This window comes from Anguilla anguilla, chromosome 18 (assembly GCF_013347855.1).
Source record: "Anguilla anguilla isolate fAngAng1 chromosome 18, fAngAng1.pri, whole genome shotgun sequence".
Lineage (NCBI taxonomy): Eukaryota > Metazoa > Chordata > Actinopteri > Anguilliformes > Anguillidae > Anguilla > Anguilla anguilla.
Genome location: NC_049218.1, coordinates 27,351,472 through 27,412,419, shown reverse-complemented (window position 1 = coordinate 27,412,419; position 60,948 = coordinate 27,351,472). Strand labels below are relative to the sequence as shown.

At 40.3% G+C, this 60,948-nt stretch overlaps 1 protein-coding gene and 1 long non-coding RNA gene across 4 annotated transcripts in view; both read right to left on the bottom strand.

Moving 5' to 3' along the window:
- Positions 1–6,578: 6,578 nt before the first annotated feature.
- Positions 6,579–30,718, bottom strand: LOC118217800. The gene is made up of 3 exons (XR_004763299.1): positions 30,280–30,718; positions 6,803–6,990; positions 6,579–6,714 (listed from the first exon to the last, which is right to left on the bottom strand). It is a non-coding gene; the product is annotated as an uncharacterized LOC118217800 (long non-coding RNA).
- A 15,174-nt stretch (positions 30,719–45,892) lies between these two features.
- The window catches only part of macrod2 (mono-ADP ribosylhydrolase 2), a 562,649-nt gene continuing 547,593 nt past the window's right edge, over positions 45,893–60,948 (bottom strand). For 2 of the 3 annotated variants that reach the window (XM_035400443.1, XM_035400444.1), the window contains exons 17-20: positions 58,258–58,326; positions 49,805–49,873; positions 47,917–48,003; positions 45,893–47,366 (exon numbers count right to left, since the gene is read on the bottom strand). In XM_035400443.1, the coding sequence (XP_035256334.1) occupies positions 47,338–47,366; positions 47,917–48,003; positions 49,805–49,873; positions 58,258–58,326 (254 nt within the window). In that variant the 3' untranslated portion in view covers positions 45,893–47,337. The remainder of the gene's footprint in view (positions 47,367–47,916; positions 48,004–49,804; positions 49,874–58,257; positions 58,327–60,948) is intronic. The other variant, XM_035400445.1, reaches the window with a different exon arrangement.

Below are 60,948 nucleotides of genomic sequence, written 5' to 3'. Positions count from 1 at the left end.
GAGGGATGTTTTAAAATCGCATCTCAAATTGTTTTTTTTCTTCTCCTTTTCAAATGTGTCGTTATAAATGCTACATGCATTCAACAGATGGTGCCCTTCCCTATGCAAGCAGCTCTTCTGAGACAATCTTTGACACTAACGAACGGTTTACAGCTGAGTGTTTGCAGTAGTGGCGTCTGCAGTCTGGCTTTGCACACAACAGTACCTCAGATCCTGTCCTTGTTGTGTTTCTGTTTCTATACCCCTTTTCCCAAGGTTGGATGACAATTTTCCAGTTTTTACCAGTCAATGACTCTCAATTTTCATATTCTTCAATTTACCAAATAAAAATGTATTATGTTTTCCAGAGGCAAACTATAATACATGCTCTTTATAGGTTTATCATGTTTATTTATCTTCATTAGTTTGCCAATACATTTGGCATTCGGAATACTTGTCTGTGTGCCCTCCTTCATGTTAATGCATACAGAAAATGCATATGTGTGAGACACAGCTTGCTGAATACATTTTCTTATGCAGGAGATATCCAACCCACTGAGACATGCGAGGCCCCAGGTGGCCCGTTCCTCATTCTCCAGGCCCTGGAGGATATGCTGCACCTACAGCGAGGCGTCCCCTGTGATAAGGCGTATGGGCAGGAAAGTCATTGTGCGTACACAGTCTGCAACTGCATATTTCATAGACTAACCGCATGGTCAGCTCCTAATTCCCAGCTACAGAAAGTTCCGGTTCTAGTCTGTTGCATTATAATGCTGAGCTGCAGCGTTATTTTCCACACCCATTTTATGAATATTAATCAAAGTGGGAATATATTTTTGTTAATGTTTTGGAAAAGGTTCAGTTGTAAAAACAAGGTGCTGAACATCTTGTGGATCTACCAAATCTGCAGTGCTACCACAAGTCTTTTTTAAGCCTCTGATTATGCATAAATTTCTGCAGTTTTTGTGTACCATATGTTTGTGTGAGAGTGGTGGGGCTGTTTTTGTGTGTGTGTGTGTGTGTGTGTGTGTGTGTGTGCGTGCATGATTGTGTGTGTGTGCGTGTGCACTTGTGTGCATGCATGTGTGCGTGTATATGAGTGTATGTTTGTCTGCGTGCATGTGTGTGTGCATATGTGCATGTGTGCACGCATGTGTGTGTGTGTGTGTGTGTGTGTGTGTGTGTGTGTTTGTATGGGCATGTGTGAGGCTTGTGCAGTGGCAGTGTTTGGGAAGGATGTTAGTGCTTTCTCGTTTATATGAATGTTTGTTTCTGGGTTTACATACAGAACATCAACCATGACCATGTCTGTCCATTTTCTCCCTTTGTCCCTTAGCTTTGAAGCAAGGACGCAAGCATACCATAGATACCAGCATGAAGGATACCAGCTGCTCAGAAAGGAATCTTCAAAGCAGAGTTTAGAGTCAGCTGTGTTTTCAATTCATTGCACTGAAAAAGCAGCACTGTTTTTGAACTGCATAATTGTTCTTCTATGTGATAATCCGTGCTGGTAGTCTGTTTTTATCAAGGCCTTGGATGGAATTTGTCCAGGCAAAGGCTCAAAAGAGGCCCATGTACTGGCACCATGACTGTCACTCACGTCTTTGAGCCCGACTCATTTGTAAATGTCTGTCCTTGGGGCAAGAGAGCATTTGGTTGCCCTTTAGAATTAGATGTTGTCCGACAGCGTCAGTTTAAATGAAAATTTTTTTTTTTTTTTTTTTTTTTTTTGGACCCCTTGTTCTTCATTTTGGACTATGCACAAATCATATTAGCATTTGGAGGAAATCGCAAGACACATATTGTGACAGGTTTCACAAGCTCAGTTTCGCTGGTGCCCGGAGGGGGGTGTCAGCCTTCACCATCTGTTGATTCTGGGACTGAAGCAAGAAATGTTTTTATGAGCATGCTACTGTTGCTACTACTGCTGCTTGCTTTGTTCAGTCATCTTTTTTAGAAACAGGAAATGGCCTGTAACTATAGCTGAGGCCAAAACTTTGTTCTTATTAGATGATGTAGTTCAATCGGACCTTGCCAAGTGGGATTAAAACGGTTCTCAAAAAAAAAAGAAAAAAAATAGGTTAGTGTTTTTTCTTCTACCTCTTTCTTTTCAAATAACACCTGAGCTGTATATTAGGACTGTGTGGTACTCAAGGGGCTGTCAGCCATTATGTGCATTAATATCCCAAATGCAGGAAGAGTACATTTCGGTTGCATTGTCAGGCAGCCAGGTGCTGGCTTAATCTTAAGGGAATGGTGATTGGTTATGAAACAGCACCTGAACGGTGTCGGCTAATTAAATGCCTCTTCCTTTAGAAACAAGGTCTGGGGTGCTTAGATTTGAGTGTGCTGTTCCACAGTCAGGATAAAGCCACAAGCAACATATCAGCACATGCATGTTATTAATATTACTGTTATTATTATTATTACTATTTGTGCAGGAATTCGACCATCCGTGGGCCATCATATGACAGCAGAATGCAGACTATTGGAACAGCTGTGCTGTCTAAATACTGAAATGTGCCACAGCAAATACAGGGCCTAAATATAATCCACGTACAGTAATTAGGGAGAATATTTGGATGGCCCCCAAATGTATGTATGGGAAATTCCAGCTTTGTAACTGAATTATTAGTTTGAATCCTGCCTGTCCTCACAGGTTTAGTACAGTACAGTGGACAGCAGTAGCTCGCAGGGACTGATTTTGAGGGGCTGTTGGTTATTGATGTTAGAATCTGTGTCCGCTGTTGCTTCTCCCTCTATTGTGGTGTTCCAAAGCCCACCTTTGTTCTTCTATACCTGGGCTGCCCAGCCTTGTTCCTGGAGATTTGCTGTCTGTGGGTTTTCACTCCAACCCTAACAAAGCACAGCTCATTCAGCAGCTAGAGATCTTACGGAGGTGCTATTAGCAGAGTCAGGTGTGCCGAATTATGGCTGAAGTGAAAACACACAGTATGGTAGATCTCCAGGAATAGGGTTGGGCAGCCCGAGTCTATACACTTATAATGTGCAGCTCTTGATAGCTTGACAACACATGTTATTCCCCCAAGATTGTCTGCAAGACACCTTGTGGGTGAATCTTTCACCATGGTGCATTTTGTAAGGCTTACATTTAAATGGCTTTGATGAAAGATGTTGCAGGAATTGAATTCCCAGTTTATCTTTGCCATGTTTACTTATTTTCTAAGTCAACACTACTTATTTGACTCATAGATAAGAGCTGTTTAAGTCTGTATTTGTCATGAACAGTAGACCTCGCTGAAACGTAGACAAAAGGATTTGGCACTTCAAAAGGCACTGTACTAAATATTATATAATACTAAAGAAAATAAAACACAAAAAATGAAGATTACATTACATTACGATCTTTTGGAAGATGCTCTTATCCAGAGCGATGAACAGGAGTGGAGAACGTGAATACAAAAATGCATTATGACCAAGAGGGCACAGAGGCCCACTTATAACCACTAAGTATAATATTAACCTAACAAACAAACCACAGTTTGTATTGTAACAAAAGAAAGTATGGTCAGACAGATGATGACTCGGCCATATTTGAATGCGTGGCTGAAAGGTCTGTGTGATGCTATGGAGTCAGCGTGGACCAGAATCCCTAAGGACTGTTTCCAGCACCACACTGAATCTATGCCACAAAGAATTCAGGCTGTTCTGGAGGCAAAGGGAGTCCTATCAGGTATTAGATAGGTGTACCTAAAAATGTGGCCACTGATATATGCAGTGTGTATGTTGAATGATGAATTATAACAGGGAAAAGAAAATCAGCGGCAACTCTTGAAAGCAATTGTGTTACCGCTGCATTCATAGAAAAGCAGCGTGAGACATGGCCGCTCCCTGTGTGACTGTGCACTTGATTTGATTCTGCTGCTCTGCGCGAGCCTCCAGGCGGCCGGCTGAGCCAGGGGCCGGCCCTCAGCGGTGGGCACGTTAGCGGCTTCGCTCCCGAGACCACGGGGGTTTTCGGCGAAGCGGCGGGGCGCGGCTCCGCGTGGGGCTCGCTGGCACCGGGACCCGCCGTCGGATGGCAGGCGGAGGCGCAAACGGCTTTATTACGCGCACAGTACGCGCCGCGGAGTGGAACGGGCGCACTGAGGGTGACTTCACTCTGGTCCCTGCGCGTTGTCTTTTCCTGCATCCCTCTCGCTTCATCAGACTCTTACGTTACATACCTTTCACCTTCGATGCTCCATCTTTCCTTTTTCTCACATCGGTCTCTGTCCCTCTCACACACTCTATTTATGTTCTGGTTGTGATTTACAATACTCTTTTTTGTTGTTGTTGTTTTTGCCATTTCCCATTAATTCGTGTGAGAATGAGACTGTAGGATGTTGCGTTGGTTAGTAATTTTTGTGAAAGTTTTCAGAGCGCACTACACACGCGCATTATCTTCCGGACTGGGATCTAACTGCAAGGGCCCGTAGAAGGCGCAGCTGCTGGTAAGGTGATAAGCATTCACAATGGCCAGAGCGGGTGCTTTTACATGCAGCTCATGTCAGCTCGGTCATTTAAAATGTCTCCACCAGACTTTTGTTCCCTGAGCTGTTTTGCTTAAATGGCAGAGTTCTTTATTAAGCAAATGATTTTTTCCCCACTCTGAATTATACTGATTTCAATCTGTGTCTGAGTCAATGGGATGCTATTAACTTAAATAGCTTAATTGTACGCCAGAGAGGCAAGATTTTGTTCTTCCTTGCCATTGTAAAACTGGCTTTTATGAAATGGCTCAAAGATTAGATTCCTTTTTTTTCAGTATGTAAGCACTGTTAATTGTCTTGGTATTTTCAGATGTGTTAAAACCCGCAACACTATGCTACTGTCAGAATACTGAGCACTGAGGTCTTTCAAAAAGTCAAGATTTTTTTTTTTCTTTTTTCTTTGCCTCCTTTTTTTCTTTGCCTCCCAACGGAAATGGAATGTTGCCTGCCTGTGATCTTCATCTTCAATTCCAGGTAAGACACTATTTATATTATTCCACTATCATCCATCAATTTACAATTTATTTTCAACTAAGATTGTCCATTAATAGCTAGACTAGTTCTTTTAAATAGACTACAGCTCATCTTGGTCACAATATTTAGTGTTATTTTTAATCAGGCTTAGACAGTCCTTATGGCCTTAGCCAGGCATTTTAGATAATTACAGGCAGATCACATTTGACGTTAGTGCCAGCTAAAAATATACAGCTGTGTGGCATAGTTAGATTAAGATTTGAGTTTGGTGTTTAAAAATTGGTAACTGGCAACGAACGGTGAAACATGGTCATTTATGCTGAGCTAACGTTAGTCTTGAAAAGGAAAACGCAACTTGGCTAGATAATTTACCAGTGTTAAACAAATACTAAGTTGGACAAACCCTAGTAAATAACATTGAACCAACCCCAGTAAATTAAGTTAAACCAACCATAGTAAATTAAGTTGGTCCAACCGTAGTAAATGAAGTTGATCCAACTCCAGTAAATTCAGTTGGTCCAACCGTAGTAAATGAAGTTGATCCAACTCCAGTAAATTCAGTTGAACCAATCTAAGTAAATTAAGTTGATCTAACTCCAGTAAATTAAGTTGGATCAACAAAATTGCTTAACGCTTAAAGAAAGCCATTTAATCATGTGGAAATTCTTAAAGTTCATTCAAGTAATTATTTTTTTGAGTGCAAGGGAACATACTTCAGCGTAGTTGTGTACTTTTGTTCCATGTAAAATTATTTTCTCAGGATTGAGAACTGGCCTTCTAAACAACCCAAACCATATAGCAGCTCAATTCTTATAATAACCACATATCAGTCCAATTCCTAAGGTAATATCAGGCATTCAAGTTCATCATTAATGCAGCTTGGTTAAGATGCAAGGTAATGTTTGTAAGATTTGATCTTCTTTTAGGTCCATTTTTCCTCGCTGTTTATGGAGTCTCACAAATAAATAAAACTTGAATATATTGCTGTCATTGTGGGTGACAAAATGTCCCTAAATGCATTTTGACAATGAATTTTTTTAAATGATTTGTGAGAGTGAAAATGGTCCCATATCTTGTTTGTGAAATCCCAGGCCCAGGCTCTCAAGCACACAAACATATGAAATAATAATAATAATAATAATAATAGGCAATAAAATGCCTGTAATGTAATGTAATAAAATGGCTGCTCGGTTTGTGAGTGACAGCTCGGTTCACACGCACAGCTTCTTTTGGAACCTGTCTCATAAGGTACATTCACATCAGCCATTAATGCTGTCATCTGGCTAGCATAAAGAATGGCCACGGGCACACAGGGTGACCATGGCGACCACTGCCACTTCCAGCTAGTGACACCCTCTCCTGGTCCTATGTGCAGATTCTCATATGCAAGACGTGGCCCTTTTCCCAAAACTGAACCACGTTTTACTTTTATGGGAAGGAAGAGAAATCACAGATGCAGGGAAGAGTTGTGCCAGAATGCTGATGCTGTATAAGAAAGTTTTTGAATGTGTGTGTGTGTTTCTTCCGCGTGCCTCCAGCTCTAATATGATGGCATTAATCAAACTGTAGAAGCTAAGTGTTACTGCGGGCACTGCAGTGTTATAAATTGCACAGGAAAATGCATAATTAGTTTACAACTTTTTTTTTTTGTTTTTAACACCTATACTCCTCCTTAGAGTCACATTTATTGAGATTTCTTTTCTTCGGGGGTTATCACGTGTCGTTGTCTTTCCATACCATACTGTGTATAAAGCCGTATGGATATTGCCTGTATCAAATAGAGAAGCTTTCAGTTTCCCAACTTGACAAGAGTAAGGACATTTCCACCCACTTTGAAGTTAAAATCTCTGACTCACCTATTCATTGCTTGTGAGGAAAATGCCATGAGGACTGGTCTGGCCCCCCAAGTCAGTGGGTGTCAGTCATTTGAAATGGGCTGAAGCTAGCTCTGAATCCCTTTTCTCTGAATGGCAGCAGCCCCACATACCCCTGGCATTTGTGGCCCACACTGAACACGGCTTCAACAGGACGTAGGCAGGCACAGCTGAAATGTCAATTCAGAGCGTAAACTTTTTGCCATTATTCAACAACTGTTTATTTCCACTTTTTCCACTTTTACACTATATTTTTTGGCAGCACCTTCACTTCAGAGGTAGACAAGAGAAACTTTTTCATACCCTAGTAGAGCATAAATTACCAAGTAACATCTCGGAAATAAAACCAAACCAGACAACCGAGTAGGGAGAAAGTCACAGGACAAAATGGGGCGTGAAGCACCTGGTCATATGTGGTCATATTTAGTCTTTTCCATTTATTTATTACCTATTATATTTTTGTTTGTTTGTTCACTAGCACAGCACACAGCAGAATACCATTCACTATCATTGAGGGATGACTTACCAGCTACCAACAAAACTACCACTTTTTTTCTCTCCGTCTCTCAGCAAATTCTCCCCCTGTTGTTCATATATTTTTCGAGGGCACTGTACAAGCAGTTCTGGAACAAGTAGGGAGGGAGCTGATATGTAGAGAGATTCTTTATTCTGGCAAGGGATTTGGAAACATAACTATCTGGTCTTAAGGTGCATGCCAGGTGTAATATACCTGACATTACCAGTACTCCAGGGAGGATTTTGCAGTTTGCGGCCTTTAAAAACATCTGTATTCAACACTGTGGGGGAAAAGGCAGATGAGCTCTGTGTAAAAGTCACATACTACAGAGGCCTTACAAAGACTCTATGACACCACAGTGTGACGTAAAGTTCAGAGTCTTAGTGCCAGAGAAAAACTACTGGAGTTTATGTACTATAAGCTGACACATCAATAGGAGATGCGGAAAACTGTGAGGTGTTGGGGCGCTGTGCGTTCACCAATTGGGGGGTAATTGCAAATGGGGTGTCATTTAATTACTTATTTTTATTACTCCCCCCCCCCCCCCCCCCCCATTTGGTTCTGTTGATTCTTTGAAAGGAGGACTACTCAAGTGTTTTTAAAAAATAAAAAATCCATCTCTCCAACTATCTTTTCTGTTTTGCTTATGATAAATTAAATAACTAATAATCATAGAATTATTTGGCCTTCTAAACAACCAAGTGCAATGTACTAAAACGAACACATACACACATGCTGAAAAATGTTTTTTTTAAAGTTGTGACTTACAAAATATTGTGCCTTCTACAAGCCTACAGCAAGTTATGTTCACATGAAGGAGTAAATCTGAGCACAATCCTGGTTTTTATTATACTGCAGGAAAAAGAAATAGCATACCTATTAATATATGAAATTCATCTTAGAAGACTGAAATATTTCAGTGCTGGTACATCCTGTGATAAGTTCCAGACCTGGAATGCAGTCTGGTAAATATCAGTATGAGCTACTGTCTGCTTCCAAATAGTAGGCTATGTATTTCTTGGTTATCAAGGGTTTCTTTGCAGAGCCTGCTAGTAATGTCAGTTCAGGGGCTGTGCTAAGCCAAGCATTCTTGTTCTGTCTATGTGAGGTTTTAAGGAGGGGTGTCAGGAATTTGTTCTTTCAACAAAGATGTCTGGTGTGGAATCCCCCAAAGTTGTTTGACTTGGACTCCAGTCAAGCATTCCTTACTATTACAGAGGAACTCCTCCCGCTGTTCCCTGAATGTGGAGAAAAAGGGTGGTGTTGCCAGGTCCTTGAAAATACAGTGAGCAGACTCTCCACTGCATGATCTGAAGGGATACTACACTATTTCTAAAAGCATTATTTCAAGACCTGATAAGAGCCATGACATATAAAAATGGAACAGCACCACATCTCTCCATTTGGAGGAGAACATCAATCTGAGATGGCCTAAAACAGATGCCCAGCACAGAACTGCAGTCTGCTTATACATGTAAGGTGAGTAAGGTGCCAGTGAGTCAAAGCTCCAGCTCCTCAACCTTCCAGTTCAACCTTCAGCCTTTCAGCTATCTCTTCAGATGGCAGTTCTGTGATCTAGAGTAAATCGTATTCAAGTTACACTTGGCCTTCCTGGCCCTCATTTGCAAAAACCAGGCTACTGAATTTATGGTCTTGTCTTTACTTTATCAACAAGAGGAGACCGGCCCTGGAATCAACTTGCCCTCCCTCCTACGGTATGTCAAAACGCCAATGTCAAGACACAGGAACAGCAGCACAGGAAAGACCTGCTGGAGCACAGTTAGACCCTGAAACAGCACAGGAAAGACCTGCTGGAGCACAGTTAGACCCTGAAACAGCACACAAAAGACATTCTGGAGCACAGCTAGCCCCTGAAACAGCACAGGAAAGACCTGCTGGAGCACAGTTAGAACCTGAAACAGCACACAAAAGACCTTCTGGAGCACAGCTAGCCCCTGAAACAGCACAGGAAAGACCTGCTGGAGCACAGTTAGAACCTGAAACAGCACACAAAAGACCTTCTGGAGCACAGTTAGACCCTGAAACAGCAGAGGAAAGACCTGCTGGAGCACAGTTAGCCCCAGAAACAGCACAGGAAAGACCTGCTGGAGCACAGTTAGACCAGACCCTGAAACAGCAGAACCTGTGTTCCAAGGCTCGTCTCATGAATAATTCCGCGTCCACACTGTTTCAGTGTAATTTTTCACAGGCTTCTGGGTGCTTTGCAAAAGGTGAAGATGACTCCAGCGGCCTGCCATTTAACAGTCTTATTCAGCCCTTTTCCCAAGTTTCAATATTACCCTGTAGGGCCCGGTGAACAATTCATTTTTCATTTTCCCTTACCCCTCTGAGACATATGGTTTCCACATCTTATCTGAGGCTGTGAGGAAAGCAGATTCAGTCATTCCCCCCCCCCCCCCCCTCCCCTCCCCTCACCTCCACGAACCTTACTGCAATGTGCACACCCCAAACCAGCAGTGGCCTGCTCCTCCTCATTCAGGATATAATTGCCACCTGGGTCACACTAGGCCTCCTTCTTGCCGTGTAACTCTTGAGTAGCACAAACAGGGTGCAGAGTATCTCACAGCTCCGCAAATTGCTCCTCGGAGAGCCCCCGACACTTTCTGCGGTGGATATTCTCCGTAAAGCTGGGTAATTTGCAGAACCCACATGCATATGCCTCTAAGTGTTAAATGACCCATCGGAACCCTGGTGCTAATCTTGCTGGGAAGTAATCCCAACATATAGACGGTTTGCATTTATATATTCCACATTCTCATTTGAAGACAGCCATGCTAATTTGAGGTGATATTTTTCTCTCTATTTACCTCAAACCTCATCCCCAGAGAGAATAACACAGTCTCTCCTGGATATTTCAAATGCTGCCATTTCTTTTTATAAAACCTAGTTACTCAAGTCCCTACCTGTGGTATAATGGCTGCAAGGGACAGCTGCTAACCTTGCACCTGTATTTTATGCCCCTTGTTATATAAATCAGCTCATCCTGCTTTTTAAATGGAGGTTGCCGATTTCATTGACCCCTCCCTCGCCTTTGCTTGAAGTGAGCTGGTATACAGTAATGGAGCACTTAAAATAGTAAATTCCACCATCTCTCCCTCTCTATCTCTGTGTCCCTCTGAGGAGAAGAGAAAGCAGCGTGGCATTCTGGAGCAGCGCATCTTCATCCTGTTAATGCCAGAGCTGCATTGCCGGGCTGGAGCGAGACCGAGCTCCCTGCTTTCCTCGGTCTTGCAGAGGGGGGGAAGCAGAGAGCCGCAGATCAACAGGCAGAGTTCAGCATCTCCGTCTCCACCCGAGGAGACAGCAGCCCACCGCAAACGCAAAGACTGAGAAAAGAAAAAAAGTACAGCCCATCACCAGCTAAAGCAATCTCATGTCCCTATTTTGATAAGTACGGTCCTTATTCACAAATCCTATTTCAACATCATGTACTAGATGCCTGCATTGAAATGGTCTTTTAGTATTTTGGTCTAAAATGTAGCCTAGTTCTTAAAGTAAGACCCTTTAATATCTTGGCTTGGTTACTGCAGTAGCTGGTTTGCTTTCTGACGTTTGTCTCTGTGAGACTGTTACGTGCTCAATGCACATCATGTTCTCTACAGCCACTGTGGACAGGCCTATCTCTGATTTATAACATGCGCCTTCCTTGCCTAGTTTCCTTGCCTTGTTTTTTGGAACTTGGGATTTCAGTGACATGATAAAACCCTGGCAAATTGTAATGCCTTGTTCTATATCAGCAGGTCACCTTCCGTAATGCCAAATACCCATTATAACATCATAGACATATCGCATGCTCTCAGTGTTTTAACATTCAAATGGTTAAACAGACTACTGATACCGAGATTCCACTAGTTTCAGGCAGCTGGCTGCTCACGCTCCGGCGGTCCCCTGAAGGGGTTAAACTGGCTTCCACCGCAGTGTGCAGCCTCCTTGGGTAACACACTGCGTACTGACAGGGAGCTGCAGGAAGAGGAGAAGCTCTCTGTGACAGTCTTAGACTGGGGATCATTAATTAATACAGCTCCGGGTGAGGAGAGAATCGATTCAGCCCAAAGACGACGTGCACTCACACCTGAGGGCTGTGAGGCAGGGGTAGGCAACATCCGAGCCCCACTGTCCACCCCCCCCCCCCCCCATTCCAACTTTCCCATTTTAAATGCCTCTAATTGTTTCATACATTGTCATACAGTAAATATCCAGAGTAATTAGACGAAAGACACATGTTGCTTTGTCTCGTCCGGGGTCCCCGTTTCAGGCTCAAGAAATATCAAACTTAAAAGCCTGACTTGAGAGAGTCAGATGCAGAATATCCGGATTTCTCGGTTCCACAACAGCGGATTCCAAATTTAAGTGATCGAGATCGATCAAGCTCAGATGGGTTAAGCCCGAACCATGCGCGTTCAGGGTGAACTTTACGGACCATTCCCAATCACACACGGAAAAACCGATTCCACATGGAGTCCGAGAAACACCGTGTGTGATTTGTTCAGGCCAGCTGAACATGCGACGATCCTTACGGCATACAACAAATGCCTACATACATCTGATAACAAAGGAGGTCCTTGGGCAGCAATGGAAAGCTACTGGCATAACAAAAAAAGAAAAATGTTAATGTGCAAGTTTCTGCGGTCACTGCTGTGTTTGTCTAATATTTAGGTTATTTCTTATTATACTTATTACTTTCTGTTTCTTTATACTTATTTAAACGTTTAATAAGTTTGCCTTGCATACTGCATACTAAATGCCCTCCGCCAACAGAAAAGCACACTCCACACACTCTGCACCGTTTCGTTTCACAGCGCTGGATCTGTTTAGGCTAAGCAGCTGGAGGTGTAATAACCAATGCGTTACTGACTTCATATCTCAGAGTGTAGCCTTGCACCTCCCTCCATGTCCATGTTCAGCCCTGGGCTACTGCCTTTGTTATTATCAGCTGGTGGCTAGAGTGAAAACTTTGCTGCCGGTTGAGTTCTTCAAGGACTTACGGTGCAGTTCACACAAGCATGTGGCATGTGTTTTCACTGCTGTGCATCTTTATCTGTATGTGATTGACAGTTTAATAACCAGCCCCTTCCTGTGTCATAAGGAACATGGTTAGAGTCTTGTGTAGCATAAAACCCCTATGCCTTAACCTGGGAGCCCATATGAATGTACAGTGAAGAATCAGAACACATATTCAACATCATTATCATACTGCATAGTAGTTGTGGTCATTGCTTAAAGACCACATGCAGGAAGTCCAAGCAAACAACCCTACAAAAAATAAACGCATATATAAAGTGCTGACCATGTTAGTAGGGGTATTTAATTTTAATGCAAATTGATAGATAACAAACTGAATTCAAATGAAGCTGCAACAGTAATCAGTGGCACCAGAAACACCAAAACCATGCATGAAATAAGGCCTTACGTCTATCATGAATCAAGCCAGCAAAAAGCCAAGGCAGTCAGACAACAATAAAAATCCCTACCCACAACTAAAGTCAGTTGGACATCAAAAAATAGTCTCCAAAAAATAGATTAGTTCATTTCAGATTCCAAACAAAACAAATTATGTCCCAAAGATGAAAAATCCAAACGCAAAACAAATTCAGGAAAGACAACTTGAAAGAAAATGGAAAAGGGCAGTCCTTATGCAAGAGTCTTAGTCCTTGTTGTCCTGGTCAGCCTTCCCAAGGAAAAGGCTTTTCATTCCCAATACTCTCTCCACCATGCCAAACATTTCTCCCTTGCCCTTACACCACAGTAATCTCACTTTTTCCTGCTCACCCTACTTAAAGTGACAGTCACCACATTTGACCAATAGACAAAATCTTAAACTAGTGGCCTGAACATCATGGCCGGGATTTCATCAAGGAACATATCCCATGTTCTTTCTTTGGAACCGTGTAGCCTACACAATTTCTTACAACACTCATTGTGAAGATGTTACAGGGATGTGTGTGTGTGTGTTTGTGATTGTGTGCATGTATATATGTGGTTAAACAGACACACACGGGTGCTGTCACATGATCCACTGAACTTACCAGTGATTGACTTAATAAAACAGTAACCTGGCAAAAGATCGATGATGATTTAAATGCACGGGCAAAGCCAACTGACTAACCTTGTGATGTTAATTAAACTGTCAGACCTCTCCTAGCTTTGGGAAACATGTTTCCAAATTAAGATTAGTCCTTTAATTAATTCATACTTGTAATTTGAAATTGAATTACTCTCCCATCAAAAGGAAGAGAGGCAGTAAGGAAATTAAAGTAGGAATCAAACTTGGATGTAATGAAAATAGATTAAATATATGAAGGCCAGGGTTAAGGTGTGAATATTGTTTGCTGCAGAATGAGGTTTTACAGTAATACAGTCATAGCTGGACCCACCTACAAGGCAGTTTTAAAAAATCTAAACTTTTGCAACATATCAAGACGCAGAAAATATTGTTACCTCAATCTTTAAAAGGCCAAGAATATCAAAACTCTAATTTAGTCATTTTAATGTTAATTATGTCTTGGTAGTACCTTTACTTGAGATGGCATTTGGAAGCATACATTTTTCCTCGTCTCCCTCATTTATTTATTTATTTATTTATTTATGTATTTTTCAGAGGCCAGCTCTCTGAAAGTATTCTGGACTTTGTGTGTTTGAGCAAAGCTGCCACTTGTTGACATCAATCTATTGTATTTTCCCTCCTCCCCCATTCTCTTCCATTCCATTGTTTACCCAAAGCAGATAATCCATCATTCCACCGGGGCTCCGCGCGGGATGAAGAGGACCTGGTCCCATTTAGAGAGTGTCAGGAGCGCGACAGGCGTCAGGGCGGGTGACGGCCACCTGTCACGCCGCGCCGCGGGACCTCGACGGGCCGTCGCCGGGCGGAAAACGCCGCCTTTTGTTGTCCTTGGCAGACGGCAGCGGGCACCGGCTGTGGTGGGCACCGGCGGCGGGTATGACCGATTTATCTCGCGGATTCCCTCCCCGTCTCCATTGCCATCCCGTCCTTGTCTCAAGGCCTATTTAAGGGCCCGCAGAAACAGATGAATAAAACTGGGAAGTTTACAGTTTATAGCTAGAGGCCCCCAGAGCGCAATGGTCAAAACCCACATTCAGAGGGATATCAATTCTGAATGGGTTAATCAAATAGGAAGGCCGCGGTATGTGAAAGGGTTAATCATACAGGAGAGGCACAGTTTCTGAATGGGTTAATAATACAGAAAAGGCATAGTTTCTGAATGGGTAAATAATAAAGACTGGCCAGAAAGATATCACACAGCAGAGGTAGGGTGAAAGTATATTTAAAGATGGACGTGCAGGTATATGGAGATTGATGGATGTATACTGTGGACAGATGGGTAAATAAACAGATTTATTGGGTACTACAGTAATGCAGATACCCATACTAACAATGAAAGATTCATCCAGACCAGGCAGCTTTTCAGCTTTGCAGAGATTACTCCAACCCCACCTCCCCCCCCCCCCCCCCCCCCCCTTCCCCCTTAAATTTCAATTTAATAGGAGATAGAATGTTTAAAAAAAGAAACATGTTGAGTATTCAAATGGGCTTGCCAATTTATGCAGGCTCATGCTGGAATGGAAACAATTGCTTCATTACCTCTCCTTATCTAGAGGTTTGCAGTCATGCAGACCATTTTTAAATTGCAAATACAAATATACAAATGGTAATGCTGTAATATTATGTACAATGGCTAGGCCCGAGGAATTTATTTAAAATATGAAACGTCAAACTTAAACATCACCATGGAGACAAGAGGAAGGAAGGGGGGGTTCTTGTTTGCGTACAACACAAATGATAAATCTTGAAATTCTGACCCGGGAAAGGTCTTTGTTTCTGTGGTTGACACAACTTCAGTGGCAGTTAGCCGTCACAGGTGGCTTTTAACTGAAAGAAAATATAAGTTTCCATACATCTGGGATAAAATACAGAGCACTTTAAAACTAGAATCATTGCTGTCACTTCACCTGGTCAAAACTCTGATCTCTGAGCTTTTTAAGTCTGAGTGCAATTCTTTTATTTCCTGTTTTAAATTAATTGATTTTCTTTATTTCTAATTCTTACTTTCTGTTGCCCTTACTAACTTCCAATTCTTTTTACACTGATAGTTTTACAGTTTTAAAGGCTTATTTATCACAATTATATTAATATTTGTTTCACTGTTTTAATGTCTGTAACTCGACATCATTGTAAATGAGGATTCTTCCTCAATGTTTCACGAGGTGAAATTTGTTTGTTAGGATCCCCATTAGCTTTGCCCTAAAGCACAGCTAGTCTTCCTGACGTCCACATTTAAAATGTGAAATAAAGGTTGATTAAGCGACATATCATACCCATTACTCATACCCATACCCATGCCTACCAGCCTTTCATTACTCATTAATTTTTGCTTAATCAGTTTGGGTCAACTGAAAACTCCGTTTCCAGGCAGTTGTTTTAGAACTTGCCTGTTTCTAAGGCTTCATTAAAAATGCAAATGATTCATTAACATTGAAAAAGGCAGACTTTTCATGAACACAATACTGTTTCAATTTGTTTTGAGCTTGCTTTCTTGTCCCCTCGCAACGCCCGCTTTCAAAGGCAACGGCGGCATCACAAGGCCATTCAGAAAAATCAGTGTTTGGCGTAATTACACGAACCTCCACTGGCTCGCTCGGATCGTTAACACCTCTCCTGGCTCTTGCCTATGACAATGCTGCTAAATTAATCACTGAAATTAGTTAATTATTCTTCAGGCAATTATCCACCTGGAAAATGAAGTGGCAGCCGTTTCCTCCTTTTTCGGGTACCCTGCATGCTTCTCCTAAATGTTTGCGGGGTGTATAAGCGTATCGTCGACCGTGCAGTTGCGAGGGAATGCGCACAGAATATGGTACATGTTTTTTTTTTTTTTTCCTCGCGCTTAAAGAAAAACACTAGAGTGTTAACGTTTATTTTGTTCCGCCTTCGCATCTGTTTACTAGGATCGTGACATTTCCGCAGTACGTGTTAGGAAGAAGTGGCGAATCAGATACAGCGGGATCGGATTTCCCGTGAGCGTTTGGCCACGCGGGTGCAGAGCGGGTCTATATGAAGCACCAGGGCCTGTCGGCCGTGTCCAAACTCCAATTTATTAGCGCTGAGCTCGGGCATCAGAATGCGGGGTTTGCAATGGTGCCGGGGCTGGAGAGGAACGCGCTCTCTCTCTCTCCAATTGCTTTTCACCTCCAATCTCCCCCCCTTTCTCCCGCCTGTCGAAAGCCCGCAACCCCGCTCCGGAGCACGGATTTCCCGGCTTTTAATTGCAAACCGTATGCAAACGCACGGCTGGTGAGGACTGCGGATTTCCAAACCGGGGTCCCGCTCTGTTATTCTTAACGTCCTTTTCTTCACCGCCGAAGAACGGAAACTCTACGGCGCATTAATGCAACCAGCGGGCACCCAGAGGAAGAGAAAAAAAAAAAAAAAAAAAAAAAAAAAAAAAAATTCTGCTGTGAGGGAGGTTTTCTAGCCATCTTGTATTTATTAATTCATAAATGCATTTCATATTTATGTAACTTTTGGACAAACATACTGTACATACATCTTCATATCCGGTTCTGTGCCTCCTCTCCACTCACAGGGATTTATATGCGGTTTATTCCACGCCGCAGCAACGGAGCCGCTTGCTGACTCGATAAAACAAACTTAATATAGCCTTCTGTTCTCAAGAAGCATGTCACGAGCAATAAAGTCGCGCCTGCATGAGAAGGCCTATTGAGGAACGGAAATTAAATGAAACAATAGCCAACAGCGTCGCGGGTCCTGTGCGGTACCCTCTCCCGATTCGCTAAAAGGACCTGTCAATCACATCAGTGTCACATCAGGAGTTATTCCGCACCTGCTGTAGTTATCCGCTGTCTGTCATTTTCCCGCCGTGCGACAGGCATCATTCAGGAGGGTTATGTGTCACTCAAAATGTTGGATCATGTGTCAATCAAATACCTCTTACACAAACTGTCACACCTCATTCCGAAGTCAAAGGTGGGTATTGGTTAGACATAGCCAATCGGTTAAATGAAACAGGGGCAGTCAATAGCAATTATTTCTTTTTTTTTTTTTTTTACAAGTTTAGAAAAAATTAATAAAAACATTAGTGCATTGCAAAAACCCTGGCTTCAAATGGACGCGAGAACGCAAAATACATGTTGAGTCCACTTCATATTCATTTAATGTAGGCTTGATCAAATGGAAGTGCTATGCACACCCACCACAGACCCGGATCAGACTACAACTGTTCAGACCCAGTTATTCCTCAGGGGAATCATGTACTGTTCTTCTGCAAGGAGGGCAAGCTAAGCTGTAGTCTTGGAGCAGGGAAAAGAATAAACTCCTGCTCTGCTGGTCTGAAATTTATATATCTGACACTAAAGCAGCCCAACATGGAGAGAGCCACCTCTGAGAGTACTGATGGCTGTTTTTTTTCGTGTTATTCACTCCATCAAAACCAGCGGTTCTGGAGCTTCCCCGTGAGTGTCGCACTCCTCCCCGCTCGTAATTCTAACCTCCTCTCACATCCGCTGTGAAGCCATCGCTTCTCCGGCTCGCTTTGGTGTCCGAGGCGCATTTAATCAAGTATGAAAGGTGTCTACTCCCAGCCCGGCTTCCTTTAATACCACCTCACAGGTGATTTACCATCGTACGCTGTGTGAGCTGATCTCGCTTTACCACCGGAATTCATATCATGTGGGCTCTGATGGTAAAAACTACATATCAAACAACACCCAGATGGCTTTGTCAACCCCAGAGCTCCAATACCTGTCCTGCTTAACAACCGCTACCCACGGATTCTATAGGCTTCTGGGTCTACAAAAAACCGCGTCGGTGCTTCCTGTTTTATGAGCACCCGTAGCAATCACAGCAAAGAAATTACATTTAGCTGCGGTTCAAAGGTCTCTGACATCCAACATCTCAATTCTCAATAATGGAAGCAACCTTGGAATTTCCTATACACTGAATATCAATTAGGCCTACTAATAGTACGCACCAAACACTGCATTAATTTCAAAAATAAATGAGCAAGTAGGGTAGTGGTTTCATCAAGCTAGCCAGCAATACTTCTAATTGATTTCTGACTTCTGGGTCAAAAGGATCAACCAAAGTATACTTCTTTTTTTATCTTGTTAGTTGAAATTTAAGTAATATCTTGCACATAGGACTGCTGCAGGGAAGGCAACCGTTCCCTCCACATTTGCAAACACAGAAAATCATGAGCTGTGGCACGTTTTGACACAACACATATCTCTGTCTCACCCCACTGTTCTGAAACATGCAAAAAACAATACAGGCTTCTCACTTAAGACAGTTCACATAGAAACAACATTCCATACAGTCTAATACTTAGAACCGTCTATGGTCTGAACTGAAAATCACTAGTGTAATTATTGCAATGTTACATTAAGAGGGTATAAAGATATATCTGTTCTCTTACCGTCACATACCTTGTGGTCTCACATAACTCACCATCAAAAAGAATTAAATTGGATATATCAATTTAATACATATCATCTGATGCAGTGAACCAACCACCCGGCTAAATTTAAATTAAAATGGAAGTTATATTTAATTTAAATTTAATAAGGAAGGAATATGCCAGGGGTGTCCAATCTTATCCAGAAATGGCCGGTGTGGGTGTAGGCTTTTGTTATAGCCCAGCACTAACAGCATATAAAACTGTGCCTGTGTGAGGAAGCAGAGCCCAATACAGTGTCTGTGTCTGTTGGGGTCTGCTTCACCCCAAGTTGGTGCACTCCTATTAATTTCTCGAGGCAAGTAATTCTCTCACAACTAAATTGGTTGTAATTTATAGACATTCCTGTCTATAAATGAGTCATCATTGTAAAAAGAGCATTTAGAAGGGAATGTGTTTCTAGAGACTGACAAGATACTCTAAGGCACTCAGACAATTATCTTTAGGAGCGCTACCGATCTCATTTCAACTATCTTTGTAGAAACTTTTCCTTTGCAGTTTAGTTAGGCAGCTGAGCAAAGCTTTGGACCCCTAAATATAGCTGCAAGCAGTGATGTTGGGGGCCAAGCACCAAGGGTAAGCTGCAGAGTGAGTGCAATTCACAAATTTCTGCAAAAAAAAAAAGGAAAAAAAAGTGCAATAATTTAGTTGCCTTCATACCACCTTTGTATTTCTGGGGTGCACTGAATGCTGCGATGGGTGAGGGCAGAGACAAAGAAATACAAAGAATAAGTAGAATTACAAACATCATTAAATCCACAGAAATTAAAATATCATCAAAGCCACAGTGTGCCAAACTGTCAGGAAAGTGTATCCATACTTTGCATTCAGAAGGTGTGTTGCCATGCAAGGGTGAACACTATTAAAGAAGGTTTCTATGCAGTTGCAGATAAATGTAATATCATTTGCAAGAGGTTTCACTATAGTAATATTTACATAATAGTGATCTTCAAAACAAAATTAAAAAAACAACATAGCTTTCATTATGAGTGTTTGAAGAAATATTGCTCTTGTCAATTTCCATGTGTCACGTGATCCTGCGTGATCTTGCTTTGTGTCTATATAAGGTGGTTGATCCTGTGGCATGTGATTCATCTCACCATTTACAGCAGAGCGAGTGCATGTAGATATCCAAGATGATTCAAATCTTAATTCTTATTTATGAAATGGACTAAGCCCCAATTTAATAAACAACGATACACATTAGCCTAAATTATCCCGGACGGTTTAAGTGACGTACGTGAAACAGGAGCGCCTGAGTTTTTCCCCAGGGTGATAAACTACTTACCCCACCAAAGTTAGATAAGGCACTGCATTTTTCATTTAGTTCTTCTCTTCCTAACCTGCCCTCCCCGTGGTCAATCCAGTGACATGTACTGAATCTTATGTTCATTAATAGGGCAACCATGTAGTCCACAGGATGCTACAGTGAAGAAGTATTCAAACTAAATCGGTCAGTCATGCGTTTAAATCAGGCATTCCACTGAACATAGATTTTAACATTGTTATTTATACACTACAGTAAAGTATTTGCTCCATACTACCAGTGTTGAGTTACTCAGAAAATGCAATCAATTACAATTTAATTATTACTCATTTAAAAAGTAATAACATTACTAATTACTCTACAGGAGAAGACACCGGTTACATTGCTGATTGCATTGCTTTGTGTTACTCATGCCCTATCCCCAACTCTAAACCAAACTAATCATAAATTTTATTTAGGTTTAGTCTACCCCAAACTGCAATCGTTTTAACCATTGCTCCAAGACCATGATCTACAACGGCTACATGAAATGATGAAGGACACATAAATCTTTTTAAACGAATCCCCTTCAGTGAAACAATTAGGAGAACTAGCAAAAGCAGAGCTCCACATCAAGAATAATAGATGCCAGCAGTTAACTCTATTGAGCAATAGCCTACAAAGTTTACTTTGCTATAGCGGCCACGAATCAGTCGCACAACTGAGTACATTTACCAAGAAAATAAAGAACAGCCACACGGGGGGAAAAACATGGCATGAATAAACCAGCAAAATGTCTAGCCAATATAGCCAAAGGCAAAGGATAACAATTATTAATATCTGTACGCGTCAGCCGTATGAAGGTCTCAACTGACACCAAAATTGATGGCATTGTAAAAACAAACAAACAAATAAATAAATAAACTGGCAGGCCTAATGTATGCTAGTGATTTCCTAGCCTCTCCAAACAATCTTCTGCATACAGGCCCACGAGAGCAGCAGCTTGGAAGTCTTAACAGTTTGATAAAATAGAAAAGTTTGGTCTATAAAAATACAGTTTATCAAATGTCTGCAGCTTCTTAACTGATTGGTTCCTCATCTCCACTGAGCGTTTAAGCTACTGCTCAAAAGTGAAACAATGATTGTATCTCATACATGGAAGATAGTCTAACCTCGTGTCAGACAGCCTGTTCAGTCTGTCCCAGTCCCTATGGTTACACCAAGACAACCGAAAGCTTCACAGTTTCAAAGCTGCTGTTGAAGCAGTACAGTGTATTGTGGCACAGTCTGAGTCAGCGGTCACAGTTATCAGCCATGCACCAGAATCTGGGAGTACACTTATCTACAGACAATGGTGTCTTTTAAAAGACCCACGCCCCATGCATTCTGATACACAATAGCCTAGTCAATGCCCAGTCGTTTGCATTAGGCTAGCCCTATATATTTGTCATCTGGACTACGAAATTACACAATATATTTACACTTTCTGTCTTAAGTATCATCAAGTCACACTCGTTCAGTACCTATGGGCTAATTATGCCGTGTTCTGTGATACTGATGGTTCGTCTAACAAAATGAAACAGTAATGAAGTAACCGTGTGCCATGCAGGTGGGCCTTAATCGACTGATCAGGAAAGGCAATTATAAGAATGCCGTTGTGTTTGATCCATTTTAAACTCCACCCTACCATTTTTTTCATTCTGAATGTGCGGGTGGATCAGTGCTCTAAGGTGTTAAGGAAACCAGGACACTACCCTAATGCCCAGGGAGACATCTTTTACGTTAAAATCTCCACAAATTTAACCAGAAAGGATTAGCATATTCATGTATTTTTCAAAGAGAACTTAAGGAGCAGGAGAGAGAGAAAGAACCTATTGCATTAATTAATGTACAATTTAACAGCCGAACGTTTTCAGAATGGTTACCTTTCTTTCCCCTTATTATGCATTCAGTTCTTTTGCCCAGTGGAAAATTAGCATCAGGAGAGGTAATCATTTTCTATGATGAAACACTAGTAGAAGGTTTCAGCCTTAGCCCACCAGATAAGGGCTATTCTTAAAAATATCTTTATTTTACTTTATTATTCTTTAAAAATAAATATGTAGGTCATGTATTGAAACCCAGGTAGCACATGCAACTTCAAAAGCATGGCCGAAAAAAAAAATGAAGGCTAAAAAGTATTATTATTCATATTAATAATAATTAAATAATAATTATTCTAACTTTTGTTCTTGAAAATGTCCAAAAAAAACAATATGAGATTAATGGTACATGTGCAGACCTTTGTTTTTATGCATATCCCAGGTGCATGAGATCAATGATAATAGCTGTTTTTCAGTTTTATGCGCAATCCTGTTGATGTGATTTTCGTAACCATGAACAAATACAGATAAGAAAAAAAAATGATGAATGCTGAAATGTTCTTGGAAATGTTCTTACTTGCAGTTTACGATCAAATGAGGCCCAGGCTAAATCACACACTCACACGTGTACGCGCGTGCACACACACAAACGCACACACACACACACACACACATATAGGGAGAGGGAGAGAGAATTTGCTGTAATGTATGGAGGTATCGGGTATTATCAAAGAGTAAGACTATTAAGCAATGCAATTCCATAAATAGTCATTTCTGAAAGTATTGTATGGTTTTCCTGGCACAATGAAGTCGCCCAATAGTATGGAAATGAGTTAAGAAATTAGCTACAAGCTACCTTTTCCAGTCAGTGTTCCTATATTCTTCTCAAACATCTCACAATCCACCATTAGGAGTGCTGACGAGACTATTTCATACCCACAACGCTACAGTGAAGTTATTTTAATTCCTTAGGCTCCCTCAGGTTTGTTGTTTGTCCACGCCCACTCCATTACTGCTTAGTTGACAGTATTCAAACGGCTACTCTTTGTATTACAGGTGAGGACAGGAGAAATGAGTTTTGTTTGCATGGCAACACCTGAGAACTCAGTCTCCCCGGATGCAGGAACTCATTTTGCCAGTTCAGATTACTGTGATCTCTGCTCCGTTTGTGCTCCAATTGCTATTTTGGAAAGAGAGGCCATGTGACATACTCTCTCTTGCCCTCTGAGCAGCTTCATAAAATAACTGCTCTGGTGGAATACGTGCATAGTGTACTGTCTATCCTATGATCATCACAAATGGCCGGGTGATTAATTTGACAGATCAGAGAGGGGAGCCAACAGAAATGAGTCCATTATCTCTAAATGTCATTAAAACATTCAATAAAAATGATCATTTACCTTATATTTGCTCACTCAATATCTTCAGAAATCATAATTGCATTCATTTTCAAAGAAAGCAAAGGGACTTGGTCAAAGACATCTGTGTTCGCGGAATTCTGATAACCCACAAAAATGTCCAAGACAATATAAACGGTGTGAACGTCCCCTTGACACAATATTAGTTTCCTATGAAACAGTGGCTTAGAACTCACCCACCATTTCAATGTTCCGTCCATCCTGGAATATCTCTGATATAATGATACCGTATTACATTTTATTTCCTCACATGGAAAGCTGCTTGGTTTTAAAAATGCATATGCGGATAAAAAAAGTAAATGCCAGCTTAACCGCTAAAACTTTTTCTAGTACAGTTAAAGTTTTCATGGAAATGTCGGTTTTAAATGGTCTAGGGATATGCAGCATAGAACATTAACTCCATGTGAAAGGAAATGTTAAGGCAGTACTACTCACTGTTCATTCTCCTGAGCAGAGATCCGGTTTCTAAATGATGAGATAAGGTAACAGAAAAGAGAGAAGCTATGTAGAGGAACCTCCTCGGGATTTTATCTTCCTATAAAATAAACTATTTTCATTCTACCAAAATGAGGGCAAAAACAAAATGGAGAGAACCACCAGTCCCTTTATGGAAGAACCCCAGGTAGACTAATACCTTTAGCCTGTAGTACAGGAAGAACTCAATGCAACTTGAGAAAAACCAGTTCCCCTGACTACAGTGAAATGGCAAATACGTTTTGTTATTCAATAAACGTGCATATATTAACTGAATTCTGCTCTACCCACAGTTTAAAATTTTTTTAAAAACACATGTGGCCTAATACTTTTGGCTTGTACCTTAGTACAGGAGTATATTTGTTTTTAGGCAAAAATAAAGTTATAAAAAACTGAATTGAAACACAAGATTATATTATTTTGTCACTGAAGACAATGTTTTTGAACCGGTTATGTTTCTAAAGAGCTATTTCAGTATACTCCACCAACATTAAAAACAGCATGTGTTTTTAATGTTGTATCTAGTTGTTTCTGTTAAAAAAAGAACAGCATTTACTGTATCTGTTCCTTAATAGGCAACTGGAGACCTATTGATAATTACTTTTAGCAGCACATGAAAACATTATTAATGATGTATGGGAGAGAAATATGTATCATCAATTTATAGCCTACATGACATGATTGTTCCTAAAGAGGAACGTAATGATTATTTAATAACGCCCATATTTACAGCAATTGTTTATATCCCATTTTGGATTTGACAAAGAAGCAGTTGGCCTGTGGTACACAATTTAATGTGGTAATAATGAATGTCCTACAGGACTGTTTTTTTAAAGATTTATACAACAGCCTCAGAACATGCCGGGGCGTAGGAATGCTTTAATTGTTCCGAAGATAAGACATTGCAGATTTTTAATCATCTTTGTTTTGTTTGCCTTTTAGGGATTTTCTTTAGCCATTTAGCTGCCTAGCCAAGAAGCTTTGAGTCTGTAGAAGTGTGGACAGATTATTTTGCACTTTTTGTTCTAGAATAATGTGTTTAATTATTAGGTTGGTACATCTAAAACCATGTTGTGTCAAGTGGATACGCTATAAAAGGCGATTTGATTTAAACTAGCTAGGAAATACTGCCGTCAAGGACGTGTTTTTGAAGCCATTCAACACTGACATTGTAGCATGCAAAAAAAAGGCTCTGCAAAATGCTATCGGACCGTTCTGCTTCAGTAAGTGGACCAAAGGCCTTTCATAGATCACTCACACTCCTTTAAAGGGACATCTTTGCGGGCCTGTTGAGTGGCTCATTGTGTTAAGGAGCTGTTCTATTGTATGGATGGGTCTCGCAGTCTGATATTGGATCTGGGCCATGCCAGTTCTGACAGTGGCCAGCAGCCCATAGGAGTGATGCACAATTGGCTCTTGCATTACCCGTGGAAGAGCCACATAGTTCCTCTTGGTTTGGGATGATACATTAACATGCAAGGCAGCAGAGTCAGTTTGCACAAAAAAAGCCAATGCGCTTTTGCTTTACCCGGCAAAAAAATATGGCTGAGGAAAAATGGCTTAGAAAATATTAAAAGTATTTTTTCTGTTTTTTCCCCCCTTTTAATTAGTCATTGGATACTGTTGGCTCACTTCTGAAATGACTCTGTTGTTGAATATTAATTTCACCAGTAAGCTTCAACAAGCCTTTTAACTTTCATCTTCGTCTTCTGATGTTATGTGATTTTGTAAATGAGTGCCTGCATTCAAAGTAAAGCCAGAAAATCTGAAAGTCAATTTTCCACAGTTATTTCAATAGCTTCGTTCTGCCTTTGAACAGAGGCAGGATAATAAATGCCATCAATTTTCTTCCAAATTAAAGTGTTTATCATAGCTTTGTTCACCAATACTGTTTTCCTTTGCTCTGCAAGGGATGATGAATTTTCATGAAGGGCAACCATTGTACTTTTGAGAGGGGGGGAGAAAAAAAAAAAAAAAGATTACCCGGTGCTGGGATTTAAGCTTTAGAGCAGGAATTAATTTCTCCAATTTGTTTGCCTTGTCATAACAAGCTTCCAGCAAGGGTCACTTAAGTAAAAAAGGGCCTTGGAGCTTTTATCTTTCCTCTGCAATAATGTTGCCTTCATAGCAAGAGCAGATATGTAAGAAGAATATGAGAGACTCTTAGTGAGGTCCCGGTGGAGCAACATTCAGAGAGCCTCAGAGCCCTTAAAGGACATCCTGGAATCCTTAAAGACATGGTCAAATAGAAGTGAAATGAAATTTCTGTAGAAGGACAAATGAGACAGCAGTTGATTTTTTCCATGTGTTGAATAATTTCCACGACAGTAATGATGACTTCCATTCAATGTGTGCTCTCGGGACTTCCTTATCTGAAATGGCTTCAAATCATTACAGTATTTGACTGGATAAATAAATAATTAAATTGATCCACATATTCACTAATTTGTTAATTCAGTCATTTGTTCCGTCATAAATTTACCTGTCCATCATTCATTCCTTTTACTTATTTATCAATCTGCATGGCAACCATGTCTACCACTTTAGTACACTGTATCCATGTGTACATTCTGTACAGTATGCAGTATGATTTCGCCAACAGGATCTGACTGCAATCCATGGAAAGGAATGACACCAGGAAAAATGTGGGTTTGCTCTTTAGCACAGTACCTCACCTGGATGTCACTTTCATTTTTACACTCTGCTGTCATATTTTGGCCTCCTCTATGAACAAAACAGCACTGAACTATAATTGCTTACCACAGATACATTGATATGCGCATGCAAATGTACAATGAAACTCACTGTGAGCTCATTAAAATTCATGCAATGCTTCTGAAAGCCTGTAAAATGAAGGGATGTTTGGTCTGAACAGATAATTTCCAGTGAATTTATTTTCTGAAAGGACAATATTGTTTTGGAAGGAAGGAATGTCCACTTTACGGTGATGATATGTCCAGATTTGTAATCATATTGCTCCTTCAAAATACTCTACAAGCAAAAACTCATCAAACTATTAAACATTTGGTAAACTGAGGGACATTAGAATTAGTAATGATTGTGGCTGCCCATTAGTTAGCGAAATATAGACTGATACCTGGTATTAAAGGAAGCATTTCCAGATGGGCTCATTAGAAAGACAGATGAATGTGTATTTTAAATATGTGGTTTATGCACTTATATTGTACATATATATTGGTTTCTCATTTATATTTCAAACAAAAGCATGGCCATCATTTGTCTTTATATATAATATGTATACGTTTGCTTCCCTGTTTGGGACAGCCTTTTTGTGCCTACTACCACCCCACCTCATGCTGAGGTGCCAAATTTTTTTTTTAGGGTTTTCGGGTGGCTCATGCTGTAAAGGCACTCGTTCTAAAGCAAAGCTTGAGCCCTGTGACTGGGTGTTCGAGTCCCATCATGCCATTGCCGGCTATGGCATGATGGGACTCGAGATAGGGGAGGTAAGCTGGCTAGGTCAGTATATCTCATTGCTCTCTAGCGGCCACACCTGGTCAGACCAGGCACCTGCGGACGCACAAACCCAGAATATGCTGACCTCGTTATCCTCCGACAGCATGGGTAGTACATGATTGGTGGTGCGTCTGCAATGTGGAAAATAGTGAGCATAGGCACGCGTCTGCCATCTCCTCCTGAAGCTGGCATGAAGGGTTGCTGGCAGGAGATCAACTTCTGTTGAGTTTGAGGTTGGGAAAAAATATTTTAAAGAACTGTATTCCAATTTTTATTCATTTATTTATTGAATTATTTTTTTTACCCCTTTTGAGGCTGATAAGAATTATTTTTTAAAAAGAGCACAATAAGGAATAAGATGCTTATATTCTAAAAATACCTCAAATTTACTGTGCTCTTTTCATTGTGTGATCTAAAAGGCTTGCACCCACAACATGCAAAAAAAAAAAAAAAAACTAGGAGCACATAATACCCCCACCCTTAACAAAATAAATTGGAGCGCATGAGCAGAATTTCTCTCAACGCGTACATTTTCACATTTACATAATTTTAATAAGAGCTATCCAGCTCACCAGTTCAGGCGCACCCTCAGAGTTTCCAAAAACAATTTATTTATACACGCGGGAACGTGTCAGCCACAACATTATCTTTGCAGTGTATATGACGTACATGCAAGTTATATACTTGGAGTATCAGACCACAACGCACACGGTAAGACACTGGTTAGTGCCTTTAATCCGGTGGAGGAATACGAGAGGACTGTGGTCAGTATAAAGCATCACCGGATTGGGAGCACACCCAACGCACACTTCAACGGTCTGCAGAGTGAAGATGAGGCGTGTGCCTCCTTTTCAACAGTAGAGTAAACCCACTGACGTTTTGGCTTCATGGTTCCAACCTAAATTTCCTAACAGCTGTTTTGCTTCCTGCGACTTGAGTTACAACTGAATATGTACATATCGCTAGAAATGCTCATAGGGACCATTCTCTCATATTAATGGGTGGAACAGTTAACAGGCCTAGACATGTTAGAAAAGACATTAATACATACTTCAATCATTGCATTAATCACATTTCATCATTATGGAGCGAGCATGATTTTTTATAATGGAACTGGTCCTTACTTGAGATTGTCTTGTAGAAGCACCCTTTGTGTTGGCTATTTAAAGTTAAGGTGGATGAGAAAAAACAATGTGCAAGAATTTTTGTCTTGTATAGACGTACGTGTTGTCAGCTTCAGGTGTTTCCACCAGGCAGAGATGAAATAATGTGTTACAAAACAAATTGGTGAGTAGATGGGATCATTGACCTACTTTTCGGAAGCTACAATACCACAGAGTTGAATGTGAGCTTGCTTTGTTGCTTAGAGTGGCACGACTTGTACAAATTAGAGCAAAAGAAAGACCGTGTCACTGATCACGATGGGAAGCCGACAGGCCAACACACCCCCTTAGCGGCTAATGCTATAACTGGCAGGCTTAGCCGCAGCATATTTTCCAGCACAGCAAACTTGCCTCCAGAAGAGAACAAGTGCATCGCCCCCCCCCCCCCCCCCCCCCCAGTCAGTTGTGCTGCTAACAAGTATAATACTTTGACAGAGCAAGGATTTATACAAAACTGAGTTATATTGTCCATTATTTTGCATAACATGTCACTTTGCATGACAATAAAAACTTTAAAATCAGAGAACCTTCAGTAACGTTAATTGTGGATGGTCATCAATAAAGACAGCCACTCACATAATGTGCAATACAGCCACCACTACTGTCATTACATTGGGGCTCCATTTTGAATGAGGCCTATCGGCTAATCTTGAAAGGGGAAAATGAAAAGATGAGCACAAAACTAAACAACATTGGGGTTTTAACAGATATGATAAAACATGCATGGCATCAAATTGCGTATCTGTAGCTGCTGTGCAAATGAGAAAAAAAGCCACAATTTTTGCAGTATTGATTGTTACGAGCCAAAATGTAAGCAAACAAACAAACAGACATACAGATAACCAAAAGACAAGGCAACACTATTTTCCTGTATTAAATGTGGTCTTTACACTGGGAAAGGCAAAGCACTCTTCGAACAACTTTACTTGTAAAAAGTATGGTTGAGAATGAGTTTATTCACTTACTGGAAGTGACTTTGCATAAACTTAAATAACTGCCGCCCTTTCTACAAGTAACCAGAAAAACTAAAAGGAAGTAGCTACATGTTTTTTCAGTGAGTTTAATGAAGTTTTTCCTCAGGAAAGCATTTGCTGAGGGTGGGCTCTTTCTGACAACAGGTGGGGGAAAAAATTATGTGGTAATAAATTGAATAGCTGGACAAACTACAAGAGAAGGAAGGACTGTGGCTTGCCAAACGGAAAATGGCACATGTTCGGAGGAAGATGAAGGTGCAACATGCAGCAGTTTTCGGGAGCGATACTGCAACACAGAACTCCAACTGGCAGAGTCTGAAGTCAAAATTATGTATACCAGGGACCGCTTTAAAAACTTACCGTGTGCCTTTTCACAGTTTGAAATTAAGACATGCAAGTGCTCCATACACAACTCCAGCAAAAAATCCCTACCCCCTATTGCTTTCAGGTCCTAAACGATCATGCTAGGAGACGACCATTAAAATACAACGGCATACTGGTACTCAGTAACAATAACAACAAAAACAGTAAAGCGACTATAATTTTTCACGTTATCTGTAAAACTTGCATTCTGACGTATTTTCTCTTGATACAAGTGGTGTCAGAGGAGCGAACAAGTGGCTAGTTCAGCACTGAAACATTGTATCGACATGGATTTCCTGCAAAATGCTGGAATTTTACGCTAGGCTATTCACCGAACAGGAATGTTATTTATGGACCATGTAGGCTAACATACAAACGAAGCACAACCACCTTCCATTTCCATTAACAACAAACCGCGGATAATGCAGTCAATTGAAATACAATTTTCCTACCTTTAGTGACGAGCTAAACACCGCCCACCGGAACTGCTGCACAAGTCGAACTGGTTGATGACTTTGTCCAAATCGATGTTGATGTCCCGCTCGATGTTGAGCTTCGCTAAGCCAGAGCGTCTATCTTGTGTCACTGTGTTTCTCGTGTATGTTTTAAACTGAGGAAGGCAAGAACAGTTTCTCTCACATGAGGCGCTACTCATAGGCCCTGTCAGAAACAGTCGGAAGAGTTTGCCCACGTTAATCAAACTGTGTGCCATGTTTCTCTCCTTGAGGAATGCGAGTCGCTCCTTAAAACTCGTGGCAGTGCTCTGGACTCCCGTCAAACATCGCATTAAACAGTGACAGCTCGGTCTTCGATTCCTCCTGGCAGAAATTATACGGACGGCAAATTGAAAACTAATGTCTCCACTTATCTCCACCTACCTACGTATGTGCATTCGGCAACAACTTCCGTTAATTAAAGAACGCTAAATGTGAACTTCAAGGCCGTTCGCGAAATTGGACCCACATACCACTACACCGCCCCCGAGTGACTTGTAGGTGTAATTACATTTTATTAATTTTTTTATTAACGTTATATGTAGATATATTTGCCCCCGTAAACTCTCCCATGATGACAAGTGAAACGTGTTTGTGTGAGAGTGAACCATTTAACATATTTATTTGACACGATTTTATATTGTACTGATATAATTATAATTTAATTATAATGAATCTACAGAAAAAGCCTTGCATGGCAGGTTGCCACAGTCCTAGATAATCTAGATAATTCACGTCCCCATGTGTCTCTTACTATCTAGCATTGCAGTGATACAACAGTGAAGTATACTATTCGCTTTCACAAATCATGTCAACACAACAGCCACTGCTGCCAAAAGCCAGAAATACTGATAAGGCCATTCATTTCTCAGCTGTCTGGTGACATTATATTCAGTCCTCTTTAGCACTAATCACTGTTCAAAGTTAAGAGCCTAAATTTATGTGAACATACAAGAAGCAGTTTACTGGACAGCAGCAGTTAATTTTCCTTTCAGTAAATAGTGTCTCTCAGTAAAGTTCATAAGATGTGCATGTAAAAAAAATGTGTGGGCCCCCCCCCCCCCCCCTCCTCCATTTTTAAGAGCGGGAAGGAAGACGACTATGACATTTTCTTGTTGCTTTTTTGGTGATTGTACATTTCCATGCATATACTCAGGTGGGTGTTTTCCGGAGATTGTACTGTATTGGTACTTTCACAGGTTTTAACAGGATGCAGTAAAGCAGTAGGATGTTATTATAAGTGCTGTGCTCTTACACCACCAGTATAATGCACTTTACAAACAAGCCAGTGAATCAGCATAAGTTGTTGTCTTCAAGGTCTCCTACCTGGTGTGAACCATAGAATTCCGAGAGAGCTTTCAATTCCATTTCAAATAAAACCAGACAGCTGGGACTAAGTTTGTGCAGTAGACTTAATATCAATAATATAATATGTTTGTCTTTAGAAGCATAATTGTGTTGGGGTTTTCTCATCACACCAATTTACATGTTGCAATATATAACAACTTAATGGGTACTCATTCAGTATAAAATTAACGTGTTCTACTGTTTATTGCGAAATTTATCCGGGATGGCTCATAAATGCACTTCATTCTCATTCTATTCCTACTGCAGCCTAGTTTTCAATAACATTGTTCTGGCATTAGGAAAATCTGCCTGTTGAAATTACTGTATTGCAAAATATAATCAGAATGAATATGAGAGCACCAGTGTGAAATGTTTAATTTGGAAATAATGTTATCTTAAACTACTAAACTAGGTTTTTATGTGCAGTGCTTTGTGCTTTCTGCTCTTTAGTTTGTCTTACAAAGAAAATGGCATTCAAATATGAGGGAGAATGCAAAGTAGAGTCCGTTTTAACTTGTACAGATGAATTTTAATAATAGCATCTTAAAATTTCCGTGGACAGGGTTAAGCAAATCCAACTGGAAAGAGTTCACAGACTTGGGCGATACGACCCAAAGAGATCATGGCCTCTTGTTGCTAAGTTTGTGAGCTTTAAATCGAAAGAACGAGCCCTTAGCCGAGGGCAAGAGCTGAGAGGCACAAACTTGCTATGAATAATCAGTACTCACACTTATTTGTAGTTTTAGCATACTTATTTATTTATTGGTTTTGCTGCAGGAACAGAGGACCACAGACGATGTGGCCCTCCCTGGAACACACTGCCATCAGTACAGCATGCTGTCTTTTATGTCAGATTTATGAATTGGTTTTTAAATTGCAGATTAGATATTTGGTAGTTGGTATAGCAATGTATCTGTTCAGTGCAATAAATAAATAAATAAATAAATAAATAAATAAATAAATAATATTGTTGGGTAGCAGGCAGGGTGTAGGTGAAGAGGGGAACCCCTCTCCCAAGTCACGGCATCAGAGTTCAAGTCTAAGTTGGAGCCATGTTGTTGTAGCCTAAAGCAAAATATGATTCCTGATTTCCTCAGGATATATCCAAATGTGTAAGTGAAAAGCTAGTGTTGTATATAAGTAACCGTCTTGACCTCTTCCAAGCAAAATAAAATCACTAAAAACCAATCAAAAATGAATAAGTAAAGCACATAAAAATCAACACTTACCTGCCCATAGAAGACCTGTTTGTGTTTGTGAAATATCTGCAGAGAGGTTGGAGGCTCTGGGAGCCTCGACCTCTTCTGAGAATTTACAGGGGGGTCCAGTCATCAGTCATTCCTAAATTATAGCTGTGGTCCATGGCTGGGAGGATGGTCAGCAGATTTTGGGGGCAGCAGTGGGCCTGTAACTGGGGCAGGCCAGCTTAGGGGTACAGGTGATAAAAATAAGCCTGTGAATGTTTGCCTCTCTCCTGTCGGGTCTGTTATTCAGCAGATGTGGTAGTTAACAGTGGGGGTGAGGGAGTTATAACCAGATGCACACAACGCCACAGGGAGAGGTCAATAAATGGCAGTGATGCAGTGTTTGGGAACAGAGGACTCTCTGACCGGATTAGAAGAGCACTGTTGGGCGGAACTGCTGCAGTCAACAAGTACGGTGACAACCAGTAACGAAGCGAATGCATACAGCATACAGCATACAGCACCTGGCAGTACCTCAAAGGGGCTAACAGTGAAAGGGGTGAGAAAAAACAACCAATATGTAGCCCCAACCCATGTGATGCACAACAGCCATTTTTCAGCAGAACGTTCACCACACATTAGCAATACACAGAAATACGATCAATTAGTAGAGTGCGATTTGAAGACTGTTTTGTTTCCTTTTTACTAACCGATGACAATGCACATATTCATAAATATTCTTGTGGTTATGGCTTGTAATAACAGGAACAGCAGTATACATATCAGCTCACATTGACGGACTAACGGTGATTAACGGTGTGGTGTTTCATCTGTCCAATTCTGTGCATTAGCATGTGATCTAAAAGTGATAGTGTGTTTTTTCCCTATATTGTGCAGTTGTAGCAGTAATTTTATATTTCACAGGGCGCTACTGTCATTTTATCTCTGACCTGGCATTTAGGTGTGGGCAGTGGTTTCGTCAGCTTGTTGTCTGGCCTTCTTGTGCCGAGTCTGGCCCTGGGGCGATGTTGAAAGGCCAAGCCTCTGAGGGGTCCCACGCCAGGGGCCACCCCGCCCGGACCCTCGCTGTGAGCAAGTCATCTGGCCTGAAGAAAGCATGCTGGAAAATTTCTGCAAATCCAGTAGTACCAGGCCTTTCAATGCATAACAACAGAACATATAACCACAAAAATGTACTGCGCCACACTTAGATGGCTATGGCTTCACTGTTCAGTGAAAGATTTATAAAAGCCGTAGAAAGATCTATAAAAAGAGACAGTGTAGCTTCTTATCTAAGGCTTTAATAATCTGCAGTTATTCAATATAGTACTGTCTCCTTAAGACATAAGCTGATTTCCATACTGTAGGAATTTCTTTGGAGACTAAGGAAAGATTGAAAATCTGAATGAGCGTTTCTGGTATGTATTATAGATGGCTCAGTCATGTGTTATGTTTGAGGCACCAGTTTACTGTGAAGCTACACTGTAGAACATCGCCAACATTTTTCTAATGGTGAACTATAATTTTATTGTAATCTTATTGTAAATAATGTGGGGTGTTAGTATCTCCATGGGCTATACTTGTCACTTAGGGCATGGAAAATACTCATTCACATTTACTGTGCTGATATGTGCTAGATGAATGTAAAATTTCCAAGGTAGTGATTATAAACAGTAACATTTGTAAAATGTTCCATCCCCATGCAACAAACATTGTATATATTACAAAGGAAGGGGTATGAGACAGTTAACTGATAAGGGCCAGTCTAAAATAGGCACTGTGAACTTTTACAGTCCACTGCGGCAACCAGGTGAGGTTTGTATGTTAGTGCAGTACACTCATATAGATATTAGGGCTGTAGTATTAACACTAGATATCTAGTGTCATGCAGACTGTAAATGTTGAACCAACACTCATACTCAACATTCAGCTCATCAGTCAGGGAGTAGCCACCTCATGTAGCTGCACACTTTATGGTTTAAACTGTGATCAAAATGAGCATCTGTTGCATGACAGCAACTTATGGGCGGGAGCAGCTATTGTTATCACTGCTGGAACCAGATGGCTGAAACAAATAAATATTGCATGTGTTACTGTACAAGTGGGTGTGATTTGATACCCTGTCTTTACAGCTTTGTGCTGGCCTTGACCACCCTGCATACTGAAGAGTGATTGGGCTCGGTTAATGGGCTGAGAGCAGGGAGTGGTGCAGCACCATGTCAATAGCACAGATCATCACAAATATTTACAAAGTAATTTTACATTTTACAAAATTTTATCTTCAGGTACTATTCTTCATAATTTCTGTCTCTGGACACATTTAATCTCCTTTTTTTTTTTCAAACAAGAGAATGAGCCAACATGTAAAACAGTAGAATAAAAAAAAATCTATTCAGTGGATATGCAAGAAAAAGAGTTTTGTTAAGGGGTGCTGTGTATTGTATTAGGAACATCTGATGTATTTCATCTTGGGCTAGGAGTCCAAAAGCATGGTCGCTCCTGCTGTAGGATGTGGTCATTCTCCTCCGTGGACATCGATGATGGGGGAGAGAAGATAAACGACACAATAGTTTTTCAAAGTATTCTTGAAATTATTGCTCCTAATGACAGAAACAGCACTACACATCAGCTCACACAAACTTATATTGAAATTCAAACATAAAACATAGGTGGAGATACGTTTTTGGGATCGGCAGAAACAGCTGGGATCCTCTGTCAATCGCTTTGAAAAGACATCATTCTTTAATCTCTTCTTTTATCCCTTGCCCCGTTTCAGCCTGCTGGGTCCCTGCTGCTCTTAAGAGGGCTTGTTTCACTCCTCTCCTCAAAGAAACCCAGAACCCAGATGCACAACTGACCTGTCTAACTACTCTCATTTTTATCTGAAACTCTCAAGGGTGTAGCTAACTGTCTCACCTCCTCAAGTCCAAGCAATCAGGTTTCAAGCCTGGCCACTCCACTGAGGCTACTCTCCTTGCATGCACAGAGGCTATTCACTCAGGGAGACCTAAGTCAATAAGCTCTGTCCTCATCCAGCTCAAATTGTCTGCTGTGCTTCACACAATAAACCATCAGATGCTTCTCTCATCCCCTGTGGAGATGGACATGTCATGCCCCTCCCTCACATGATTTGCCTATCTCACAGATCGATCCTACCAGGTGGGGATTTGTGTCATTTTGATTCATTTCTCCATCCCCTATTGGCGAGTGTCCTACACAGTTGGTCTTCACCTCTTCTCTCTTTTCACCAAATCACTTAGTCCAGTTATTTCTGTGCTTTGCTGGTAATATCATTACTAGGCTGATAACTCCTTTTTTTCTCATTTTCTCCCTCTGACACCCTAGTTCAGAACATTGCATGCCTGGCTGACATTGCAGCCTGCAAGTCTATCAATCACATGAAGCTCATCCTGGGAAAGCCAGAACCCTTGTTCTTCCTTGCAACGTTCACTGTTGATTGATACTTCAATCACTGTCAATAGCTCTGCAGAGTCATCTTGGTGTGACCCTGGATGACCAGCTGAGTTTTTTGGGATACATTGCAGTATTCACCTGCAAGTTCTCCCTTCACAACATCAGGAGAGTCCACCCCTTCAACGCCCAAGAAGCTACACAGCTACTTGTACACGACCTTATAATTTCTCATCTGGTTTATTGCAATGCCTTTCTGGCTGGCCTACTGGCCTCAGCCATCAAGTCACTTGGACTAGTCCAGAATGCTACTGCCTGCCTGTTATTCAACCTGCCTTAATTCATACATGCCATTTCATTTATTTTTACCCTTCGCTGGCTTCTGGTTGCTCAAATATCTCACTCAAGCATAGCAAGTTGTGAATTATTTTTCACTGAGTGCTATGCCAGGGTGAGAGATTTGAATTGAATCCTGGAAGCCACCAGGATTTAGTTGAAATCTTACAAAAATGATTACACCATACACTCAAGCAGACCTCTGTTCAGCATCCTTTCTTCAGCTGGATGGCCCACCTTTTCCAGAATCTGGCAGCCACGCCTAGCTGCCCCAGCTCTTTCCTGCCCTAAATCCTCTGATTGTGGAACAACCTTCCCGAATCAGTCAGGAGGGTACATTCATTGTCTTCTGCAAATGCAAATAAATAAAATTAATAATAAAAAAAAAAACTACTTACATGTTCTGACTGTACCTGAGTCTTTATATTTAATTAACCCTCCTGTCTTCCTCAAGAATAGTTATACTCGATCATTTTTTAAATTCTGCCACAGGAGGCATGCAGTTGGGAGAAGAGCCTTAAAATTGGACAAACTTGCACATCTCAGGCCACACAATGGGTCTGTAAGGTAATGCGGAGAGACAGAGGACAGATGGTTGAGTCTGAAATGGGAAGGGCATATTCCTCTGGGTTTTCCTCAGCCCACTGAGAGAGCTGGTGGAAGCTAACTGAGTTTGTGTGATAGCAGCCTGTGGCTCTGATGTGAAAAATTCAGCGGGTAGATTCATGCTTGAATCCACGGGGGAGTCCATAACACCATTCTTTTCCTTTTGAACACGATTTGACTTGCAGCTTTGCAGTATCATATGCTTTAACATTTATTGAAATGACAGTGAAGGAAATGTCTTCAAACCAAAGCCATGAAGTAGAATAAAGAAAATCGCAGGGAATGGATTTTCCTCCGGTATCAAGGGTTACACTCAGCATATGGACGATCTCCTGCCTTGATGCTTTCATCATGACAGCCTCCAGTGGCAGGCGAATGGATACAGTAATCATTTATGTCCTTCGGACTTCACACAATACATCACTCTTGCCATTGCTTGTTTTATCCATAACTTCTGTGTGGACAGTCATGTTTGCATAGAAATGTAAAATAAATATCATTCTCAGCCTGCTCTCCTTCCAAATCTCTTTCCGTTTGCACATAAAATACTACATTCTAACAATTTTCGGCATTTTGACTGTTAAGGAAGTGGTCGTCCTTTGTTACACCGATTGCAAGTAATTGTATATTCTCACCTGAATATACATTTCAAGTTATCATTTACCAACAAAAGTAATTTTGCACATTTAACTAAGGCACAGGATTTTTGCTAATAGCTCCTTTGTGCTAATATATCAAATACAGTGTTATGGGCTCTAACTGACATTTACATCTGTTTTTCCCTTGATAAGTATAGCGTGCCATGATCCAGGACAAGCTCAGAAGGACTTAAGCAAACTGTCCACGACATAGATCCTTTGAACTCTCACAATCCTTTCAGATCTGTCTCCCATACATCAGGCTGTACTATGGCATAAAGTTAGTGAGGCCTGGTCCCGTTAATAGTCTGCAGTTCAATGTTCAAATGATCTGGAATGGTTTACCTTTGGCATACAGGGACGTCCCTACATACGGTCACGTCCCCACAAAGCATATGCAAGTGTAAAGGCATTGGGTTGCAAATTATGCATTGCTGAATTATACCCCATCATATCCGACCAAAGGCAAAACAATTATTTGCTGGCTTCACAGTGAAGATGGTCATAAAAACAGCCCTACTAGAATTATTATCGTGTTTTATTTGCTTTGGGTAGTGGCAGTTTATGATTTTTCTCGGAGAAGTCCTCTACTGGGAGATTTAAATATAAGAGACTGAGATATGATACACGAACACCCTGAAGCACGATATAAAGAATCTCTATCACTGTGCACCTTAACTGCTCATCTTGTGATCCCATATCTGTACAATAAACATAACAAGCATTGTACTAACTGACACAGTCATTGTGAAAGAATACATGTTTGTCTAAATGTTTCCTTCAATTCCAGTTTCCCTCAAATACATGAATGGGTATTTGTAATGGTCAAAGAAAAATTCATATACTTTCTTTGCATAACTTTTGGTTATCACCGGCACCTCCCATAAAGTGTGCAGTGTTCCTCATGAGGCTATGGTGTGGTCTTCAGTGCCAGAAGAGCCGTATCCGGTTTCGCTCACCAGACCAATTAATGTGAGCAGCATGTCACCATTACCAGATTGTGCTTCTCACAAAAATACATGCACTGAGTAATTACCTCTTCTGTCACCAGATTTGTACATGCTTTATTAGCAAACAACTTTATTTGTGAAACATGTTATTTCTGCAAAAGACATATGACATTCCTATAATGGTGAGGCAACTGATGGAACATCATTATTATTATCCTGATCAGCCTGTGTTATAATAGATAGTAGTGATTTATTATAATTTTATTTAATAAAAACAGTGAAAGGCGATTTACTCAATGTCTTTCCAGGCTACACGGTTTTTTTTCTTCTTTTTAATCTTTCAGTCTTGACAAAGGTTGTTTCTGATTTGCAGTGATTGGATTTAAGGGTCAGGCAGAGCCGCAATAGAGGTAGGTCTGGACCATGTGCTATCCAGGATCAATGTCTGGGCATGTGCTGGTTTAACCTGTGGTGAGTTTTTGAGATGAAAGTTTACTCATTCATTGGATCCCAGCTCACTCATATGGATTTTAAAATCTGTAAAGGTAAGACCTGACATTTTCAGACTGCTGTATGCTGTTTAGAAGTTTCAGTTAACTTAAAGGCTTATTGTGGATTTACAGACAGCGGCTACTCTCGAGATCTGTCTGCTGGTCTTAGATTTGACAAAACCTAGCCTGTCTGGCAAAAAAAGTTTTGTTTTTGTTTGATAAAGATCCAGAGCCAGCTGACTCTTTGAAAGTCAGAAAACAAACTCCAATTAATTCTTTTAATAAAAGGGATTAAAAATAGGATCTTCAAGACACATTGTCAATGAAAGATCACATGCTATGGAGCATTTTTCATCTTTCTGGAACAGCCATATTATGTTAAATAAAAACTGACAGCAGCAAAATTCTGATGAACTATTGGTATACTTGATAACAAAATTTTAAAATTATTTATATCATATAATCTTATATATAGAAATCGTTTGAAACATGGGAAAACATGCATGTGCTTGTAAGTATGCTATAACTTATGAAGTGAAATTGTGCTCTAGTATATTCTGCTCTCTGTAAAGTGTCTTTGTGACAGTTCTCTGTAAAAAACCATACAAAAATAAATTGAACTGATTTTGATTTATAACTTGCTGTGCATGAACAGTTGATTTCTTAGACACACAGATATTAGCTACTTGTAAATAGGAAGACTGGGCTTTACTTTTCTCATAAACAAGTGACACATAAAAAGCATCTGTAGCTAATGGAGTGATTTTAACACTGAGTAGAAGAGACAGCACAGGCAGCCCATTTAGAATTTTCAGTACCACCTGTCTCTGATCGGTTTCAGGGCGTAATGGCACTGAGTGACGACTGCCTGAGAAATCTCATAGAACCATAATGGAGAACTAACCAATCAAAGGCCACTTCCTGATTACCTTGGTGTCACTGAGCATTAAGAATGGAACTGTGACATAAATTCCCATCCCGCGCTTTTAAAGACTTGTCTACCCACTCCTCCTTCATTGTCTTCACGACCAAGTGTGCACCAATCCTTTCTTTTTTTTTTCTTTTTCTTGCCCACAGAACAGCCATTAAACTCTTCAATCTTCATTTTTTCTCAGGCATACTGCATGGACAACTATCTTCTTTACAAGCATAAAGTTTAATTTGTAGAAATTCTGAAGTCTTTTAAAAAATTTTTCCGTATGACACACCACTGTAGAAATAATTCATTTATCACATCACTGAACACCTTGGGCCAGATGTGCACACATAAAACTCACAGCACAAAATGTGTCCTGATGAGGGTATGTCGGTGCGTAAGCAGTCTGTGTGAAATTAATGTCTTATTTACCAAGGCTACAGCTAATTATACAGCAGAATCAGCAAATGGAACTGCCTGTAATCGCATTTTGCATATGAAGCACAGTTTAAAAGGCGCTGTTAAAAACACAAAACAAAAAGACTCCTGTTTTGTGCGTTGAATATCTCCATTAGATGTGGGGAAATTTATGTGTCTTCTGGTGCGTCATAATAGCATATCCATAACTATGGCCATCGCAGGACGAAATGCGGGCTGTGATTCTCCAGCTGTGGCAGCAATTGTCAATTGGCTCAATCCAGTTTTCAGCGATTTCTAACAACTTTGCCAGTGACTGCTTTGTGACTTTAGCCAACACTTTCCATGACAAACACACAGACGCAATTACTGTGCGACTGCGTGATCTGCAGACTGCTGTTCGATGACTTCTTCCTCGGAGAGTTGAAATAGAGTCGATTTCTACTGTGCACTAACAGGGCACTATGGGCCTCTTCTAAACCAGAGCAGGACCATGTGTATGCTGTAGGAGTTGATTTAACGCAGGACATTTTACTGTGTGTGATTCTTGTTGCAAAGATTCTGTCGGTGCATCTTCAAGGCTTATAACTGTGCCTCTGTCTTGCCTCTGCTTTGATTTATGCCTGCACTTTGGTGCCATGCTTTTATGGCCTGGCAGATAAGGCTCACTGTTTGAGGCACGGAAAGTATGTTCTGTATGTGAGTCATAGAAACGGCTAAGCAGAAAGAAAACCTGTTATCAGGGTTGTGTAAACAAAGAGTCTGCGTGAACTGTATGCTATATTTCTGCTGTGCACCTTAGCTCCTTAAGTTGCACTCGCCCATATTCCGGCCTGTGTGGGTTGATTTGCATTAATTCAATTTTTATGATGAAATTTCTGATCAATCTGGTCACACAATATACTGTAAAAATTCATGGATCTATCTCTATAAATTATTTTACGATGATAATGTTTTAGCAACAACGGTTCCTTGAAACATAGGGGCAGGCAAAACTGCTTTGGGGATCTGCACCTTCTATGCATTTTGGAAATCCACAATCGACACAAATCACAGTAAAGTTGCTATCTTTATTACGGCAAGGGTCCAGCAAACAAAATCCATCGTAGTTTTTACTACCAAAAATGTGCTGAGAGAAATATCAATAGAATGCCCATTGATTACTAAGCAATTCTCCAGAGGAATTATCATTGTTATCTGTTTTGTCATTGCATACACATCGACAGTACGGTGTACATGAGAAACATTACTATCTCCTGTTTACATATACTCTCTGGAATAAGATGACCCCACCTACAAGGTTCTCTGACCAGTAGTGGCCAAGCAGTCCCTCAGTATAGCCAATGAGACTTGCTAAACAACGACTTGACATGGAGAGTATACAGTAACTCTACCCAGTACACAGCCAGCCAGTGGCAAGCTATTATAGTGACAACTGAGAAGCATGTATAGTTTGTTAGGTTTTCACAAAAGGGCGTGCATTGTAAAACAAATCATAACTTTTTCAGTACGCATGCTGAAAACATTAAGCACAGAAAAAAAGACTCTCTCTTGAGACTTTAAACTTAATAAGGCTGTTGTTATCGAAGTCCAAACAGAAGACTCCATTTGGAGGCCTTGGAAGAAATAACTGATCTGAATGAATATTTCTGAGGGACAGTGAAAATGGCTTTGAATCCACAGCTGAGGGAATGTTCAGTGAAAAACGTGATCCCATTTTATATCGGTGGACATCTAAATACATTCTCGACATATTTTTTTATTACTATTCAATATGCTTATAAATAAGGAGTAGACTGGCTTTGAATAATAAATGTGACGTGAAATTGTGGGACATGTTTGACATGTTGATGGGTGTGATATATTTGACTAAACTTCAATTGATGGACCTCAATGGTTTGGTAAACTTGATAGTACTGTGGTTATTTTCTATAATCTCCCATACCTGCTGTATGTCAGAATGGTGTCTCTCATGGTGTTCCGAGAGTTGAACAAAGGGAGACAGAAGATTTGGTTCTCACATGATAATCGGTGGGTGAGTAGAATTCTGCTGAAATACTTACCGAAGGTTTTGCACGAGGAGAGCTCCTGAGTCTCTTTATTCCAAGTACGTGATCAGAAGCGCTGCCAAGGTTCCTGCAAGGAGAACTACCTTACCTGCTGAAGAGGTGCTGGATAGAGTCACCACCTGTGGGTCGAGTATTGATGCAAAAATTACTCAAGGGGAGAACAGTAATTTGCTTTCCCACCTGTACGTCCAGTGTGTGGTATCAGCCTTGGTCAGTGGTTTCTTTTTCTCTCTCTTCTGCACTTGGTGTGGTAGCAAGTCTTCTGGTTCTGGAGCGACAGGAGGCAGTCTTAGGAGCATGGCGCACTGTTTCTGTGTTGCTGCGTGGTGGCTGTCTTCATTTTTAAAAAATATTTATTTTTATTAATAGTTTTAGTTTGGGTATTCACAGAGGTTTCATTTGTTGTTTGGGTAGTTTAGTGTTTACCATGTTACATTTAAGTTATTAAGTGATTACCTTCAAAGAGATTGGTGTTTATTGTGTTACGTTTAAGTGAGTAAGTGATTATGTTTAAAGGACCTGTAAAATTCACAGATGATGCAGAGACACACACATGCCAAGACTACTGTCATCTATCAGGGCGACTTGTAAGTTTGAATTTGGCCCTACATAGAACCTCCCACAAATTCATTAGGACTAACATGAAAAAATGTGGCCCAGATTTTCTGTAATTTCGCAAGAATGTGCACCATAGCACAGACTAACTGCTGCATTTCAGTAAAGGCATGCCCAAAGCTTTAGATATGGCTGTTTATATGACTTCTGACTATTTTTCCAGCTACTTTTTGCATCAAAAAGGTGTATGATAGCACAGACACTACTAAGTTTGTCTGCTACATTCAGACCAACAGGTTGAAAGTTAATTTGTATGTTTTAGTCGAAGGTTTTCAGATGTAGTTGTAATATATAATAACTTATCTTTACAAAACATTTTTTTAAATTTTTTATTATCATATTCCTTCCAATGGACAAGTTTGCTTTTTCTTGGGCCCCATAACTGCAGCTTATAGGAATATTTATACAATAAATCAACTCGTAATACTAATTTATAACTGCAGTTGTGTCAAGCCAGAATGGTAAATGCTATTCATTTATACTGCTGAATTTATATCAAAGCTGCTCCTTTCTGAGCTCAGAGTTAGATATTTCCTCATCAGTATCAATGTTATGACCCACAGGCTATCTTGGGTGAGGAGCCATATCTGTACCTTACCCTGGGAGATTTTTCAACTTTTGAAGATTACCTTAATCACATTTGTGAGATCTGAAGACATTGCAGGTTTTCTTAAAGAAAGTTCAGACCCTGAGTTCATGCCCGAATGATTTCTGTTGCTACAACCTCTCATTCAAAATGAGCTGACAGAAGAACAAAATGTCACATCTCTATCAGATTGCTGATATCGATCTAAAGACATGTTTGAACTCCCTAAATTGGTTAGCACAGCACTGATCCATAGATTCTGAGATACAGTCATAAGACTGATCTACAGTTTTTTAAGTTGCTTGGGCAAAGGGAAGTTTGAAAGAATTTTTATCACACATTTTTGAGAATCTGTTGGCTGGAAATTATGCTTTTCTCTAAGTAAAATTAGTTGTAGTGAGTGAAAAAACTCAAAATAAATTAAATTGTTCTTTTGTTTGAAAATATTCTGACACCCCTAATGCTAAACTGATACAACTGAATCTAATAAAACATGAATTAGTTTAATAAAAAAAATAATAATTAAACTTTACAGAATCAGTGTAGAGCTAAAATATATTCAACCGGGTAGAATGAGGATAATCCGTTTTATTCCAGGAATGTCATCAATTGGATGATGGTTAAATGAAATTAGCACTAATGAAACATAGGCTAAAGTTTATGAGAATCCAGTTATAGGATAACTTGGCACAAAACCTATTTTTGTTCCTGATGCGTTACATTTCTGTCCATCCATTTATAAATATGGTTTTGAAAATCAGGCAGAAAATTCTGGGCGCCACCTTTCACAGTAATAATCTTTGACTAATTGTTAATTGCTTTGTTTTCATGAACTAGAAAGGATGGCTGCGTGCAACCGTGTCTAAAATGTTAGACACTGAATGAACACCACTGCAGAACAAACAAAAGGAGTAAAATTATTGTTTATGACAAATAAAATGAAGTAAACAGTAGTGTGACTCATGTCTACCAACACCTGTTGTATCGCTGTTGTGTGGCTGTCATGAAAAGGGACACAGCACACACAATCAATTTCTCCAGCAATTATACAAGCAATCTGTCCACATATAGGATATTGTGGTAGTGCAGCAGAACGTCTGAGATGCTAGCAGTTTGGGAACAGGGGTCCTTTGGAACTTAAATGTTCGCAGCTTTGACAGTGAAGTCAGACATGGCACTTTTTAGAATACGTGCTTTACCATAAGCCAACTCAAGCCTTATTTTGCTTATTTATTTTTGACAGCGTTCATAATTCTACATCAACAAAGACTGGTTTTAGTTAAAAGCAATTGTTAAAAAACAGTCAGCGGGTTGCTCGGTTGCTTCTTTTCAGTGGCCCACAATATTTTACCTCTTTTCCAAACTTGTTTGAGTTTGTTCTGACCACTTCAGGATTTTTTAAAAATGGGGGACCACAGAGAGGCCATATTAAGTAGAGAGGGGCCAAATTTATTATCTTACAGATATACATATTATTGGTTCTAGTACAACGAGGTCCATTATTATTAGGTTAATGATAGATTTTGCCATTTGAGCTCTATGCCAGCAATCAAGCACAATTAAAAGACCTGAGACAGGTGGAGACTACAATTACCAGGGAACACTTCAGTAAAACTGCATTAGTTGTCCTGAAAGGCCGGTAATGGATATTCCAAAAAAAGTACTGCTTATTATATTTTGTTATTTTTATGGCCATAAATACACTTATCTTCACACCACCTCAAAAACCTAATTTTTAGGTGTATATATTGTATATCGTAAGCAAATTGAATGAGTTCTCACACAAGCAATTCTGTTGTGTTATATACACACTTACCAGCCACATTTGTAGGTACACACAGGGGTGTGGCTCGGAATTCTGGGCCCTATCTCTGTACCCATTCCTCTTTTTAGTCCAAAAATATTAAAAGGAAAAAAAAGCACTGTTCACAAACTTCTATATCATTGAAAAACAAGCATGTCACTGAAAACTACTCAATATGAAGAAAATCTAAATACTCAGGAGTTGAGTCATTGTTTTGTAGTTTATTTTTGTCATTGTTTAGCAAAGCAAACATCAAATTATGAAGGTCTTTCATTGAGTAAAATCTGACATATGACACAGATGAAAGGAACTGATAAATCTTTGGGGTGGGAAGGGGAGAAATAACAAAAAAAGGTTATAAGTATTTAATTTCTTACAGTTAAAAAAAGAGGCATCAGCCATCACGCCAGGTACTAGTAATTACAACTTGCAAGCAACGCACTGCTAAATATTTGCACTTACACCGCCTTCTCATGTTTTCCCATATTGAACATGTTATGGAATAAGGCAGATTTTCAACTGTAAATAGAGACAATCTGGTAAAAAGAGAAGACAAAAATGAGAGCAAACGTTCTCTGGAGTTCAAAGCAAAGCTGTCATGCAACGGAAATACATATTGAAAATGATATTAAGATCTGTGGACTCACGGTGGCGTCTAAACGCGTCCGTCTTTCCCAAACAGGCACGTTCCCAAAGTAAGCTCCTCTTATCACAAGGCCGCTATGCAGGCCAAAACTAACCGGCGCACCATGGAAAAATGAAAGCGAATTTCGAAGCGAAGTTTTGTGATTTTTGAAAGCAGGGTTCATGACAACAGGTGAGCCCTGTGGGGTCTATAGCTGAGTCAGCTGAATTAGCGAAGTTCTGCATTCACAATGACGATGGCCAATAAAAAGAACAGATTCACAGATAATTAGTGTGTGTAGTTTGTTTTCCCATCTCCCATGTTACACTACGTTTCTAAACCCAAACATTTCAAGTAGAAAATAAAATAAAAAAACGAAAAGGAAAATACATGATAGTTACGCTTCTGTCCTTGATTCTCAAAAAAAAGAAATCAGAAAATCACCAGGTCATCTCTCACGTGTACACAATTCATTGAGACAGATACTGCGAAGCCTGTTGACCGTGCTGTAGAGTGTTTATATCCAAATGCAAGGCCCTGGACTTTAGTACGGTTACCTTCAGCGATAAATAGGCTTGAGGTGTAGGTGGCATTTGGCTTCCAGGGACCCCAAGAATGAGCAAACAACTAAAGTGGAGAATGTCCAACTTAAAGACGGACTGCTCTCTTCCTTCCCCCAAAGACATTCATCCAATCAAAGCTCATGGCAGGCCAGCTAAACGAGCCCTCAGCATGGGATGTAGTGCTCTGCACTCTGACTCAAACCACTGGTTTTATTTTATTTATTGTTTTGCTATCTTTTCATTCATATATGTTTCTAATTCATTCATATCTTTCCATGTGGAAATGTTGGTAGTAAAAACTGAAAAAAAAAAATGTAAGAAATGATGATGCACTCAAATTAATGAATTGGTACTCTACTGCCTGCTCTTCTCTTCTCCCCTGTGGGTTTCAGTACTGGTGCAATGTGCTGTCACACAGTCCACCGTTTCCCTGGTGACCACGATTGTCTTCTCCTGCCTCAAGGGCCCTCAGAATGCCCCACACCATCTGGGAAGAAAGAAATAAGGATTGGTTCTGTAGATGATGTGTGTGTCTGTGTGCATGCACACGCCTGTGTGTGTGCGTGTATGCATTTGGGCTGAGACACAATTGTTGTTTTAGATCTGCACTCCAGCGCATTGGATTATAAATGAAATGATGAATATGAGTGTGGACTGTCAGCTCTATTTCAGGGCATATACATCCATATTGGGCAAACCATATAGGAATTACAGCGTTTTCATACATATTTCTGCCATTCTGAGGGAAATGAGGGCGACAGATTTTCTACATCTGTCATTGTTGCTCTATGGGACATAAAAAGTAGAAGTTCAGTTGAAGTTTAAGCTCCTTAAAATGTAAAGTTGCACAGAAAATCAGGGCTGATATCTGGGTGTTGGGGCAGATAACTAGTCCATAAAGCAGACGTTTGCTAAAATGCAGCCCTCTGCTGGACTTTCGCTGAAATTCAATTTAGCACGAGTGGCCATTAAATATGAAGTAGAAGTCGGGTCGCGACAAACCGTACGCTTTTCTCTCCCCCCTCACCTCTCCTCACCTCTGCTTTCCTCACCTTTGGATTGATTGCTGTCTGCTGGAGTTACTTCGGCTTCCCCGGACTCCTCACCCTGAGTTTTCATTTCTGCTAAACGAGAGGAGGGAAGAGTGAGTGTAGCGTCCTCGGTCTGGGAATGATGAAGCCGGTGTCTGATGCTATCAGATGCGCCCAGAAGACACAGAGCTCTGGACCCGCGCGCGGGCGCTCGCTAACGCTGCGGCAGCGAGCTTCGGCTGAGTCTATTTTTACAGCGACGACAATAAAGCGTATCTCCTGAAGGCTCGCCACGGCCTTCCGCAGTTATTTGTCACATAAAGCTAATATTTCTCTGAATTTGTGACAGGATGTTGTTCCGGCTTTGCCAACAAAGCAAAAGAAAGAAGAAGAAAAAAAAAACCATACACGGTAAAATATGAAAAATGTCACATTCTCACTGTAATAAAACGGAAGCATTAATCAAATCCCTGAAACCGGCACGCTTGCGTATGGGCCTCCGTGGTTTTTTCCACCTCGTTTCATAATTCATTTGTTGACAAGAAGCGGCAGGAAATACATTCGTTTACAAGGCTGCTCACACTTCGACCGACAGCCAGAACATGTAAATCCCATGTTACAGCGCATCTTATTACCCATTTAAAACTGCCTGCTGTCTACATTACATAACAGTAATGGATTTTAAATGCTTGCCTCTTTTAGAAAGAGTAATTTTGTACGTATAACTTTATGGCTGAACGATTTGTAGTTTTTTGGGGGGACTATTCTTATATTATCATACTATTTTCTCTCTCTCTCTCTCTCATTGTCTTTTTTTCTTGTATTTTTTTCTTTGCCTTCTGTTGAGAGTTTCTGATGTAAGGTCAAACTTTATTGTCTCCTGTCAATATGATTGATGATTGTACGGAGGAACCAGTTTTTTATTTAATGAAGCATTTTAACAATCTCTCTCTCTCTGACACACACACATGCACACCTACACACCTACACACACACACACACACACACACTCGCTCATTCTGTATCCACAGCTTAGTGATGGTATATACTATTTAACAGCAGATAGGGGACACACCTTTGTGTAATGATCAGAATTATCAGTGTGGCTTTCCAGGACAGACCGAACAGCAGAACGAATGCAAAGGGCTTCTGTTAATGACAGTTTAATGTTTGGGGTTTAGCCATGAGGGAGGGGGAAAAAAATGAAACATAGTTGTTTACTGGAGGATTCCTGGCAACCAGCACCACCAGAAACAGACCCATATGGACCTGAGGGACGCAATCTTTCACATTAGCACTGACAAAAAAATAAATTAAATTAAATTAAATAAATAAGGAACATGCCTGTTCTCCATGCATGCTTATGTAGCACAAGTCCCAATATGGGGTTAAAGAACAAGTCAGTCTAATTAGCAGTTGCCTTTTCTTGTGCATTCTGTCTTAGTCGCAGGGGGAGGTGGGAGGGTTTCAGTGCTAAGGACAGACAATTTAAGCCTAGGTTTTGTCTTCTTTCCTTGTTTAATTTAACAGCTCTCGCCAGTTTTGGTTGAATTCAGAGATAAGTGAAATTAGCCCTCTTAGCCCACATTGCTTAGGGTGCTAATTACTGCATGTGGTTGAACACCTGTAATCTGAAATCTGTGGAAGGACACCTCCCTCAGCCTAACTAGGTCACATAGTAAAGACGTCCCCACAGTAATTTTCTTAACGTAGGTAAATAGGATACCAAATACACATTCAAACGGCTGTGACCATCTAAATTTGGACAAAAAAGCCTGAATAGTAAAAACAGTCGAGAATTTAAGGGAGCTCCAGATGTTGTGGAACCTCTTTGTCTGACACTGAGTTCACAACACGCCACACAGACTGTAAACGGCGTGGCTTCACCCCGTACCTTCTCCAGAACTGCTCTCGTTTTCCTCATTGGTCAGTTTGTCCTTTGGAACAGGATCCCCTTCCACACCTGGGAACAAACACAAAATAAGCACAAGCAAAAACACTCCAGTTTATACTACAGAGCAATGCCATGTCCTTCAAATGATTTTCAAGGTCAAATATGTATATGCTACAGATCTGGACCTGACAGTGCAAGGCTGTTCCACCAGCTGTGAAGCTGCTTCACCTTCAGTCCCTCTCAGTGACTTCAGAGGGACAGAAAAGTAATGTTATGTAAAAAAAAAAAACCAAAAAAAAGGAATATAACATATTGGAAATGTTCACATTTTCTCACAAGTGTCCATGATAGTGCAATTTATGTGCAAAACCAAAGTAACATGGAGCAACAGGTTGTTCTTGCTAAACGCAGTTGCCGTAAGAAAGTTGGTAAAGTGACTCTAACTACGCTACGTTTTAAAGCCGTATTTTTTTAAAAGTCATTCACTTTCTATACCTACTCTCTTGGCGTCCATGCCAGGCTATCTCTAAAAAAATAAAGAAATAGATAAATAAAAGTGAACAAATAAATAAAATAAACAAAACTTGTCTTTTTCAAGTCTCCCAATGACCTGACAACAATTCTTTGTTCCCCATCCCCTGATTTGACATCAATTATGGCTGAAACCCCATGCCTGAAAAGTACAGTGAGCTGATGGATAGTGCTCAGAGCATTCATTAGCAATTTGACGCCTTCCTAAAGAGTCCTGTTTCAAAAGGGAACAAACCACTGACAGCCACAGAGGGAAAACCTCTTAAATGAATTAGGTTCCTGTCAAGATAGAACTCTCACTGAACAATATGTAAATCCAATCTTACGCCAAAAATCATTATTCCACCCCCTTCAACATCCATACCACAAAAACAATCTTCATTCAAAAAGGCGTGCACAAATTCAAATACTTTCATGGCAGATGAAAATAAAATCCCACAAAATAAATAAATAAACATATAAATCTGTAGGCTTGCTTGCTATGTATCCAATCTAAACAGAGTTGCTCTGTACTGTTTCTTGCTCATAGCAAGGCTGTCTATAAATCCACAGCCTCAGGGAGACACTGTGGTAAGCCTGTAGGTAGCTATGGATGGCCAGACCTCCCAGTTCATCATAGAAAGTCTTTCCAAAGATAATATCTGAATTCACAGACCTGTCACAGCTGATTTTATGTTTACTCCGACAGCTATCTCCAGTAGTGTTACACAGGTACTGTGCCTTCAGGCAGTGAAAAATGACTTTAGATTTCTGGGATAAATCAGAGCTCCCTATGTGACAGCCCTGGTGACACCTCTGTGAAGAACGTGGACATCCTGAACAGACAGCGCACTGATTTCATTTCACCCCTATGCTGCTGTCAAAATGAAATGGTAATTTGTCATTTCTGAATTTAGAGTCACATTCTATCACCACCCCCAGAAACTAACAGTATCTAAACCCTGTTTGATTCAGACTTCTGAGTTTCAAAACTGGATTTAAAAAACTGGAGGCTATTGCATTTAAAATATATATGCATATATATTTTTTCAGAGCAAAAAGAAAATCATGTATATCTGCTGCATGATCATGTTTTATCAGAAACTCAATCCTGTTTGGCTACAGAAGTGGACAGGAAACAATTAATTTGTTGTGATAAGATGAATCTGGATTCGCTCTCTCCCTTGGAAATAACACTATCCTCTGTATTAATAATGTCAAACCTTCAAAACAGCCACAACAGTTTGCTTCTAATGACTGGAGGAGATGAAACGGCAGTAAAAAGTCATACATGTGATCAGCTCCTGCTGTCTTTTCTGCCAGCACTGCCCTGATTGAATCAGACTCTGTAATTTGGTACCAAGAGATGAAAAGCGTAAATGAAGATTGCCAGAGGAGGGATTTTATTGGGAAGAGTAGAGATATACGCAATGCAACTAAGTGAAAAGGGCAGAGAAGAAGAAGAAGAAGACAAAGAGGAGGAGGAAGAAGAAGAAGAAACAAGCTTATGCCTTCCTTTCTCCAAGAGAAAGATCACTTTAATGAACCATTATATTCACTGCTATTTCAGCTTTCCGGTATTCCTGTGTGCAATGACACCATTGTCAGATAATAAAATGAATGATATAATTGTTTCATCTTTTGTTTTATGGCTGTACAATGATTTCAGCAATGCGTGCTGTGTGATGAGGTCGGCTAAATTAATCTGAAATGAATCCTTGCTCAGCTTTCGTCTACAGCCTCATATCGAAAGAGAGCGATTGTTTTTCAGGCTGGATTCCTCATCAATGTTACAGGCATTCATACACAATTAAGCATTCCCACTAAGACTAAAAGCAAATCAATTTATTCAAATTGATTTAAAAAATCTTCTAAAAACTCAAATAACAGGAAGACACGTATTCCTGATTTTCTCTTTAAAATTTTTTTTTTTTTACAGTGGACAGAAAATATGACTTCACGGTGCAGAGAACATAATTGGGCAATTCGCCCAAAAACAAAATTAGGCTATGTTTCCATTTACTCAGTGCGACCTATCCATGCAGATAATTTTAGTTCAGTTTTAGACGTGTGCAGCAGCTCACCACGATACAGGAGACCTGTGAAGGATGTGTGTACAGTGTGGACACCCTTCTCCTGCATCCTGTGCATCAGCTTTTTATATTACATTCATCCATCTGAGGCTCGAGAATTAAGGTCTGGGGTGAAAAACACTGACTGTGTGCTATTGAGAGGCCTCACTGCTGACCAGGACTGGTGCCATTTAGTGAGAACTGCATCGCTCGCAGCAATATGGAAGAGACATGACAACCACTACCAGCTGCCAGGCATCTACACACAAATGTGCCGTGTTCATTCAGAGAATCTCTCAGGAAACTGCTGCATCGTCAGGGATACATTTTAAGCTCATGCTGACTTGAGCAAAGATTATCAGCGGACAGTCCGTACGCTATCATCCATCTGCAAAAACAAAAATCCAAAGCAGTTTTTTTTTTCTCCCAGCGCGAGTAGAACAGCGCCTTCATCTGTTGCGGCAGCACCTGCGCCGAACGTAGACATATGGGATCTGTTTTCATTACCATTTCGTGTCATTTAGAAAAGCGCGTTTGAAAGGAAACGGATGACAGTTCACCGCCCGAGGTTACCGTGACAACCCTTCGGTGGCGAAAGCAGTCTCCAGCCCTCGCGTGCGAAACGGAAAGACGTTTTAGGTCAAATAATGCAATATTAAACTGCCACCTTGTTATGCGGCGAGGATGAAGTTTAATATCGCAAATGTCAGCAGACACACTGCATTCCTGGGAGAAAGATGACTTTATTAAGCAGAGCCAGTTCAACGTCTCTGTGTGAATACAAAACAGGCACATTTAGTTTCAGACGGCCACTTGCTGGGGGTCTAAGAGGAAATGCAGATTAAGCATATGGTATGCAATATGTTATCTCAACATTCCTTTAGATGATAATGAAGTTAATTTTTGTAATGAGTAAGAGTTTTGAGTAAGCACACTAAGTTGTGCAACTTGGAGGATCCTGCCATCCAAATCATTAATTTTTTCGTTGTTTTTTCTTTCTTTTTAGGACTGGAAAGCACTGTCACAATAAAAACAACAATAATCATAACAGACCCACAATCTTTGCTACTACACTTCCACACTACATGTCATTACAGATCGCTACTGTACGTGCTATGTAAGCACACCAAAATAAACAAAACGTTTTGTTTCAAGAAATGTCATATAATTGCATTGACCTAACGCATTACACCTTAAAGCAACTTCATGACATGCATTGACCATATCCTTTTCCCACACTTGAACACTGCATGAGTCCTTTGATCTACTTTAGGGCGACTAAATCAGCCATAGCGCCTTTTGTTCCATATGCTCATCGAGCGCCTGGCCATCTTTTCCCCCCTTTCAGTTAACATTCTTTTAATATTAAATTAACATTCTTTTGCAGGAATTATTGATCGGCAGTAGGTCACGTGCCTGCCTTCTGTCTGGGCTCGGCCGTGTCTCTGGTGAAAGGGAACGCCTTTGTGTCAGACGATCACACGGCGTGACCTTGGTTTCCTGCAGCCAGACTCTGTGGCCCTTGATCCTAACACACGGGCCCCCGGGCGCCCCGCTGCTTTCACCCAAACAATGTCACAGACCGCTTATTACTGCCCTCCACCTCTCTCACCTAGACACACGCCAAATTCAGTGTCACTGTAATAAAGCCAGTTTCATGTATTGAAGAAGGTCATTCTAAAATGGAAACTTAAAGAATTTTACCCATATTCTGTTTTTTATGCCCAAATATTTTTGAATGCACGCAATAATATATACAAGATCTAGGGATTATTATTCAAGCAAAATAATAAATAAAATAATACAACTCAAAAAATCTAAAAGACTTTTTCTCAGCAACTTCCTGTTCAGCTTACTGAAACTACAATCTCCCATAATGCATTTATTTCCATAATATCCACAGCCTTACATTGAAGTCTTGCGAAATGATGCAGGAGAGATAAACAAAATAATGGATCACTGTCCATCAGAAATAATGTAACAATATATTGGTGCCAATTCTGCAATGCAAATAGCCTAATGCACTTGGTATGACTGCTACTGTATGAACATGCCTTAAGACCCTGTATTTATTTTGGTTCTCCAAATCAGAGAAAATTTAAGTAGAAAATGTCTTCACATTTCTTCTCTTATAATAATAACAACAACAACAACAACAACAAACTATTATTATTATTATTATTATTATTATTATTATTATTATTATTTAATATTAAGCCTTGAAATTTTAAATGACAAATGACAGACAAAATAAAACCAATATGAAAATGATACAACTCAGTTACAAAGACTAAAAAGGTTATGATAAATTTAGACTGTAAATTGGTCTAATTATCTGTGATATTCATGCACATTGTTTCATTTCACTTAATGTGCAAACTCTCAGAACTTTGGAAAGCTCTCTCTATGTGTGCGTGTGTGCGCATGTGTGTGGAATAATCATAAGCATTCCTTCCCTATTCTCATTGGGAAAAAAATTAAATATGCTCCCACAAGACTGGTACTGCATATGCAATCAGACTGTTTCCATGTGGGAATTAGGTATTAAACAGAAGAAAAGTACTGCTAGGGCCATTCAAAAATCCCATTTCAAAAGGGATTTCTCTAGGTGAGTGGGCAATCTCTTAAAACTGCAAATAAAAGGGAAGGCTTGAAAGGTTCTGTTACCTTGTGCAAAGATGGCTGCCTTAAAAGGCATCAGACATTTCTTTTTTCAGACCCTCTAGAATTAAACCCTTGGTTTTAAGCTGCCGTTCTGTGACATTGTTTTTGTCTTGAGTGCCTTGTGCCTAAAGCAGAGCAAATGAAAGAACTCTTCCCCTTTTATGCAAAACACAACTGGGCAGCTCTTAGAAAGGAGGTCCTGAAGAAACCGACTAATGAAGTGGTAAATTTAGAAAGCGAAACATTTGCAAACATAAACGTTAAAAAAGATTGCAGGTGCGGCGTGAAAATGCCTTCTCCGAATGAATCCCCTCAGTTCTGGGGGGGGAAAAAAAAATCACTTTGTGTAACACTTGACTGTGTACAGAATTTTATTGCGGCGAGATAATGTAGCATCTCATAATCTAAACCAATTAGAGAGCGCTGAACTGTGACCTGCTGAGCAGGGAATGCCCCCGCCGCACGCTCGATGTGAAAGGCGAGGCGTCGGCATAAATATTCTGCCTTTTTAAAAAGAGGCAAAAGGGAAAGGTCCCAGACATGAAAAGGCATTGTGCTCCCCCTGCGGATTTCCCTAACCTTACAAGGTTCCCTTTACAGGCTCTCTTTTTGAAACGGTCGGGGTCTTTAAGTGATCCCCTGTGAGGACTGAATAGGCTCGAGCTAATTACACAGAGCGAGGGTACGCTTGGCGAGATGAGAGGAACACCAAGGGCTTTGAAGAGGGTGAAAAGAGAAACTCAAGACCATCTGGTCGAAGAGTTGCAGGAGGCACAATGGCGAGGACGAGGCCGGGGGACAGAAGGTAAACAGCACAAAGGAAACGGAGGGCCATAGAGCGCATTTCATTGGCTGCTCTGAGACAAACGTCGACGACAGAGCAAGAAGGCATCCATCCTTAAATAAACTGAAGAGAACAGCCCATCCTTGCTAGCCCACAGACATGTTTTCAGCTAACTTGGAAATATATATATATATATATATGCAATTTCAGAAATAAGCAACTTAACAATACAACCATTACAACCTGTTTCTCCACATCTACTCATACAGTTGTGTTACCTTCAACTCTTCACTGCAGTTACTGTATGTACAGTATGCAGCTGACTCACAGTTTAACTAATGTCATGTCAAGCACAGCTTTAAATAAAATGCTGTCTGGCCTTCTCAAAAACTAAAGCATTAACTGAAACTCTGTGCTGAAATGTCATAGGGAATGTAAATGTTGATTACAGTGAAACTGAAGCCTATTGATTAAGGAAAGAGCAAGATATACAGTGTAAGAGAGGCTACATGGACTGGCTACATGGATATGGCTAGAATCAGGGATGACTCCAGCCGTATCATAAAAAAAACATCATAGAGGAAGTACTGAACACTGAACGATGATTTACTGACTTTATGGTGGACTCATGGTCCCAGTTCGAAAACAAAAAAGAAAGAAAAAATAAAATAAAACAGCGCTGTTATTTTTTTTTTAAATCTGTCAAAAGTGTACCTTTGTACCATTGCTCCAAATGTGCCGAGTTTTGATGGACGCAACACACAGTTATACACAGAGCCGTATTATATTTCCAGTTTTTATCAATGGAACCATTTTTGACTCGTTTCTTTTTACTTTTTGCATCACTGAAAATGCAAAGATAATTTAGATACTGTGTGGGGAGCTTGAAACGCTTCTTACGCTACAGTACTCCTGGGTTCAACCCTGTTCACTAGACCAGTCAGGGCACAACTCTGAGGTTCCGCTGCACTTGTTCCCCATATACCCAGGTGTCTCCGTATCTTAGTCACTACCCCCTTACAGACACCCTTACCCAAAGCAACTTGTACAGCTCAAGTTGTATACACACTTTTCATTTCAACAGCTGGATATTTAATGAAGTAATTCAGGTTAAATATGTTCATCAAATATGAAATGACAGTTTTCCTGTTGGGATTTGAACCTGCAACATCTCAGTTACACGCTCAGCTCCTTAACCACTGTGCATCATTGCTGCTGATTGCAGCCACACGCATATATAATGAGAGCCTGGAATTAACGTCCACAAGTACTTAGAGTGAGTCCAGAAAGGACTGAAATGATCTGTTATCTTTGGGGTTTTATTTGGTCACAGAACTTTCATCAGAAGCCTTTAGTGAAATGTGCAGTGTGGCAAACAAATGGGAGCTGATCTTTAAAATCAGTACCAAGCCATGAGCTGTAACAGTATCTCAGAAATTACACATTTAAAATGAGGAGAAGGAAATGAGAAAAGTTTGCTTTCAAGAAGCTCACAACAATTCGGATTGAATCGGATGAGCTGATATTTAAATCTTACAGATGAAAGAAATCAAGCATATTTAGATACAGACACGCATTTACACACAAGCATGCATATGCACGCACACACGAACACACACACACACACACACAGACACACACACGCACACGCACACGCACACACACACAACTCGGTGAGAAAAGAGACATACAGAAATATGCAAAATACAACACCCCCCGCTTGACCTAGATACCTGCAAAACCACCTGTCAATGGCAGCCAGACCTTGCCTGTGAATTACTTTGCATAATCCACAGACTCATTAAGGAAAAACAAAAATAAAAAAACAAAAAAAATTACAGTGTGTCTCCTCCCGTATGCCCTTGTAATTCAACTGAAGGCCACACGATACGAGACACAGGGCAACAGAATAAACAACAGAGTCTGGTGGGAACTGGCTCTTGTTTAGCTGGCTTACCTTGAATCTCTCTGAAACCTTCATGAATGTCAAAAAAGCAAGACAGTAGAGTGTGAGGACGTTAAATCATGTTGTTTGTATTGTTTCTGAGAGGCTAAAGCCAGTGTCTCAACGCTGAACACAAAAGTTGATGTTTTGAGCTTTTCCATGCATGTGGCATTTATTATTATTATTATTATTAATTATTATTATTAATTATTAATTAATTATTAATTAATTAATTAATTAATAATTATTAATTATTAATTATTAATAATAATAATAATAATAATAATAATAATAATAAATAATAATAATAATAATAATAATAATAACAATAATAATAATAACAACAACAATAATAATAATACCATTATTATTACTGTTGTTTTTTATTTTAGTTTTGCAACACATAAAAAAAACCACTAAGTGTGCCCATTTCACTGATTCAGCTGGCCTGTCGTTGCTGTTTTTCATAGAGACTCACCCTCGGGCTCCAGTGGCTCTACTGATTGGTCCACATCCATGGACTCCTCCATTTCTGCAGCTGGCAACTCTGCAAGCGGGAGAGGAGTGAAATCAAGGGTAAGGAAAGAGTCGCTCTTACTCAGAGTGAGCCAGGCCAATATTTCAAGAATTTAAGGCATCTTTGACAATAATACTGATGGGAGAAAATCAAATAAAAAATTGTGTGTATATTTTCATAAACACTCAGCCTTAGCATGTGGTGAAGCTGAAAGTACCGGGTGGTGCAATCATCACGTAACAATGCTAAGTGTGTGTGATCTGACCAGGTCCAATCCTGCACCACAAAGCAGCGATCCTTGCTGGTGGCAGGCAGATTATTCCGAACTTTCGAATAATGTGCCTTTCTTATACCCACTCCACAGTACAAAAGGCCTGGGAGGGATAGATTGCGCTGATCAAAAGAGCATCTTCAAAGCAATATTGGAAACATGCCTTTCAGCCTAATTGTGGAAGGCTTATCCTGCAGTTCGTCCTTTGATGTGACTGTGGCTTGAGCCAGGGGTGACCAGATAACAGTCCGCAGACATAATGGCTCTGCAGAATTCAGCCGCTGTCCGAATGACCGAGAAATCCGCATTTGTGAACTCCTGAACTACACGCGAAATGGCTGGATAATAGTGGAAGGTAGTGGTGAGAAAAAACAAAAAACCACTTCCATCTGTAAATGCACACAGCTTACACCTGTTCCTGTTTTTGGCAATCACTGTGTACCAACATCCAATTACCTTTATTACTTTTTTAAACAAACTCTGTTTGTGGCTTTTAGGAGACTAACTAAAACGGCCCCTGTAAACAGCATTGAAACTAAATAGCGAAGTACATTTGACTTTCATGCTCGGTTTAAATCCATCAGCGATATGCATACATTTTACACGTCGTAAACTCTCCATTTCGCAGAATGAAGAGATGGATTTTAAGTGTTCTGACAATCCAACTTACAAACAGCTGAGAGAATTTCTGCAGGGTTCGCAATGGTTATGCTCCTCTGAGTCTGCTTCATTAATTCAGGCATTGGCAACCCTATCACTTGGAAAACAGGGATACCTAATATATACAAAAAAACTTTGCATAAAAAAAAAAAAAATGAATTAATAAAATCAAGCATAACTAAATATATTAATAAATAATTAAATGACCAAGGAAAGAGGAAATCAGTGCAGTCCAGAATTATTTACACAGTGACACAAATGTTGTTGTTTTATTTTTTTGTTACTCCAGCACCAGCTGTCAACTTTAATTTGAGGGTACATACATCCATATTGTGGGAACCTCGTAGGAATTACAGCCCTTTTTATACATAGTTCCTCCATTTTAGGACACCAGATGGACAATTGGCTGCTCAGCCGTATCTTGGCCAACTATGTGTTGTTGCATCGTTAATTTGTGAACAAGAAAACTAACAAAATGTCTAGAGTTGATTCTAGGTGTGGCATTTGCATTTGGAGTCTGTTACTGTTGTGTGTCTCAACATAAGGACCAAAGAAGTGTCAGTTAAGCAGAGACTAACAAATCAGAAAAAATCGATCAGAAACATTGCCAAAACATTGGGTGTGTCAAAATTAATTGTTTACTACATCGTTAGGAAGCAAAGAACTTGCTGGTGATCTCAGCAATGTCAAACAATCTGGTAGACTATGGAGGACCACTGTGGTGGATGACTGAAGAATACTTTCTGTCGTGAAGAAAAACCCCTTTTCAGCCATCAAACAACTGAGAGCACTCTCCAGGATACAGGCATAGAAATGTCAAGGACTAGCACAAAAAGAAAACTACACCAACATAACCTCAGAGGGTTCACCACAAGATTCAAACCACCTGTAAGCCTCAAGAACATAACAGCCAGCTTAGGGTTTGCTAATAAATTGCATTATTTAGACTTGGATCAATGGAGGTGTCTTAACCACTCTTTGTCCACGCTACCTCACTACTTGGTTAAAAAATAACTTAGCTTGAAAGCTAGCTGTTTACTTGAGAGTAGTTAAGATACTAAATACTACTAAGATGTGTAGTTGAGCTAGTAGTAGTAGTTCCGCTACTCCCCAACACTGGAATAATCTCATGTCAAAACCAGGAGAATGTTAGATTGAACGTGGAAAAAAAAAAGTGCTAATAGAATTCAGGCATATGATTTTATCACTTCTAGGTATACGGTATGTTACTTACATACGTGGCCTTCAACACATTGAACCGGTGAACCAAATGTTTTACAACACTGTAAGCAGTCCCACAAAATGGTCTTACTCCTGGATTAAAGACATGCAGGGTGTAGCGCCTGCTATCAAGTTTGCTAAATCCGTGTGCATCTTCATTGATGAAGCATCAATGACTCAGACCTTTTCGGGATTAAAAAAGGCTTGGTGAAGAATGCTGCAGGGGCACACACAGGAACAGGGAGTGCTTCTGGAGAACGAGTCTCCAGCTTTTTGCTTTATGCTTGAAAAGGCTCAAATGGACTTCAAAGTACAGCTGACACAACTGCGGTCAATTAGAAGAAGAATCAAACTTTTATACTGAGACACAACAAAGTGAAGGTAGGCTGGATGTGTTTCTTCTGATTTCCTCCCCTGGGAAACGCCAGGCACTCTGGGTGCTCCTGGTGCCATATGACATGGCCCAATGTTTCCAAGTTCTTTGAGAACTATACACCAAG